The sequence below is a fragment of the Antechinus flavipes genome, chromosome 4 (assembly GCF_016432865.1).
Source record: "Antechinus flavipes isolate AdamAnt ecotype Samford, QLD, Australia chromosome 4, AdamAnt_v2, whole genome shotgun sequence".
NCBI lineage: Eukaryota > Metazoa > Chordata > Mammalia > Dasyuromorphia > Dasyuridae > Antechinus > Antechinus flavipes.
Genome location: NC_067401.1, coordinates 327,344,173 through 327,416,261, shown reverse-complemented (window position 1 = coordinate 327,416,261; position 72,089 = coordinate 327,344,173).

Here is a 72,089-nt window from a genome sequence, read left to right as displayed (position 1 = left end):
AAAACAATGGACTAGGCATTGATTGAGAGTATTATGCCAGTTTCTGAAGTGTAAATTCTCACAGTAGAAATTAAATAACCATCTCTTAGAAGCCAGTCTGAGCTGACTGCAGCACACCCTAAGATAACCCTATTTTTCTGCCCATGTCTGGAATATTTTATTCAGTCCTGAAAACTACTCTTTAGAAAAAATAAAAGAGAACAATAAATTGAGAACGTCTGGAGAAAATCTCTTAGGATAGAGTTCATGCAATATGAGGATCAGTTGAAGCTACTGACAAAAGCTTGGGAAAGAAAAAAAAAAAAAAAAAACAACGTGGGAAACAGAATGAGCCAAAAATATCCATAGTGGTAGTCAAGACTTCAAAGGGTTTTGGAGAAATAAGAGGGAGTAGGTTTACTCTATTTCACCCCAGAGGGAAGAACTAAGTACTTAGATGAAGATATAAAATAAAATCTGATTTATGAGTCAAGCAAAAAAAAGAAAGAAAAATTCTAATAAATGGATTTATTGAAAAGTATGATGAGCAGATATGGAAGATGTTAGGTTGTTCCCCATCCTCACTTCCAACTCAATCAAAGATCATTCCCTGAAAGTGACCAATATTGAGATATGTTGCAGAGATGCATGCATGTACAAGACTAGATATTCTCTGGAGTCTCTTCTACCTTGAAAAGTCTTAAATCTCTCACATTCTTACAAAACTAATAAATGCCTGAGTCAGAAGCAAAATTTAGATCTTTTGTGGAACAAGTGGGCACTATATATGCTATATGGCCTAGATATATTTTCTGTAAACAGGACACCATTTTCAAATTCAATTTCAGAAAACAAGAGGGTGGTAGGTAAATTTTAAGTGAGATGATTAGAAAAATGTTAAAAATCATTGTATAAAATGTAATAGGAAGATAAGGAGAGACAAATAGATTTCTAAATAGCATTAAGAACCTGATTTAGAAGAATATTTTATAATTTACATATCATCTTCTCTCACATAATATATAGAAGGAGAGAAGGCAACAATGCAAAATTATTTTCAGGGTTCAAATGAATTTGATGTTAATCACCTGGTCCTTATATCTTCCTAGTCTAAGGAATATATGATGAAGTAGTACAGTCAGAGGCCAATTTTGTGCCTTAAGGTCAGATGAATCAGTCTTATATTTTCATATTATGGTCTATTTTTGCACATAGCCATTAAAACCATCCATAAAGATGCTTGTTTGTATGAAGATTTTTCAGCAATTTCAAATTGAAGAACATAAAGCTAATTCTTTCCCTTCCTTTAAAATTTTTTTCCTTATTATATGTAAAACTTATTTTAAAAATAATTAACTTTAAGTTCTAAATTATTTCCCTCTTTCCACATTTTCCTCATTGAGAAGGCAAGAAAGTAGATATAGGCTATGAATATGTAATCAAGCAAAATATATTTCCATGTTTGTCATATTGTAAAAGAAAACAAAAACCAAAAATTAAAAAAAAATAAAACTATTAAATAAATAAAGATACTTATTTATATTCACTTAGCTCTTTCTCTGTGGATGAAACATTTTTCATTAAAAGTGTTTCAAAGTTGGCTTGATTATTGCATTGCTGAGAATAGATAAATCATTTGCAGTTGATTATGTTATGATATGGCTAATATAGTACATAATTATTCCTGGCTCTATTCATTTCACTTTGTATCAGTTTATACAAATCTTTCCTGGTTTTTCTTAGAGCAGGTAGCTCTTAATTTTTTTTTCATAAAAATAGTATTCCCTCACAATTATATACAACAATTTGTTCATTCACTCCCTAATTGAGGAGTATTCCCTCAATTTTCAATTTTTTTCCACCAGAAAAGAGCTGCTGTAAATTTTTTTTTTATTTTACATATAGGTCCCACATATACCTAATTCTAAAGACCATTATTATATCTTTTCACAGGTTCACATATTTATGGATTAAACATAATACTACTTGAAATAACAATATGATATAGAAAAATAGATTTAGAAACAATTCTAGATTTTTTAAAAGCTGCAAGGTTGCTATAGGTTTAATAATAAAAGAATGAGAAAATAAGTGCACTTCATTTTTGTTATGATACTTGTCTTGGCTCAGGTTATTTGTCAGTGAAGGACTGAAAGCTTATTTTTTAATGTTGTGTAAAATAAAAGATAATGACAATCTCATGGAAGCTCTTTACCCAGATAATGGTATCATTTTGGAATGAAATAGACAACCTTTTTTTCCTTCAAATTAGGTTATTAGGTAGGTGAAAAGGTAGAGTTAAAAATAGTTGCAAGACATCCATTACTTCTAACCTAGGAAATTTTAGATAAAGTACTATGCAAAAGATCCCTTTATGAACTGTTCTTTTTAGTTGTACTTACACATAGTGATGGAGATGGGAATAGGGATTGGGAGAGGGAGAGAATGGGACCTACAATTTCAATTATATAAGGAATTTCTGGAGTAGTAAAATCTCTGTAATTTATAGACAGTATCTCAGAGAAATGAGAGGTTAAATAACTTTTCCAGGGTTACATGCCAAGAAATGTCAGGAGCTGGAATATAGTTAATGATAATATTCATGCCATTATCTTTCAAAACAGATGAAAAAGTAACTCTTTTACTAAATATTTTAATACTACCATTTGAATTTATCAATCTAAATTTGTTACATAGTTTTCAAATTTCCAGGCAAATATAATTTCACTGGTGCTGCATTTCCTCCAGTACTATGCCCCGTCCAGTGCATTCTGCCAATTCATCCCATTTCACTTCTGCCTTAGTGCATGAGTTTCAAGAGTTATTGTGGAAGAAAAACAAAACTAAACAAAATGATATAACCACCTCATTGTTGTGATAAGCCTGACTAAATTAAACTAACATGATCTTTGTACTGAAGCCTCCCAGGGTATTTTGAAGTTTATATTCTAAGTATTTCTGGGGTAGAAAATATTATAGTTTGTTTTTTTGGCTACTGTAGCCTTTGAGAATCAAGTGTCATAGTCAAACTATGAGACGTCATTTGAAGTAATAGAGAAGTATGACAAATAAAACATCTATTAAAAACTATGGATATTTGAATGAGAGATTTAAAGTATTCATAGCATATTAATAATGAAATTAAAATCTCTTAAATGCAAAGTTAAGTATAATTTAAAGTACAGGAAATTTAAGTCCTTTACATGATTCAGCTTTTGCTTACTTTACTTGAAGCAATATTTGACATACTTGGCTTTCATACACTTCCCATGGCATTTCAACTTCCCAATAGCTTATCTGTGCTTCAAGGCACTTAATCTATTTTGGTCTCTGTTTGCTCATCTTTGCAGTGAAGTAGTTGGACTATTTGTTCTTGATGTTCTTATAAGTTTTAAACATTCAATGAATTCTCTTTTGTCATTTCATTGTTTAGGTAACACAAAATTCACTCACAGTTTACCAGAAAGCTTTAGTTTGGAAGACTGCAAACATGCAGAGCCCTTTTGAAATAAACTTGAAAATGTAGATGAAAATGGGTGTAACATTAAAGTATATCTACATGAAACAATTTGTTCCTTCTCAGATAATTTATTTATAATTCTTTAAAACCATTCAAAAAGTTTTCTCAGTATATTTTATTCTCGATCTTAATATAGTACATCACTGAAAACAGTGAAGAATCTTAAACTGAGGTCTTTATTTTTACTTTGTAAATCTTAAAATGCTGATTTAGAGTGACATATTATTATAATTTTAAATATAATAATAATATGCCTACATTGAAAATATATTAATGATGACCGTAATCAATTTTCGTATAAGCCAGAGTTGTGTGAAAGACATGACCTATTTTTGGACCAATGGGATATGTACAAAAATAGAATCTTACATTAAAATGATTGACTATAATACTCAACCAAAACCACTTCAGAGTTTAAATTATATAAATTATTCACAGTGGATTATTCTGTCTTCTAAAGCTTTAGTACAGCAGTAACCCTCATTGATACAGTAGATGGGACAAGCAGATGTAGGGGGAAGAAACAATAATTTAAAAAAAGAAAGTACAGATTTTAGAACAGTAAAAACCATTGCTATTAAAATTTTACAGAGTTGTAAAATTTTGTTATTGGACAAGATCAGTCCAGCTCAGTACATTGAAAGTTATGTTGAAATGCTAAAAGATTATATATATTTTTTGTCATTTCATTCTCAAATCTGATAAATTTGGTTTCTAACTCAGAGAACACTAAAGAAATTAATAATAGTTTTGGACACAGTGTTAAATGAAAATGTATGAGTGATTGAAATTCTCTGTAAAGGACAGATTCAAACTGAGTGGGAAAAATCAAATGTCTAAGTAAACATCAACCAAAATATACTTGGAAGAAATCAAAGTAAGGGACACAAAGGTGATGTCCCCCTTGTTTACTCTGCAATATGATGAACATCTGAGTATCTGTAGACCCATTCACAAGTAAATGGAAATTTTGCTAGAGAGAATATAAAATCACAATTTTAACAATTGATTTTTAAAGTAGTATCTAAAAGATTCACAAATGTATACACACAAAATGACATTAGGATTGTGGCCAAATAATGCACAATAAAACTTAGGTCTGCAGAAGTATTAATGAAATTTTACAGATATCTGAGTATTCCATTTAGCTGGACTCAAAACCCTTTCAGCACTAAAACATATATAGTTCAACCATTTTATAATTTTTAGCTCCTTTGAAAATACTTTCTATTTTCCCTTACTTATTAGACATATTCTTTTTGAATTGATTATCATCATAAATATCAATTATTATACACAGTGTGATATAATTTGTTGTATGGAGTGTTTATATACCATTTTGCATATATTGTCATATATAATTTTTACTGCTGAGTCTGTTTAACATATCTAATTTGATATCATTGTGGAAACAGGTGACAAAGTTAGTCAGGCATCCTTATTCAACAACATAAGTATGTTATAAATGATAACCTGAAATCATTTTCTATGAATACAATAAGATGATTTTAATATATGAATGTTGTGATGTATTTTGGCTTCCTTAATCCCTGGTTACTCAGGGTTTCCTTTTCAGGGACTTCCAGGTATGGGAGAATAAGTTGCTTTATTCCTCTTTCTTTCTGCAAATGTAGTTATTCTGCTAGGCATAATTATAAGGACTTAATTAAAATTATATAATTATAAGGACTTAATTTAAATTATATATATATGTATATTATATATATACATATATATAATATACATATATATATATATATATATATATATATATATATATATATATATATATATATATATATATATATATATTACCCATTTTTAGGCCTTATTTTCTCCTACCTAAATGAATTTTTAGAAATTAGTGGAGGCACCAGAATATTCTTCCAGCAAATCAGTGCCTTTTCTCTTCATAGCAACATCCCCACTCTGACTTTTCCTCTGTTAAAAAACAAAAAAAATACAAAAAAAAAAACCCCTGGAATTTAATTTCATCCTGGAAGAATTATTTATTTTGTATCGTGCTACTTTGCTAAAATTGTGGATTATTTCTAACAGTTTTTTTTTACTTGATTCTCTAGGGTTCTCCAAGTATACCATCATATCATCGTCAAAGAGTGATAATTTGCTTTCCTAATTACATATTCTAATTCATTTAATGTATTTTTCTTCTCTTATTGCCAAGGATAACATTTCTAATACAATATTGAATAGTAAACGTGATAGTGGGCAACCTTGGTTCACCACTGATCTTACTGGGAATGATTCCAGTTTATCGCCATTAAATGTGATGGTTTCAAATAGATGCTACTGACTATTTTAAGGAAAAGTCCATTTATTCCTGTAGTCTCTAGTATTTTTAATAGGATATTGGATTTTATCAATGCTTTTTCTGCATCAATTGAGATTTTTTTTGTTAGTTTGGTTATTGATATAGTCAATTATGCTGATAATTTTCCTAATATTGAAACAGTTTTATATTCCTGGTATAAATTCTACTTTGTCATGGTGTATTATCCTGGGGAGGACCTTCTGTAATCTCTTTGGCAATATTTTAATGAAGATTTTTGTATCAATATTTATTAGGAAAAGTGGTGTAATTTTTTTTTTCTCTGTTTTCATCCAAAGTGATTTAGGTATCAGTACAATGTCTGTATCATAAAAGGAATTTAGTAAAAGTCCTTCATTTCCTATTTTTTCTATTTTTTTTTGCTTTCAGTTTTAATAATCTTTCCTTTTATTTTTAGAATTTCAAGTTTGGTATTTGATTGGGGGGGTGGTTAATTTGTTCTTTTTCTAGCTTTTTAAATTGTGAGTCCAATTCATTGATCTTCTCTTTCTCTATTTTATGCAACTAACTATCTAGAGATATAAAATTTCCCCCAATTACCACTTTGCTACATCCCACAAATTTTGATATATTGTCCCTTTATTGTCATTCTCTTGGATGGAATTATTAATTGAGTCTATGTTTTGCTGTTTCACCCATTCATTCATTAGAATAAAAATATTTTGTTTCCAATGACTTTTTGGTCCATTTTCACCTGTCTTTTTATTGAATGTAATTTTTATTGCATTGTGATCTGAAAAAAAATGCATTTACTATTTCTGCCTTTCTGCATTTGATTTTAAGATATTTATCTACTAATATATGGTCAATTTTTGTATAGGTTCCATGAACTGCTGAGAAGAAAGTATACTCCTTTCTGTATCCATTCATTTTTTCCCAAAGATCCATCATATATAATTTTTCTAGTATTCTATTTATCTCCTTAAATTCTTATTTATTTATTTATTTATTTATTTATTTATTTATTTATTTTAAATAATAAATTTTATTTTATTTAATAATAACTTCGCATTGACAGAATCCATGCCAGGATAATTTCTACAGGACATTATCCCTTGCAATCACTTATGTTTCGTTTTTTCCCCTCCCTCCCTCCTCCCCCCCCCCCCCCAGGATGGCAAGCAGTCCTATATATGCTAAACATGTTGCAGTATATCCTAGATACAATACATATTTGCAGAACCAAACAGTTCTCTTGTTGCACAGGGAGAATTGGATTCAGAAGGTAAAAATAACTCGGGAAGAAAATCAAAAATGCAAATAGTTCACATTCATTTCCCAGTATTCCTTCTTTGGGTGTAGCTGTTTCTGTCCATCATTTCTCCAATGAAACTCAGTTAAGTCTCTTTGTCAGAGAAATCCACTTCCATCAGAATACATCCTCATACAATATCGTTGTCGAAGTGTATAATGATCTCCTGGTTCTGCTCATCTCACTTAGCATCAGTCCATGTAGGTCTCTCCAAGCCTCTCTGTATTCATCCTGCTGGTCATTCCTTACAGAGCAATAATATTCCATAACATTCATATACCACAATTTACCCAGCCATTCTCCAATTGATGGGCATCCATTCATTTTCCAGTTTCTAGCCACTACAAACAGGGCTGCTACAAACATTTTGGCACATACAGGTCCCCTTCCCTTTTTTAGTATCTCTTTGGGGTATAAGCCCAATAGAAACACTGCTGGATCAAAGGGTATGCACAGTTTGATAACTTTTTGGGCATAATTCCAGATCGCTCTCCAGAATGGCTGGATTCGTTCACAACTCCACCAACAATGCATCAATGTCCCCGTTTTCCCGCATCCCCTCCAACATTCATCATTGTTTTTTCCTGTCATCTTAGCCAATCTGACAGGAGTGTAGTGATATCTCAGAGTTGTCTTAATTTGCATTTCTCTGATCAATAGTGATTTGGAACACTCTTTCATGTGAGTGGTAATAGTTTCAATTTCTTCATCTGAAAATTGTCTGTTCATATCCTTTGACCATTTATCAATTGGAGAATGGCTTGATTTTTTATGAATTTGAGTCAGTTCTCTATATATTTTGGAAATGAGGCCTTTATCAGAACCTTTAATTGTAAAGATGTTTTCCCAGTTTGTTACTTCCCTACTAATCTTGTTTGCATTCGTTCTGTTTGTACAAAGGCTTTTTAATTTGATATAATCAAAATTTTCTATTTTGTGATTGGTAATGGTCTCTAGTTCATCTTTGGTCACAAATTTCTTTCTCCTCCACAAGTCTGAGAGATAAACTATCCTATGTTCCTCTAATTTATTTATAATCTCATTCTTTATGCCTAGGTCATGGACCCATTTTGATCTTATCTTGGTATGTGGTGTTAAGTGTGGGTCCTTGCCTAATTTCTGCCATACTAATTTCCAGTTATCCCAGCAGTTTTTATCAAATAATGAAATCTTATCCCAAAATTTAGAATCTTTGGGTTTGTCAAACACTAGATTGCTATAGTTGACTATTCTGTCTTGTGAACCTAACCTTTTCCACTGATCAACTAATCTATTTCTAAGCCAATACCAGATGGTTTTGGTGACTGCTACTTTATAATATAATTTTAGATCAGGTACAGCTAGACCACCTTCATTTGATTTTTTTTTCATTAATTCCCTTGAGATTCTCGACTTTTTATTGTTCCATATGAATTTTGTTGTTATTTTTTCTAAATCATTAAAATATTTTCTTGGAAGTCTGATTGGTATAGCACTAAATAAATAGATTAGTTTAGGGAGTATTGTCATCTTTATTATATTTGCTCGGCCTATCCAAGAGCACTTAATATTTTTCCAATTATTTAAGTCTGACTTTATTTGTGTGAAAACTTTTTTGTAATTTTGCTCATATAATTCCTGACTTTCCTTTGGTAGGTAGATTCCCAAATATTTTATGCTATCAACAGTTATTTTGAATGGAATTTCTCTTTGTATCTCTTGCTCTTGGATTTTGTTGGTGGTGTATAAGAATGCTGAGGATTTATGGGGATTTATTTTGTATCCTGCTACTTTGCTAAAATTATGAATTATTTCTAATAGCTTTTTAGTAGAATCTCTGGGGTTTTCTAGGTATACCATCATATCATCTGCAAAGAGTGATAGTTTGGTTTCCTCATTGCCTACTCTAATTCCTTTAATCTCTTTCTCGACTCTTATTGCAGAGGCCAGTGTTTCTAATACAATATTGAATAATAATGGTGATAGTGGGCAACCATGCTTCACTCCAGATCTTACCGGGAAAGGTTCCAGTTTTTCCCCATTGCATATGATGCTTACTGAAGGTTTTAAATATATGCTCCTAACTATTTTAAGGAAAAGTCCTTTTATTCCTATGCTCTCAAGTGTTTTTATTAGGAATGGCTGTTGGATTTTATCAAATGCTTTTTCTGCATCTATTGAAATGATCATATGGTTTTTGTTTGGTTGGTTGTTGATATAGTCAATTATGTTAATAGTTTTCCTAATATTGAACCAGCCCTGCATTCCTGGTATAAATCCTACTTGGTCATAGTGTATTATCCTGGGGATGATTTTCTGTAATCTTTTTGCTAATATTTTATTTAAGATTTTAGCATCAATATTCATTAGGGAGATTGGTCTATAATTTTCTTTCTCTGTTTTCAGCCTACCTGGTTTAGGTATCAGTACCATATCTGTGTCATAAAAGGAGTTTGGTAGGACTCCTTCAATCCCTAGTTCTTCAAATAGTTTATTTAGCATTGGAGTTAATTGATCTTTAAATGTTTGATAGAATTCAGATGTAAATCCATCTGGTCCTGGGGTTTTTTTCTTAGGGAGTTGATTGATAGTTTGTTCTATTTCTTTTTCTGAGATAGGAGTGTTTAGGATATTTACTTCTTCCTCTGTTAGTTTAGGTAAGCTATATTTTTGGAGGTATTCTTCTATTTCATTTAAGTTGTCGAATTTATTGGCGTAAAGTTGGGCAAAGTAACTCCTAATTATTGCTCTAATTTCCTCTTCGTTAGTGGTGAGTTCTCCCTTTTCATTTTTAAGACTAACAATTTGATTTTCCTCTTTCCTTTTTTTAATCAGATTTACTAAGGGTTTGTCTATTTTGTTGGTTTTTCATAGAACCAACTCTTAGTTTTATTAATCAATTCAATAGTTTTTTTACTTTCAATTTTATTGATCTCTCCTTTTATTTTTTGAATTTCAAGTTTAGTGTTTGATTGGGGGTTTTTAATTTGTTCCTTTTCTAGCATTTTTAGTTGCAAGCCCAATTCATTGACCTTCTCTTTCTCTATTTTATACAAATAGGCCTCTAGAGATATGAGATTTCCCCTTATTACCGCTTTGGCTGCATCCCATACATTTTGGTATGATGTCTCATTATTATCATTTTCTTGGATGAAGTTATTAATTATGTCTATAATTTGCTGTTTCACCCAATCATTCTTTAGTATGAGATTATTTAGTTTCCAATTATTTTTTGGTCTACTTTCCTGTGGCTTTTTATTGAATGTAATTTTCAATGCATCATGGTCTGAAAAGGATGCATTCACTATTTCTGCCTTACTGCATTTGAGTTTGAGGTTTTTATGTCCTAATATATGATCAATTTTTGTATAAGTTCCATGAACTGCTGAAAAGAAGGTGTACTCCTTTCTGTCCCCATTACATTTTCTCCAGAGATCTATCATATCTAATTTTTCTAGTATTCTATTTATCTCTTTGACTTCTTTCTTATTTATTTTGTGGTTTGATTTATCTAATTCTGAGAGTGCAAGGTTGAGATCTCCCACTATTATCGTTTTACTGTCTATTTCTTCTTGCAGCTCTCTTAATTTCTCTTTTAGGAATTTAGATGCTACACTACTTGGTGCATATATATTTAATATAGATACTTCTTCATTATTCATTCTACCCTTTAGCAAGATATAGTGCCCTTCCTTATCTCTTTTGATTAGATCAATTTTTGCTTTAGCTTGATCTGAGATCAGGATGGCTACCCCTGCTTTTTTGGCTTCACCTGAAGCATAGTAGATTTTGCTCCAACCTTTTACCTTTAACCTGCATGTATCACCCCGCTTCAGGTGTGTTTCCTGTATACAACATATTGTAGGATTCTGGCTTTTAATCCATTCTGCTAACCGCTTCCTCTTTATAGAGGAGTTTACCCCGTTCACATTTATGGTTAAAATGACCAATTCTGTATTACTTGCCATCTTGTTAACCCCGGTTTATGCTTTTCTCCCTTCTTACTCCCTTACCCCCTCCCTTACCCCCCTTCCCAGTATTAAGCTTGTGAGCTCCCCTTGCTTCTCACAGCCCTCCCTTTTTCAGTATCCCTCCTCCCCCTTAGAGTTCCCCCCCCCCAACTTGCCCCTTTCCCTCCCAGTTACCGTATTCCCTTCCACTTAGCTTATTCCTTCCTTTTTCACTTTTCCCTTCTCACTTTTCAATGAGGTGGGAGAAGTTTCACCATAGATTGAATATGTCTAAAATTCTTCTCTTAATGACAATTCTGAAAGCAGTAAAATACTCACTATTTTCATTCCTCTCCATTCTTTCTCTCAGATATACTAGGTTTTCTTTGCCTCTTCATGAAATGTAGTACCCCCACTTTCCCTTTTTTCTAGTACAATGTCCTTTCCACAACTAGTTTCTAGAACAAGGTATACATGTATTCTTTATACATCTTTATAGCCGAAATATAGTTCCCAAGATTAATCTTTACCTTTTTAGATTTCTCTTGAGTTCTGTGCTTGTAGATCAAATTTTTTGTTAAGTTCTGGCTTTTTCATCAGAAATAGATGAAATTCGCTTATTTCGTTGAATGTCCATCTTCTTCCCTGGAAAAAGATGCTCAATCTCGCTGGGTAAGTTATTTTTGGTTGCATACCAAGTTCCTTAGCCTTTCGGAATATCATATTCCAGGCCCTTCGATCCTTTAATGTGGATGCTGCCAGATCCTGGGTGATCCTTATTGTGGCTCCTTGATACTTGAATTGGGTTTTTCTAGCCGCTTGCAGTATTTTTTCCTTTGCCTGAGGGTTCTGGCATTTGGCCACTATATTCCTTGGTGTTTTGATTTTAGGATCCCTTTCAGTAGGGGATTGATGAATTCTTTCAATGTCTATTTTACCTTCTGTTTCTATGACTTCTGGGCAGTTCTCTTTGATAATTTCCTGGAAGATAGTGTCCAGGCTTTTTTTTTCATCATACTTTTCTGGAAGTCCGATGATTCTCAGGTTGTCTCTCCTGGATCTGTTTTCCAGGTCTGTTGTCTTCCCCAGAAGGTATTTCACATCCTTTTCCATTGTTTGATTTTTTTGGATTTGCTTGACTGATTCTTCTTGTCTCCTCGAGTCATTCAATTCCAATTGTTCGACCCTGATTTTCAGTGAGGTATTTTCTTCACTCACTTTTTTAAGATCTTTTTCTAATTGTCCAATTGAGTTCTTTTGTTCTGTGGAATTTTTTTCCATTTCGCCAATTTTGTTTTTTAGAGAGCTGTTTTCTGTTTCCAGTTCACTAATCCTATTTTTCAAGGATTTGGTTTCTTTATCCACTCTCTCTTTAACTGACTTCTCCAGGCTCTTTTGCCAAGCCTCCCTCTCCTTTTGCAGAGCCTCCCTCTCCTTTTCCCATTTTTCTTCTAGCTCCCTTGTGAGAGCCTTTTTAATTTCCTCCATGAGATTCATCTGTGCTGAGGGACATAAGGTCTCCTCCTTCGGGGATTCACCTGGGGACTGTTTGTTTTTAGTCTCCTCAGGGTTTGGAGTCTGCTCTTTATCTGTATAAAAGCTGTCCAGGGTTAAATTCTTTTTCAGTTTCTTGCTCATTCTGTCTATTTATCAAAGACAAACTATCAAAGAAACAGAAGGAAAAAAACCCCTTGAATGGAGGCTGCTTTCTTTGGGGGAGGGGCAGGGTATTCGTGAGGCACGGGTCCTACTGTGCTATGGCGCCTGCGCGCTGAGATCCGAGCGCTCTGAGATCCGAGCGGGCTAAGACACTGTGGGGGAGGGGTGGCCAGGTCCCGAGAGACTCCAGCTGTTTGGGATTGTATTCTTCACCCCCGGTGTTTTTAGCTTCTCTGCTGGGCTGCTGACTTGCTCCTATAGCAAAGCTCTCACCGCAGAGACGGCTGCGATCGCGTCCTACCCCCTCTCCGCTCTACCCGGTTCTGAGCTGCTATCTGTGCTCTGGTTGCAGCTGCTGCCCGCAGACTGCTTCCAAATACCGTCCCCGCCCTCGCGCAAAAACAGACCTTTCTTGACGAGTCTCAAGGATGGTTTCTCTTGGTAAGTAATTGTATGTTTTTTTTTCAGTCGAGCATTAATTCAGAGGCATGAAATGAAATGAATAGTGAGAGAAAAACACGGAGATTACACAGAAGTGTATTTCCTCTCCGCCATCTTGGCCGGAAGTCTCCAATTCTTATTTATTTTGTAGTTTGATTTATATAGTTCTGAGATAGCAAGGTTGAGATCCCCCACTATTATAGTTTTGCTATCTATTTCTTCTTGCAGCTTTCTTAACTTCTCATTTATGAATTTGGATGCTATATTACTTGGCTCACACATGTTTAGTATTGATATTACTTAATTATCTATGGTACCCTTTAGCAAGATATAGTTTCCTTCTCTCTCTTTTAATTGTGTTTCCTTATTTATTTTAATTAGATCAATATTTGCTTTGGCTTGATCTGAGATCATGATGGCTACCCCTGCTTTTTTTCCTCTTCATCTGAAGCATAATAGTTTCTGCTCCAACCTTTTACCATTGCTCTGTATGTGTCATTCTGCTTTAAATGCACTTCTTGTATGATTCTGGCTTTTAATCCAGTCTTCTATCTGCTTCCATTTTATGGGAGAGTTCATTCCATTCACATGTACAATTAAAACTAAAAATTCTGTATTTCTTGCCATTGCATTTATCCCAAATTATACTTGTCTCTTTCCTTTTCACCTTTTCCTCCTCCTCAGAATATTACTTATGAGCACTACTTGTCTCAAGTAACCCTCACCCTTTAGAGCCTCTCCCCTTTCTTATGCCTTTTGCCTACTATTTATGTGTTTTCCTTCTATTAGCCTACCCCTTCCTATTTCTCCTTTTCCCTCCCAATTTCCTATAAGGAAAGAGAAGTTTCTTGGTGAAACCAAATATATTTAATATTCTCTCTTTGAGCCAATTCTGAGGAGAGTATGATTCACACAATGTTCATCCCCCTCCCTTCTTTCTCTCAGTTATAATAGGTTTCCTTGACTCTTTATGAGATATAATCTCCCTCATTTTATCTCCACTTTTCCCTTTTTTCTTAGTAAAATTTCCTTTCTACCTCTATTTTTTAACATTGCTGTAAAATCACGTTGTACATGCAACCTCTATATATACTCATAATAGAGATACAGTTCTCAAGAGTTATTTTCTTTTTACCTTTTTATACTTCTTTTGAGTTAGTTATTTGGAGGTCAAGGTTTTTGTTCAGCTCTGGTCTTTTCATCAGAAATAAATGAAATTCACCTGTTTTGTTGAATGTCCATATTCTTCCCTGAAAGAAAATATTCAGTTTAGCAGGGTAGTTTATTCTTGGTTGCATTTCAAGTTGCTTTGCCTTTCATAATATCAGATTCCTTCTATCATTTAAGATAGAACCTGCTAGGTACTGGGGATCCTTAATGTGGCTCCTCAGTATTTTAATTGTTTCTTTCTGGCTGCTTGCGATATTTTTTCCTTGATATGATAGTTCTGAAATTTAGGTATGGTATTCCTTGAAGTTTTACTTTTGGCATCTCTTTCAGGAGGTGTTTGATGAATTCTTTCAATGGCTATTTTACTTTCTGTTTTTATGACATCTGGGCAGTTCTCTTTGATAATTTCCTGAAAAAACAGTGTCTAGGCTCTTTTATTTCCCATTATGTATTTCAAGGAGTCCAATAATCCTTAGATTGTGTCTCCTAGATCTATTTTCTAGATCTGTTTTTTTCCCAAATAGGTATTTTACATTTTATTCTGTTTTTTATTTTTTATTTTTTATTTTTTATTTCTTTGGTTTTACTTGACTGATTCTTGAGGTCTCATTGAGTCATTCATTTTTATTTGTTGAGTTCTCATTTTTAGTGAATTATTTTCTTCACTTATTTTTTGTTCTATTTGCTCAATTGAATTTTTAAATGCATTGTTTTTTTCTATGGAATTTTTTTTTCCATTTCACAAATTCTGTCTTTTAAGGAGTTATTTTTCCCCTTTTCACAAATTCTTTTTTTCAAGGAGTTTTTTCTTTTTCCATTTTGTCAAATCTCTTTTAAGGAGTTATATGCTTTTTCCATTTCACTAAGTCTATTTTGTAAGGAATTTTCTTCAGATAATTTCTGTGTTTTCTTTTCCAAATTTTCTTGCAAAGTTTTCTTCTTCTTTCTTCATTTTTCATCCAGCTCACTTTTCCCCCCGATATCTCCACATTAGTCCCAGACCTTTTTCTTTTTATTTTAAATAACTTTTTATTGACAGAACCCATTCCTGGGTAATTTCTTTTTTTACAACATTATCCCTTGCACTCACTTCTGTTGTGACTTTTCCCCTCCCTTCCTTCACCCCCTCCCCCAGATGGCAAGTAATCCTATACAAGTTAAATATGTCATGGTGTATCCTAGATACAATATATATGTGCAGAACCAAACAGTTCTCTTGTTGCACAGGAACAATTTGATTCAGAAGGTAAAAATAACCCAGGAAGAAAAACAAAAATGCAAGCAGTTTACATTATTCATTTCCCATTGTCCTTTCTTTGGGTGTAGCTGCTTCTGTCCATCTTTGATAAATTGCAAGTGAGTTAGATATTCTCTTTGTCGAAGAAATCCACTTCTATCAGAATACATCCTCATACAGTATCGTTGTTGAGGTATAAAATGATCTCCTGGTTCTGCTCATTTCACTTAGCATCAGTTCATGTAAGTCTCACCAATTGTCTCTGTATTCATCCTGCTGGTCATTTCTTATAGAACAATAATATTCCATAACATTCGTATACCACAATTTACTCAACCATTCTCCAATAGACGGGCATCCATTCATTTTCCAGTTTCTAGCCACTACAAACAGGGCTGCTACAAATATTTTGGCTCATACAGGTCCCTTTCCCTTCTTTAGTATCTCTTTGGGGTATAAGCCCAGTTTGATAACTTTTTGAGCATAGTTCCAAATTGCTCTCCAGAATGGCTGGAAGTGTTCACAATTCCACCAACAATGTATCAGTGTCCCTGTTTTCCCATATCCCCTCCAACATTCTGCATTATCTTTCCCTGTCACTCTAGCCAATCTGACAGGTGTGTAGTGGTATCTCAGAGTTGTCTTAATTTGCATTTCTCTGATTAATAATGACTTGGACTCCAATTGATAAATGGTCAAAGGATATGAACAGACAATTCTCAGATGAAGAAATTGAATCTATTTATAGATATATGAAAATATGCTCCAAATCATTATTAATCAGAGAAATGCAAATTAAGACAACTCTGAGATACCACTACACACCTGTCAGATTGGCTAGAGTGACAGGGAAAGATAATGTGGAATGTTGGAGGGGATGTGGGAAAACAGGGACACTGATACATTGTTGGTGGAATTGTGAACACATCCAGTCATTCTGGAGAGCAATTTGGAACTATGCTCAAAAAATTATCAAACTGTGCATATCCTTTGATCCAGCAGTGTTTCTACTGGGCTTATACCCCAAAGAGATACTAAAGAAGGGAAAGGGACCTGTATGTGCCAAAATGTTTGTGGCAGCCCTGTTTGTGGTGGCTAGAAGCTGGAAAATGAATGGATGCCCATCAATTGGAGATTGGTTGAGTAAATTGGGGTATACGAACGTTATGGACTATTATTGTTCTGTTAGGAATGACCATCAGGATGAATACAGAGAGGACTGGCGAGACTTACATGAACTGATGCTAAATGAAATGAGCAGAACCAGGAGATCATTATTTACCTCAACAATGATACTGTTTGAGGATGTATTCTGATGGAAGTGGATCTCTTCGATAAAGAGAGCTAATTCAGTTTCAATTGATCAAAGATGGGCAGAAGCAGCTACACCCAAAGAAAGCACACTGGGAGATGAATATAAACTGCTTGCATTTTTGTTTTTCTTCCCAGATTATTTATACCTTCTGAATGCAATTTTCCCTCTGCAACAAGAAAACTGTTCAGTTTTGCACATGTATATTGTATCCAGGATATACTGTAACCTATTCAACATGTAAAGGATTGCTTGCCATCTGGGGGAGGGGGTGGAGGGAGAGAGGGGGAAAATCGGAACAGAAGTGAATGCAAGGGATAATGTTGTAAAAAATTACCCTGGCATGAGTTCTATCAATAAAAAGTTATTTAAAAAATAATGACTTGGAGCATATTTTCATATTCCAGTTCACTTTTAAGATACTTTTTAATTTCTTCTAGGAGATCCTTGTGTAGGGGATCAATTTATATCCCCTTTGGAGGCTTCATCTGGAGACAATCTGCCGTTAGTTTCCTCAGGGTTCTTTTCTTTCACCATATAAACTACCTATTGTCAGAGTTCATTTTGCTTTTTTACTCTTTTTTTTTTTTATTATTGTTTCAAAATGTTAAGGTCCGCTTTTAGATCAGAGGAAGTTTTTCAAGCTTTCTCTACAAGAGAAAACTTCCTCTGTACTGGGTCAATGCTGATTTACTCCTGGTGCTTGGTGATGTGACCAGGTTCCCTCAGATTCTGGTGTTTGGGGGTTCACTATTTACCTTTTGTGTTTGTGTTGAATTTTATAACTTCTCTGCTGATTTACTGGTTTGTAACCAGGGCAGAGTGGCCAACGCTGTTGTAGATTCCTTCCTGTAGATTCATTTGTGTGTGGAGCCCACACTGCCTGGGATCGTGCAGTGCCTGCATTGGTGTCTATGTTCAGCCTGCTTGCTCTTGGTCTGCCTTGTTTCCATGCATGATTGAAACAGACCTTTTCTGAAGATCTTCAAACTTATCTGCTGGTAATTTGTTACACTCCCAATATTTGTGGATTCTGCTAGTCTTTGGACTAATTCAGAGGCTGGATTTGGTAGTTAGTCTGAGAATTGTGAAAGGAGGTCAGAAAGAAATGTGGGTCCTCCTCACCATCTTGGCTCCACTCCTGGCTGTTAATCTTCCCCCCAGCCTTTTATTTCCCTTTTAATCTTGTTTGTGTTAGTTTTGTTTGTGCAATGATGTTTAAATTTTATGTAGTCAAAGTTGTCCAATTTTATTTCATAATGTTCTTTACTTCTTCTTTGCTCATAAATTCCTCCCTTCTTCAAAGATCTGAGGTGTAAATTATTCCTTGCTCTTCTAATTTACATATGGGTATCACCCTTTATGCTCAAATTGTATACCCATTTTGACCTTATTTTGGTATAAGTTATGAGAAGTAGGTCTAGAATTGTTTCTGTTTTTGGTGGTGGTGATATTGATCTGTTTGCTTGTTGTTTTTCAAAGAAGATTTTGAAACCACTCCCAATTTTGTATTTTATGAGCTGTATAGTTTTGTTAACTCTTGGATACTCACAAGTGTTTTATTTTGTTCCAATGTCAAACAAAATGACCTGAGACAGGCCCATTCCAAACCACTTAGGTCTCATTCAGACTTGAATGTTTAGTCACATAATGTATTAACCGTTCTTTCCTGGTTACCATATGACCAAGATAACAGAGTTCTATATGGCTGGCTTAATGCCTCTGTTTAAAAATTAAATTAAGTTTTCTAACGCTTTTAATTTGATCAAAACTGGGATAAAGGAAGCGTGATTTCATTCCTTAGTCCTTAAATTGATATTTAAAAAATCAAAAAATAAAAAAAAATCAGAAAAAAAAATTTTTTTTCTGACCAGATAAGTGTCTGGAGATACTTCATTTCCATAGGTCAAGAAAAAATAGTTAATGATAGGAATTATATATACTATCTGTAAGAATCTTGGTTTCAAACTAGTTGGCATCTTAAAGGGGCCACTTAAAATGAAGCTGACTGAAAAAGGAAGATTTCCAAGTACCAATCCCTGTTTTTTTTTTCAGTTATTTAGATGGAAATAGTATTGATTAGTTACTTTTAAGTATCTTTTTTTTTTTTTTTCATTTCAAATCTTGAAAATATGTGTCATCTCAGTGAGTATAACACAGACTTTCAAAAGATTGTTCTTTGGAAAGTATGACAAAAGTCTTTCAGAAGTAAATTTCTTTTATTTAAAAAGTCAGCCAGTAGAAAATTGTTTTAAAATAAGTGTGGCTTAAAAAAATAAAAAGCTTTGACTTTCCAAAAACTGTTCTTTTAAAATCATGCTGAACTTTAGAATTATTTGTCCTTTAGGAAAGTGAGACAGTTTTTTAAAAAAGTGAACTAAATGTCTATTTTACAGTCTCAAAAGGAAAATAACCACCTAAAATAACCAAGGCCGTCACAGTTGCCCATTGAAAAGGGAAATGAGTTGTCTAGGTCTGACACATCTTCATTGCCAGCATTTCTATGACACATTCAACCTCCACAGTCCAAAGACAGAAGTGATGCATTTTGTCTTTTCATCTAACTAAAAATATGTCTTTCCCATAGATAATGTGTTACTGATTGCACACATTCTGTATTATGTAGGTTTAGGTTGAAATACTTAGTATTTTTAGGAAAGAACAAATTGTAAAACAGCAATGAGTTTTTAAAGTTTTCTTGATGTATTTAAATAGCTTTTTTAATGAACATTTTTGAAGGAATTTTGGTATGTAATAATACAGGATATTTATAGAACCATAATACTAGAGTTGGAAGGAACTATGAAGGTTATCTCATCTACCACATTCTTTTTTTTTTTTTAATGATGTAATTGAGAACCAGAGAAGTTAAGTAATTTGATCAAGATCACACAACTAATTTAACATTATATTAATTGGAAAGAACACAATTTTTCTAGATTTTGAACTAAAGTTCTCTAACTATTTATATGTTAGATGTCTTTACAAAAAAGAAATGGAATATTAGAAAAGATAAAAGCATCTTTGTCAAAAAGTGCTCTTAGAATTTTATCACTAATATGATTTTTCTCTAACTGCTTGTTGACCACTGCCCCCAACCCTTTTTAGGGACTGAGATTGTTAGTCTCTCTATATAAGTACATAGTAATTAAAGAAATTTCAGTCATATTTATGACCACACAGCTCTCATCTTGTGGCCTGTTACCCAGTTCTTATGCCATCTTGACATGTGGACACCACTATCTGAATTCTTATCATCACTACCTCTTATCTCTGGATCACACTCCAGCTTAGTATGTGCAGAAAGACACATGCATTTTTCTTTCTTACTTTTTCTTTTACTTTGAAAGACCATATATTATTCTTCAGGTTTTCTAAGGGTGTCACTGTAGGAATATATAGAGGAGTTTGTAATAACTAATACAGAAAATATTTAATCTGATAAAGATCTTATCAATTATTCTTAGCATAATGCAAATATGCAGGAATTGTCATTTCTTAATTTCTCCCCTCTCAGATTTAGCCTTTTTTCCTGGATATGATTTCTAAATGTTTTGTGTATCTGAGGGTTTATAGTCAGTTTCTTCTTTTGGGTTCTTCTTTTCAAAAAATCTTTTCATTGTTTTGCAAAAAACAACAATATTAAGAAACCTCTTTCCCATGTCTTTCTTGCACTACATCCATTTTAGTAGTATTCCTAAGTACACAGTAGAATACACATAAATATTTTATAATAGGTAAAAATTGAATTCATCTATGTACAGGTAGAATGTATTTTCATCTCAAAGTGACTTTTGTAGTTGAGATCCCCTGTTAAAACAAACAGCAACAACAAAAAACATGTCAAGTAAATGGGTTTACTTTTTCATACAATACTGTGTTTGAAATGAACCATTTTTAATTCAGTGAGTTATAAAATAAGTTGGAGCCTGGGAAAAATGAAGTACTTACTGGACTGCATAACTCATAATTATGTTATCATAATCATTGAAACAGGTAAGGGGTATTACTAGACTTGTTTATTTAAGAAAGATGAGTTACAAACTTCTGTCAGAATTATTAGCCTGGTTAAAAATATATTATGGGAATATCTGGATGTTAGCATAGAGAGATTGAGATCCATACAAGCTTCTGAGACTTGGAAAGTGAAAGGTCTTATTATCTGGATCTATTTTAAGTATTTCACTTATGTAGAAAATGGTCCCCATATTTTCATACGACAATATGTTTCTATGTTCTGGTTTTGTTATGAAGTACATCCATTCTTGGTACTTTTCCTGATAGAAGGAGGTCACTTTTTTCTTGTTCTGTGATATTCCAATTATTCACATATATTCTAGATTACATTTCTGAAACATTATTCTCAGTTTTTGTTCAATTACTGAGAGCATTTTTGAAAGCTTCAGATGTTGCAATTTAGTTTATTTTTAAAAGTGGTTGTGTGTGACATCTATAGAAAGAAAAAAGTCCAGATATTGAAATATTGGAATTGTGAATTGCCTTTGTAAAATACTTATCCTTTATATATGCTTCCATACTATTGTTTTTACATTTTGAAACTTAATATTTGATATTTTGATACTTGTGGGATGGTGTGCTCTAGATTTTTGGTAAGAATAATTTTAACTATTGTTCTTTTATAAAAGTTAGGTAAATAACATTTGCTAAGAATAGGGAAACAGCTTGCTATGATGATCTAGATGTTAGAAACAACTGGCATTGAATTCCATCTCAGATACTACTAACATTGAAAAAGTCATTTAACATTTCTAGTCCTTAATTTCCTAGCTATACAATGAAATTTCACTGGATGGTTTTTAGATTTCTTATAGTCCTAGTTATATGATCTTGATTATAGTGGCTAATTTTTAATGGAGACCACTCCAGTGAGAATTTAAGATTTACATCATTAGGTTTGTTCCTAGAATTGGAGATAACACACATACCCTAGGGGTGTTTTAAGGAAGGAAAATAAAGGAAGGGAAAGAACAAGAAAGAAAAGTAAAGAAGGAATGAGGAGGAGGAAAAAAGTCTAGATTTCTCTTATGAAGATAATTCCTCTCATGAGTATTCTGGAATTCCCCTTTCTTCCTATTCAAACAGTTAGCCAACTATGCAAACTCAGAAAAATTAGTAGTGATCCCTGCCGACCCAATTGACAAGGAAAATGGTAAAAGCAAATATTTTGGCAGTTAATCTGTGGTTTTAGATTTAAATTTAGGAATGCTTTGCTGAAAATGTCAAAAATTCAGACTATTTGGCAGACTATTTATTCTGAATTTCCCCACTTATAAAGTAAGATCAGTAGAGTAAGTGAGCCAACTTCCTACAGTCATTGTAAGAGAAAACACTTTGCCATGCCATCTCAATAAAATTTTTGTCTGGACAGATCATTAAGGGCGAATTTAGTAGATATTTTGGTAATTATGCATACTTGGTGGATGTCTAAGCAGACTATTTTTTCAAACCAGTGCTCTACTATAGCGCATAATTTTGTAATGACTTCACAATATATTTCAATAGAAAAGTAGCCTACAAAGTTTTTCTCAAAAGCATTTCACAAATATTTATCAGGATCTATAATATTAGATTAACATAATAAATACCTGGGATGTACCTAGCATTGTAATAGGTGCTGAAGTGGTAAAATAGTTAGGTTTGAAGTCAAGAATTCAATCTCAGGCATTTCCTCATCTGTAACATTAGGATCACAACAACTTACTTTTTAAGTTTGTTGTGAAGAATCAGTGACTTAAGTACTTAGCACAGAGCTTGGCAAATAAGGGGTGATAAATAAATTTCCTTCCTTCCTTTCTGAGGATAAGACAAAAACAAGGATCTCTCATTCTCATGGGTGAGACAACATATAAATGAATGTATTTATAGACAATGTATGAAAAAATAAACTTCATTTACTAATAACACAGGAAAAGACAGCTTACTAAACTTTGTAAAAGCCAAATAGGATCATAAAAACTAAAACTGATGACAATGGAATGTAGTTAACTAATTTTTAAACAGATAAAGATCTCATGTCTTAAATTATATGGCTTTCAAGACCCTGCTTAAACAGGCTATACTTTACCTATTCAGTATCCTGCTACTTTTCTCATTCTCCCTCTGTTCTAGTTGTATCAGTGTTTCATTATCACCTAAATATTCATTTGTTCCTTCCTCTGTAAGTTTATAATTTTATTATTTATTATATTATTTGAACTCAAATGTCCTCCAGCCTCAGGTTCCCTAGTAGCAGGAATTTAAGTTATGTATCACATATCCAACAATATAGAGACATCAAAGATCAGGTAATAAAAGGATTGACGTTAAATGAAGAATGAAGACAATATGGATATGATCAATGTAGAAATTTGTTTTGATTGGCTATTTTTATGATGAAGCTTGTTTTCTTCCTCCTTTATTTGGAAGTAGGAGTAGAAGTAGAGATAAAAAATTCTCGTAAATAAGTTTATTAAAAAAAATACCTTCCATAAAACTCTAAAATTTCAAGGCTTTTTACAAATAAAAGTTTCTGAAGGGTTGCTGATGGTGTATTTTGCTTTGCTTTGTTTCCCATTCTGGCAGGCTCAAGTCAGTTCTAAACTCATCTAGGCTGGATTTATCTGAATGTATTAGTTTGAATTGAGTCATCCAGTACAGATTTCTCTCTTATATAAGCCACTACAAAACATATTCATTCTCTACAACTTTAATATTTTGTACTGTTTGCTTCGTGTTCATGTCTAATTTCTCCAAGTAAACTATAATTTAGGGCAGGCAGCTTTCATGCTTTTTTATTCCCATGTTTTATGTAAACAAACTTAGGCACTTTACCTTAAACAATAACCAAACTTTGACAAACATACTTGCAATTTGTAGGCCTCTGGGAATAAGACATCATTGACAGTTTCAATTTAGTCAGTGGATCAGTATTCATGAGCTGCTGTGTAGCCCTTGCTCAGCAGGAGGAAGAGCTATCTAGTGTACAATAATTCCTTGGATAAAGAGTGTGGTTGATGTCACAGGCATGTTCTGTGAATATGTAGCCAAGGCCATATTCTTATGTAGATGTGGGCCTGCAAGTGTGTGGTGAACTTGAAATTAGTAAAATATGAGTAAAAATTAAGTTCCTTTTCAGAACTCCTAGCCTGAGCAATTTAATAGCTTAAAAAAATAAATCTTATTTCTTAGTAAGGAAAAAAAAAAGATAACCTCCTATACTCATGCACACATGGGATTTACTTCACAGAAAAACAACCAAAAAAAAAAAAAAAACCCTCTTCTGGACCAATTTAACAATATAATCTTAAAAAAAAAAAAAAAAAAAAACAGATGTACAATCAAACCAAATGTACATTAGAGGCATAACATCCAGTGTGCATTATTTTGTCATTTTGACTCCCATTTTTAATGACTTATTCACTTAGTCTTTGCTAAAGGAAGTTATTTCTCTTTTTAGAAATTTATAACAATAACTTTTACTTAGTATTATTATGTGTTGTGTTTTATAAATATTATGTTATTTGATCCTCACAACAATTCTGAAAAATGCTTGCTATTATTACCCTTATCTTATAGGTGAGGAAATTGAGGTTCAGAGAAGTTAAGTGGTTTCCTAGAAATTTATTTTTTATTTTATTTTTAAGCTTTTTAATTTTCTTTTTTTAATTTAATTTTTATTTAATAATTACTTTATATTGACACTCGTTTCTGTTCCGATTTTTTTTCCCTTCCTCCCTCCCTCCGCCCCCTCCCCTAGATGGCAAGCAGTCCTTTATATGTTGGATATGTTGCAGTATATCCTAGATACAATATATGTTTGCAGAACCGAACAGTTCTCTTGTTGCATAGGGAGAATTGGATTCAGAAGGTATAAATAACCCGGGAAGAAAAACAAAAATGCAGATAGTTCACATTCATTTCCCAGTGTTCTTTCTTTAGGTGTAGCTGCTTTTGTCCGTCATTTATCAATTGAAACTCAGGTCTCTTTGTCAAAGAAATCCACTTCCATCAAAATATGTCCTCATACAATATCGTTGTCAAAGTGTATAATGATCTCCTGGTTCTGCTCATTTCACTTAGCATCAGTTCATGTAAGTCTCACCAGTCCTCTCTGTATTCATCCTGCTGGTCATTTCTTACAGAACAATAATATTCCATAACATTCATATACCACAATTTACCCAGCCATTCTCCAATTGATGGGCATCCATTCATTTTCCAGTTTCTAGCCACTACAAAGAGGGCTGCTACAAACATTTTGGCACATACAGGTCCCTTTCCCTTCTTTAGTATTTCTTTGGGATATAAGCCCAATAGAAACACTGCTGGATCAAAGGGTATGCACAATTTGATAATTTTTTGGGCATAATTCCAGATTGCTCTCCAGAATGGTTGGATTCGTTCACAACTCCACCAACAATGCATCAGTGTCCCCGTTTTCCCGCATCCCCTCCAACATTCATCATTATTTTTTCCTGTCATCTTAGCCAATCTGACAGGTGTGTAGTGATATCTCAGAGTTGTCTTAATTTGCATTTCTCTGATCAATAGTGATTTGGAACACTCTTTCATGTGAGTGGTAATAGTTTCAATTTCTTCATCTGAAAATTGTCTGTTCATATCCTTTGACCATTTATCAATTGGAGAATGGCTTGATTTCTTATAAATTTGACTCAGTTCTCTATATATTTTGGAAATGAGGCCTTTATCAGAACCTTTAACTGTGAAAATGTTTTCCCAGTTTGTTGCTTCCCTTCTAATCTTGTTTGCATTAGTTTTATTTGTACAAAGGCTTTTTAATTTGATGTAATCAAAATTTTCTATTTTGTGATCAGTAATGGTCTCTAGTTCATCTTTGGTCACAAATTTCTTTCTCCTCCACAAGTCTGAGAGATAAACTATTCTATGTTCCTCTAATTTATTTATAATCTCGTTCTTTATGCCTAAGTCATAGACCCATTTTGATCTTATCTTGGTATATGGTGTTAAGTGTGGGTCCATGCCTAATTTCTGCCATACTAATTTCCAATTATCCCAGCAGTTTTTATCAAATAATGAATTCTTTTCCCAGAAGTTAGGGGCTTTGGGTTTGTCAAACACTAGATTGCTATAGTTGACTATTCTGTCTTGTGAACCTAGCCTTTTCCACTGATCCACTAATCTATTTCTTAGCCAATACCAAATGGTTTTAGTGACTGCTGCTTTATAATATAATTTTAGATCAGGTACAGCTAGGCCACCTTCATTTGATTTTTTTTTTCATTAATTCCCTTGAGATTCTCGACTTTTTATTGTTCCATATGAATTTTGTTGTTATTTTTTCTAGATCAATAAAATATTTTCTTGGAAGTCTGATTGGTATAGCACTAAATAAATAGATTAGTTTAGGGAGTATTGTCATCTTTATTATGTTCGCTCGGCCGATCCAAGAGCACTTAATATTTTTCCAATTATTTAAGTCTGACTTTATTTGTGTGGAGACTTTTTTATAATTTTGCTCATATAATTCCTGACTTTCCTTTGGTAGATAGATTCCCAAATATTTTATGGTATCAACAGTTATTCTGAATGGAATTTCTCTTTGTATCTCTTGCTGTTGGGTTTTGTTGGTGATGTATAAAAATGCTGAGGATTTATGGGGATTTATTTTGTAGCCAGCTACTTTGCTAAAATTATGAATTATTTCCAATAGCTTTTTAGTAGAATCTCTGGGGTTCTCTAGGTATACCATCATATCATCTGCAAAGAGTGATAGTTTGGTTTCCTCATTGCCTACTCTAATTCCTTTAATATCTTTCTCGACTCTTATTGCCGAGGCTAGTGTTTCTAATACGATATTAAATAATAATGGTGATAGTGGGCAACCTTGCTTCACTCCAGATCTTACTGGGAAAGGTTCCAGTTTTTCCCCATTGCATATGATGCTTACTGATGGTTTTAAATATATGCTCCTGACTATTTTAAGGAAAAGTCCATTTATTCCTATGCTCTCAAGTGTTTTTATTAGGAATGGATGTTGGATTTTATCAAATGCTTTTTCTGCATCTATTGAGATGATCATATGGTTTTTGTTTGTTTGGTTATTGATATAGTCAATTATGCTAATAGTTTTCCTAATATTGAACCAGCCCTGCATTCCTGGTATAAATCCTACTTGGTCATAGTGTATTATCCTGGTGATGATTTTCTGTAATCTTTTTGCTAATATTTTATTTAAGATTTTAGCATCAATATTCATTAGGGAGATTGGTCTATAATTTTCTTTCTCTGTTTTCAGCCTACCTGGTTTAGGTATCAATACCATGTCTGTGTCATAAAAGGAGTTTGGTAGGACTCCTTCAATCCCTATTTTTTCAAATAGTTTATATAACATTGGAATTAATTGTTCTTTAAATGTTTGGTAGAATTCACATGTAAATCCATCTGGTCCTGGGGAATTTTTCTTAGGGAGTTGATTGATAGTTTGTTCTATTTCTTTTTCTGAGATGGGACTGTTTAGGATATTTACTTCTTCCTCTGTTAGTTTGGGCAAGCTATATTTTTGGAGGTATTTTTCTATTTCATTTAAGTTGTCGAATTTATTGGCATAAAGTTGGGCAACGTAACTCCTAATTATTGCTCTAATTTCCTCTTTGTTAGTGGTGAGTTCTCCCTTTTCATTTTTAAGACTAACAATTTGATTTTCCTCTCTCCTTTTTTTAATCAGATTTACTAAGGGTTTGTCTATTTTGTTGGTTGTTTCATAGAACCAACTCTTAGTTTTATTAATCAATTCAATAGTTTTTTTACTTTCAATTTTATTGATCTCACCTTTTATTTTTAGAATTTCAAGTTTAGTGTTTGACTGGGGGTTTTTAATTTGTTCCTTTTCTAGCATTTTTAGTTGCAAACCCAATTCATTGACCTTCTCTTTCTCTATTTTATACAAATAGGCCTCTAGAGATATGAAATTTCCCCTTATTACCGCTTTGGCTGCATCCCATACATTTTGGTATGATGTCTCATTATTATCGTTTTCTTGGGTGAAGTTATTAATTATGTCTATGATTTGCTGTTTTACCCAATCATTCTTTAGCATGAGATTATTTAGTTTCCAATTATTTTTTGGTCTATTTCCCCTGGTTTTTTGTCGAATGTAATTTTCATTGCATCGTGGTCTGAAAAGGATGCATTTACTATTTCTGCCTTACTGCATTTGAGTTTGAGGTTTTTATGTCCTAATATATGGTCAATTTTTGTATAGGTTCCATGAACTGCAGAAAAGAAAGTGTATTCCTTTCTGTCTCCATTACATTTTCTCCAGAGATCTATCATATCTAACTTTTCTAGTATTCTATTTACCTCTTTGACTTCTTTCTTATTTATTTTGTGGTTTGATTTATCTAATTCTGAGAGTGCAAGGTTAAGATCTCCCACTATTATAGTTTTACTGTCTATTTCTTCTTGCAGCTCTCTTAGTTTCTCTTTTAAGAATTTAGATGCTACCCACTTGGTGCATATATGTTTAATATAGATAGTGCTTCATTATCCATGCTGCCCTTTAGCAAGATATAGTGCCCTTCCTTATCTCTTTTAATTAGATCAATTTTTGCTTTAGCTTGATCTGAGATCAGGATGGCTACCCCTGCTTTTTTGACTTCACCTGAAGCATAGTAGATTTTGCTCCAACCTTTTACCTTTAACCTGCATGTATCTCCCTGCTTCAGGTGTGTTTCCTGTAAACAACATATTGTAGGATTCTGGCTTTTAATCCATTCTGCTAACCGCTTCCTCTTTATGGGGGAGTTTACCCCGTTCACGTTCATGGTTAGAATGACCAATTCTGTATTACTTGCCATCTTGTTAACCCCGGTTTATGCTTTCCTCCCTTCTTTCCCCTCCCCCCCCTTCCCAGTATTACGCTTGTGAGCACCACTTGCTTCTCACAGCCTTCCCTTTTTAGTATCCCTCCCCGCGCCTTAGAGTTCCTCCCCCTATCTTACCCCTTTCCCTCCCAGTTCCCGTATTCCCTTCCGCTTAGCTTATTCCTTCCCTTTTCACTTTTCCCTTCTCACTTTTCAATGAGGTGGGAGAAGTTTCACCAGAGATTGAATATGTCTTAAGATTTTTCACTTAAAGCCAATTCTGAAGGCAGTAAGATACCCACTATATTCATCCCCCTCCCTTCTTTCTCTCAGATATAATGGGTTTCCTATGCCTCTTCATGAGATGTACTATCCCCACTTTACCCTTTTTCTGGTACAATGTCCTTTCCACATCAATTTCTAGAACAAGGTATACATGTATTCTTTATACATCTATATAGTCAAAATATAGTTCCCAAGATTAATCTTTACCTTTTTAGATTTCTCTTGAGTTCTATATTTGTAGATCAAACTTTTTATTAAGTTCTGGCTTTTTCATCAGAAATAGATGAAATTCGCTTACTTCGTTGAATGTCCATCTTCTTCCCTGGAAAAAGATGCTCATTCTTGCTGGGTAAGTTATTTTTGGTTGCATACCAAGTTCCTTAGCCTTTTGGAATATCATATTCCAGGCCCTTCGATCTTTAATGTGGATGCTGCCAGATCCTGGGTGATCCTTGTTGTGGCTCCTTGATACTTGAATTGGGTTTTTCTAGCCACTTGCAATATTTTTTCCTTCATCTGAGGATTCTGGCATTTGGCCACTATATTCCTTGGTGTTTTGATTTTAGGATCCCTTTCAGTGGGTGATCGATGAATCCTTTCAATGTTTATTTTTTCCTCTGTTTTATGACTTCTGGGCAGTTCTCTTTGATAATTTCCTGGAAAATAGTGTCCAGGCTCTTTTTTTCATCATGTTTTTCTGGAAGTCCAATGATTCTCAGATTGTCTCTCCTGGGTCTGTTTTCCAGGTCTGTTGTCTTCCCCAAAAGGTATTTCACATTCTTTTCCATTGTTTGATTTTTTTGGATTTGCTTGACTGATTCTTCTTGTCTCCTCGAGTCATTCAATTCCACTTGTTCAATTCTGATTTTCAGTGAAGTGTTTTCTTCACTCACTTTTTTAAGATCTTTTTCTAATTGTCCAATTGAATTCTTTTGTTCTGTGGAATTTTTTTCCATTTCGCCAATTTTGTTTTTTAGAGAGCTATTTTCTGTTTCCAGTTCACCAATCCTATTTTTCAAGGATTTTACTTCTTTATCCACTCTCTCTTTAACTGACTTCTCCAGTCTCTTTTGCCAAGCCTCCCTCTCCTTTTCCCATTTTTCTTCTAGCTCCCTGGTGAGAGTCTTTTTAATAACTTCTATGAGGTTCATCTGTGCTGTGGAACAGATGATCTCCTCCTTTGGGGATTCACCTGGGGACTGCCTGTTTTTAGTCTCCTCAGGATTTAGAGTCTGCTCTCTATCTGTATAGAAGCTGTCAAGGTTTAAAGTCCTCTTCAGCTTCTTGCTCATTCTGTCTAATAATCAAAGACAAAATAGCAAAGAAAAACAGAAAAAACTGGAGTCTTTCTTTGGGGGAGGGGCTGGGTATGTTACCGAGCTTCCTCTCCAGACTGCAGGGGGCAGCAGTGAGGCACTAGCAGGACTGTGTTGCGCGTGCGCTCTGAGATCCCAGAGAGTGCTGAGTCACTGTGGGGGAGGAAGGAGGGGGCGGCCAGGTCCCGGGAGACTCCAGCTGTTTGGGGTTGTATTCTTCAGCCCCTGTGTTTTTAGCTTCTCTGCTGGGCTGCTGACTTGCTGCCGGAGCAAAGTATCCAAACCTGTAGCGATGCTCTCCCTGCAGAGATGGCTGCAATCACTCCCCACCCCCTCTCTAGTCTGCTCCCGTGCTCTTACTGCCACTGCCCGCCGCCTGCGCCCGATCTAAAACCGTCCCAGCCCTCCACTAAAGACAGACCTTTCTTGGCGAATCTCAAGGATGGCTTCTCTTGGTAACTATATGTGGGTTCTTTTCAGTCAAGCATTGATTCAGAGGCTTGTAATGAAGTGGATAGTGAAAGAAAGCGCGGAGCTTATGCAACTGTGAGCCTCCTCTCCACCATCTTAACCGGAAGTAAGCTTTTTAATTTTCAAAACATATGCATACTAGTTCAACATTTATCCTTGCAAAACCTTGTGTTCCAATTTTTTTCTCCCTTCCTCCCTCTTACCCAGTCCCTTACACAGCAAGTAATTCAATATATGTTAAATATATGCAATTCTTCTATAGACATTTCCACAATTATCTTGGTGCAAAAGAAAAATCAGATTAAAAAGAGAAACAACTGAGAAAGAAAACAAAATAAAAATCAATAATAGTAAAAAGAAAAAAAGTGAAAATACTGTGTTGTGATACACACTCAGTCCCTCTTTCTGGGAACTGACGACTCTCTTCATCACAAGACCAACAAAACCAGTCTGAATAACCTTTGTTGAAAATAGTCATGTCTGGGCTAAAATGGTGGAGAGGACAACATATATCAGCTTAATCTCTATTTTTGCTCTCAGAATTTATTTCATGACAAGCCTTGGAATTAGTGTTTGACTAAAAAAAAAAAAAAAAAAAAAACCCTACAAATAATTACCAACAGAAGACATCCTTGAAATTGGAAAAATATTGAGTACTCTTGGATAGGCTGAGCAAATATAATAAAGATGACAATACTCCCTAAACTAATCTATTTAGTGCTATAGCAGTCAGACTCCCAAGAAAATATTTTAAATATAAAAAATAACAGCAAATCCATATGAAAGAACAAAAAGTCAAAAATTTCAAAGGAATTAATGAAAAAAAATCAAATGAAGGTGGCTTGCTGTACATGATCTAAAACTATATGATAATGTAGCAGTCACCAAAGCCACTTGGTATTGGCTAAGAAATAATTAGTTGATCAGTGGAATAGGCTAGATTCACAAGACAAAATAGTCAACAACTATAGCAATCTAGTGTTTCACAAAACCAAAGATCGTAACTTTTGGAATAAGAATTTATTATTTGACAAAAACTGCTGGGAAAACTGGAAATTAGTATGACATAAATTAGGCATGGACCCACATTTAACATCATATACCAAGATAAGATTAAAATATGTCCATGATTTAGGCATAAAGAACGAGATCATAAATAAATTAGAGGAACATAGGATACTTTACCTCTCAGACTTGTGGAAGAGGAATGAATTTATGACCAAAGAAGAACTAGAGATCATTGTTGATCACAAAATAGACAAATTTGATTATATCAAATTGAAAAGTTTTTGTAGAAACAAAACTAATGGAGACAAGATTAGAAGGGAAGCAACAAACTGGGAAAATATTTTTACAATCAAAGGTTCTGATAAAAGCCTCATTTCCAAAATATATAGTGAATTGACTCTAATTTATAAGAAATCAAGCCATTCTCCAACTGATAAACAGTCAAAGGATATGAACAGACAATTTTCAGAAGATGAAATTGAAACTATTTCCACTCATACAAAAGAGTGTTCCAAATCATTATTGATCAGAGAAATGCAAATTAAGACAACTCTGAGTTACCATTACTACACATCTGTCAGATTGGCTAAGATGACAGGAAAAAAATAATGATGAATGTTGGACGGGATGCGGGAAAACAGGGACACCGATGCATTGTTGGTGGAATTTTGAACGAATCCAACCATTCTGGAGAGCAATCTGGAATTATGCCCAAAAAGTTATCAAACTGTGCATACCCTTTGATCCAGCAGTGCTATTTCTGGGCTTATATCCCAAAGAGATACTAAAGAAGGGAAAGGGGTCTGTATGTGCCAAAATGTTTGTGGCATCCCTGTTTGTAGTGGCTAGAAACTGGAAAATGAATGGATGCCCATCAATTGGAGAATGGTTGGGTAAATTGTGGTATATGAATGTTATGGGATATTATTGTTCTGTAAAAAATGACCAGCAGGATGAATACAGAGAGGTTTGGAGAGACTTACATGAACTGATGCTAAGTGAAGTGAGCAGAACCAGGAGATCTTTATACACTTCAACAACAATACTGTATGAGGATGTATTCTGATGGAAGTGGATATCTTAGATAAAGAGAAGATCGAATTAAGTTCCAAATGATCAGTGATGGACAGAAGCAGCTACCTCCAGAGAAGGAACACTGGGAAATGAGTGTAAACTCTTCGCATTTTTTGTTTTTCTTGCCAAGTTATTTTTACTTTCTGAATCCAATTCTTCATGTGCAACAAGAGACTGTTCAGTTCAGCACACATATATTGTATCTAGGATATACTATAACATATTTGACATGTATAAGAGTGCTTACCATCTAGGTGAGGGGGTGGAGGGAGGGAAGGGAAAAATCGGAACAGAAGTGAGTGCAAGGAATGATGTTGTGAAAAATTACCCATGCATATGTACCGTCAATAAAAAGTTATAATTATTTTTAAAAAAAGAATTGGAACACCAGAAAGAAAGCTGAATTTGGAGGTGGAGAGTTTAAATTCTGATTCTTCATTATAAACTATAAAATAAAATGTAAGTCATAAAAAAAAAAAGAAAATAGTCATATGTGCCAGAATTGATCATCATATAATTTTGCTGTTGCTGTGTACAATATTTTCTAGATTCCACTCACTTCACTTAGAAGCAGGTCATGTAGATCTCTTCTTTGCTCTGTATGTATCCTTCTGCTTTAAATGTTTTTCTTGTAAACAACATATTGTATGATTCTGATTTTTAATCCAGTCTGCTATCTGTTTCCATTTTATGGGACAGTTTACCCCATTAACATTCACATTTAAAATGACTAATTCTGTATTTTCTGCCATTTTATTTACCCCAAGTTTTGCTTTTCTCTTTCCTTTCCTCCTTCTCTCCTCCCCAGTATTTTGCTTCTGATCAAACACCTCTCTCAAACAGCCCTCCTTCTTTAGAAGCCCTCCCCCTTTCTTGTATCTTTCCCCTACTACTTCTGTTTTTCCTTCTATTAGCCTTCCCCTTTCTGTTTCCCTCTTCCCTCTCACCTTCCTATAAGATGAGACAAGTTTCTCTGTGAAACCAAATATGTCTGATATTCTCTTTGAAACAAATCTGATAAGATTAAGATTCACACAATGTTCATCCCCCTCACTTCTTTTCCTCAATTATAATAGGTCTCCTTTGCCTCTTCCTGAGATGTAATTTTACATCTTTCTCCCTCTTTGTCCAGGTCAATCCCCTTTCCACCTCTAGTTTCTTGTTCATATTGTCATAATAAAATCAAGTTATGCCCTCACTCTCTAAGTATATCAATAACAGACATATAATTCTCAAGAGTTCTTTCCATTTTACCTTTTTACACTTCTGTTGAGTTCTGTGTTTGGCTCTGATCTTTTAATCAGAAATAAATGAAATTTTCCTATATTATTGGAAGTCCATCTTCTTCCCTGAAAGCAAATGCTCATTTTAGCTGGACAGCTTATTCTTGGCTGTAATCCACATTCCTTTGCCTTTTGGAATATCAGATTCCAGGCCCTTTGATTTTTTAAGGTGGATTTTTTAAGCAATACCTGGGTAATCTTGATTGTGGCTCCTCAGTATTTAAATTGTTTCTTTCTGTCTACTTGCAGTACTTTTTCCTTGGTCCAATAGTTCTGAAATTTTGCCATGGAGGTTCCTTTTTCTTTCTTTTTTTTTCAGGACATAATTGGTGAATTCTTTCAATGGCTATTTAACTTTTTGATTCTAGGACAACAGGACAATTTTCTTTGATGATTTTCTTTCAGATGCTGTCTAGGTTTTATTATTATTATTATTTGTTTGTTTGTTTTGCTTTGTTTTGTTTTTCGTCATGGTTTTCATGAAGTCCAATGATCCTACAATTGTCTCTCCTAGATCTGTTTTCCAAGTCTTTTCATAGGAGGTATTTTCTTATATTATTTTAATTTTTAAAATTTCTTTAACTGATTCTTGAAATCTTATTGAATTATTCACTTCCATTTGTTGAATTCTAATTTTTAATATATTATTTTCTTTAGTTATTTTTAGCTCCTTTTTTAATTTGGCCAATTGAATTGTTTTATCAATTGCATTTTTTTTCCATTTCACAAATTCTGTTTTTAAATGAGTTACTGTCTTTTTCATATCTAGTTTCTAAAGAGTTATATGCTTTTTCCATTTCATCAAATTTATTTTGTAGGTTGTACAATTTTTCCATTTCATCAAATTTATTTTTAATAAGTTTTCTTCATATAATTTCTGTTTTTCCTTTTCCATACTCTCTTGCAATGATCTCACTCCCTTTTCTATTTTTTTCTTCTGTTTTTTAAGATGCTTTTTGAAATCTTCAAAGAAAACTTTGGGAAATGGGGACCAGCTCATATATCCTTTTAGAATGTCATCTGGAGTTGATTGGCCTTTAAAAACTTTAGGCTTTGATGTCTGTTCTCTGTCTCCCTAAAAACTGTCTATGATCAAGTTTCTTTTTGCTTTTTTGCTCATTTTTAAAGGCTTGGGATCTGCTCTTAAGGCAAAGGAGTGACAACTGTTTTAGTTTGCCCTGTGGTCAGTGTGGCCAGGTGCCGAGTTTTTCCAGGATTCGGCAGCTTACAAATTTGTTTTTTTGTATTGACTTTTGGGAGTTTTATAGCAAATCTGCTAACAACTTGCTTTCAAGGAAGACAGAGTAGCCTAAGAGCCTCACAGAGGATTCCTTGCTTCATGGAAGCTGCAATGATCTGACTCCCCACCCTAGCTCCTTGCCCCAGGCTCCCTGTGCTGTAGTCTGGGCTCATTAGACTGTCCCCCTGTCTGTGTGAAGTAGACCTGTTCTGAAGTCTTTCCAAGGTATTCTTCTGGGAATGTATTGTATTCCATATATTTGTGGGTTCTGTCACTCTAAACCCAGTTAAGAGGATTAATTTATTGTTGGTTTCAGAAAAGGTAAGAGGAGGTCACAGAAAGTCATGTCTGCTCTCTACCATCTTGGCTCTGACCCCCTAATTTCCTATTTTCCCAGAAGTTTTTGTCAAATAATGTTAATTTTTAATTATGGAAAGAGCTTTATAACTGATGAACAGAATCAAGTAAGCAGAGCCAAGAAAACATCATATAAAATGATTACAATATAAATAAAAGAAAAAAAAATCTCATACAAGTATATAATTATAATTACTAAAATTCCTCAAGAAGCCAATGAGAAACTGAATCCCTTCACATTTTTTCCTATATTAAAGTTTGTTTTTTTTTTTTAATTTTTGAAAACATATGTGTGGACAGTTCTTCAACATTAGGCCTTGCAAAATCTTGTGTTCCAATTTTACCATCTCTGCTTGGTAGAGCATGTTAAGTAGATGGCCAGTAGTCCAATATTTGTTAAACATGGTAGAAATATGTTATATCAAATATATGCATACATATTTATAAAATTATTGTGCCATACAAGAAAATCAAATCAAACCAGTAGAGAGAGAGAGAGAAAGAGAGAGAGAAAGAAGCAAAATAAAATGCAAGCTATGGTGTGAACCACACTGAGTTCCCATAGTCCTCATTCTGGGTGTAACTCCAAAAAATTAGAACAGATTTGAATCATGTCATTGTTTAAGAGAGTCTTGTGCATCAGAACTGATCATCATATAGCCTTGTTGTTACTGTGTAAAATGATCTCTTGGTTCTGCTCATTTCACTAAGCATCAGTTCATGTATGTCTCTCCAGGCCTCTCTGAAATCATCCTGTTGGTTGTTTCTTACAGAATAATAGTATTCCTAAGCCTTCATATACCATAATTTATCCAGCCATTCTGCATTGATTGTCATCCATTCAGTTTCCAGTTTCTTGGCAATCCAAAAAGGGCTGCCACAAACAATTTTACACATGTGGGACCCTTTCCTTCCTTGAAGATTTCTTTGGTATAAAAGCCCAATAGAAATACTGCTGGATCAAAGGCTATGCACAGTTTGATAAATTTTTGAGCATAGTTCCAAATTACTCTCCAAATTAAAAACCACAATATTCTTTGGAGTTTTCATTTTGAGACCTTTTTTCAGGAGGTAATCAGTGAATTATTTCAATGATTATTTTTCTTTCTGCTTCTAGAACATCAAGGAGTTTTTCCTTGATGATTTCCTAAAAGGTGATGTCAAGGCTCTTTTTTTCTATATGGTTTTCAAGAAATCCAACAATCCTTAGATCGTCTCTCCTAAATCTATTTTCCAGGTCAGTTGTTTTCCCAAGTAGGTATTTAACATTTTCTCTGGTTTTTTTTTTTCCTTTTTTTAAAATTTTTGTTTGATTGATTCTTTTTTTTTTTTTTTTTTTTTCATAGCTTTTTATTTTCAAGTTATATGCATGGGTAATTTGACAGCATTGACAATTGTCAAACCTTTTGTTCCAATTTTCCCCCTCCTTCCTCTCCCCTGGATGGAAGGTTGACCAATACATGTTAAATATGTTAAAGTATAAATTAAAAACAACATATGTGTACATGTTTATACAGTTATTTTGCTGGACATAAAGAATCAGACTTGAAATAGTGTACTATTAGCCTGTGAAGGAAATAAAAAATGCAGGTGGACAAAAATGGTGAGATTGGTATTTCTATGTAGTAGTTCATAGTCATCTCCAAGACATCTTCCTCTGGGTGTAGCTGGTTCATTACTTTCCTATTGGAAGTGATTTGGCTCATCTCATTGCTGGAGATGGGCACACATTTATTGATCATTATATAGTATTGTTGTTGAAGTATATAATGATCTCCTGGTCTTGCTCATTTCACTTAGCATCAGTTCATGTAAGTCTCTCCAGGCTTTTCTGAAATCATCCTATTGGTCATTTCTGACCGAACAATAATATTCCATAATATTCATATACCACAATTTATTCAGCCATTCTCCAATTGATTGGCATGCACTCAGTTTCCAGTTTCTGGCCACTACAAAGAGGACTTCCACAAACATTCTTTTACATACAGGACCCCTTCCCTTCTTTAAAATCCCTTTGGGATACAAAACCAGTAGAAACACTGATGGGTCAAAGGGCATGCACAGTTTGATAGCTTTTTGAGCATAGTTCCATTTTGCTCTCCAGAATGGCTGTATGTATTCACAGTTTCACCAACAATGTGGAAACATTGGGAAAGCGTGTCTCAGTTTTCCCACATCCCCTCCAGCATTCCTCATTATTTTTCCCTATAATTCTAGCCATTCTGACAGGTGTATAGTGGTATCTCAGAGTTGTTTTAATTTGCATTTCTCTGATTAATAATGATTTGGAGCATCTTTTCATATGGCTAGAAAAACTTTCAATTTCTTCATCTGAGAATTGTCTGTTCATATACTTTCACCATTATGTTTGATTAAGTTTTTTTTTTTAATTTTAATAGTTTTTTTTTTTTATTTACAAGTTATATGCATGGGTAATTTTAAAGCATTGACAATTGCCAAACCTTTTGTTCATTTTTTCCCCTCTTTCCCTCCACCCTCTCCCCTACATGGCAGGATGACCAATACATGTTAAATATATTAGAATATACATTAAGTACAAAAGAGGTATACATGTCCAAAACATTATTTTGCTGTACATAATGAATCAGACTCCAAAATATTGTACAGTTAGCCTGTGAAAGAAATAAAAAATGCAGGCAGGCAAAAATATAAGGATGGGAATTTGATGTAATGGTTCTTAGTCTTCTCCCAGAGTTCTTTCACTGGGTGTAGCTGATTCATTTCATTACTGCTCCATTAGAACTGATTTGGTTCATCGTATTGCTGAAGATGGCCACATCCATCAGAATTAATCATCATATATTTGTGCTGTTGAAGTATATAATGATCTCCTGGTCCTGCTCATTTCACTCAGCATCAGTTCATGTAAGTCTCTCCAGGCCTTTCTGAAATCATCTTGTTGGTCATTTCTTACCAAACAATAATATTCCATATTATTCATACACTATAATTTATTCAGCCATTCTCCAATTGATGGGCATCTACTCAGTTTCCAGTCTCTGGCCACTAAAAAGGGGGCTGCCCTAAAAATTCTTGCACAGACAGGTCCTATTCCCTTCTTTAAGATCTCTTTGGTATATAAACCAAATAGTAACATTGCGGGGTCAAAGGGTATGCACAGTTTGATAACTTTTTGAGCATAGTTCCAAATTGCTCTTCGGAATGGCTGGATGTACGCAAAATTCCACCAACATGTGTCCCTGTTTTCCCACATCCCCTCCAACATTCTGCATTATCTTTCCCTGTCATTCTAGCCAATTTGACAGGTGTGTAGTGGTATCTCAGAGTTGTCTTAATTTGCATTTCTCTGATTAATAATGACTTGGAGCATGTAGTGGCTAGATTTGGCTAGATATAGTTTCAATGTCTTTGTCTGAGAATTGTCTTTTCATATCCTTTGACTATTTATCAATTGGAGAATGGCTTGATTTTTTATAAATTAGAGGCAATTCTATATATATTTTGGAAATGAGGCCTTTATCAGAACCTTTGACTGCAAAAATCTTTTCCAGTTTATTGCTTCCCTTCTAATCTTGTTTGCATTAGTTTTGTTTGTGCAAAAATTTTTCAATTTGATATAATCAAAATTTTCTATTTTGTGATCAGAAATGATCTCTAGTTCTTCTTTTGTCATAAATCCCTTCCTCTTCCACAGGTCTGAGAGGTAAACTATCCTCTGTTCCTCTAATTTATTTGTAATCTCATTCTTGACGCCTAGGTCATGAACCCATTTTTACCTTATCTTGGTGTATGGAGTTAAGTGTGGGTCGATGCCTAGTTTCTGCCAAACTAGTTTCCAATTTTCTCAGCTATTTTTCTCAAACAGTGAGTTCTTATCTCAAAAGCTGGGGTTTTGGGGTTTGTCAAACACTAGCATATTAAGGTTATTGACTGTTTTGTCCATTGAATCTAACCTATTCCACTGGTCAACTAATGTATTTCTTAGCCAATACCAAATGGTTTTGGTAACTGCTGCTTTATAATATAATTTTAGATCTCATACAGCTAGGCCATCTTTATTTCATTTTTTTTCATTAATTCCCTTGAAATTCTTGACCTTTGTTCTTCCATATGAACTTTGTTGTTGCTTTTTCTAGGTCATTAAAATAGGTTTTTGGGAGTCTGATTGGCATAGCACTAAAGAAATAGATTAGTTCAGGTAGTATTGTTATCTTTATTATATTTGCTTGCCCTATCCAAAAGCATTTAATATTTTTCCAATTGGTTAGATCAAACTTTATTTGTGTGGAAAGTGTTTTGTAATTTTGCTCATAAAGTTTCTGATTTTCTCTTGGCAGATAGATTCCTAAATATTTTATTCTATCAGTAGTTACTTTAAATGAAAGTTCACTTTGTCACTCTGACTGTTGGATTTTGTTAGTGATGTATAAGAATGCTGATGACTTATGTGGATTTATTTTGTGTCCTGCAACTTTGATAAAGGTGTGGGTTATTTCTAATAACTTTTTAGTAGATTCTCTGGGGTTCTCTAAGTATACCATAATATCATCAGCAAAGAGAGATAATTTGGTTTCCTTATTGCCTACTCTAATTCCTTTCATCTCTTTTTCAATTCTTATTGCTAAAGCTAGCATTTCTAATATAATATTGAATAGTAATGGTGATTGTGGGCAACCTTGTTTCACTCCTGATCTTATTGGGAATGGTTGCAGTTTGTCCCCATTATATATGATGCTTACTGCTGGTTTTAAATAGATGGTACTGATTATTTTAAGGAAAAGTCCATTTATTCCTATACTCTCAAGAGTTTTTAATAGGAATGGATGTTGTATTTTATCAAATGTTTTTTCTGTATCTGTTGAGACGATCATATGGCTTTGATTAATTTGGTTATTAATATGGCCAATTATATTATAGTTTTCCTTATATTGAGCCAGCCCTGCCTTCCTGGTATAAATCCTACTTAATCATAAGGTATTATCCTGGGGATAATTTTCTGTAGTCTTTTTGCTAATATCTTATTTAAGATTTTAGCATCAATATTCATTAGGGAGATTGGTCTATAATTTTCTTTCTCTGTTTTCCACCTACCTGATTTAGGTATCAGTATCTATCAGTATCTATCATAGGGTATCAGTATCTATCATACCTAATTTTCCTAAGATTCTATTTATATCTTTTATTTCTTTCTTATTTGTTTTGTGGTTTGATTTGTCTAATTTTGCTAGTGCAAGGTTGAGATCTCCCACTATTACAATTTTACTGTCTATTTCTTCTTGTAACTCTCTTAACTTCTCTTTTAGGAAGTTAGATGCTATACTACTTGGTGCATATATGTTTAGTATTGATATTGTTTCATTGTCTATGCTCCCCTTTAGCAAGATATAGTTTCCTTCCTTATCTCTTTTAATTCAATTTAAAATGACTGCAGACAAAATAAAATACATAGAGGTCTACCAGCCAAGACAAACACAAGAACTATATGAACACAATTATAAAACACTTTTGTCACAACTAAAATCAAATCTAAACAATTGAAAAAAATATTAAATTGTCATGTCTGTCGAGCTAATGTAATAAAAATGACAATTATGCCTAAATTGATTTACTTGTTCAGTGCCATAACAATCAAACTGTTAACATATTATTTTATAGAACTAGAAAAAGTAAATACAGAATTCATCTGGAAGAAAAAAGGGTCAAGAATATTAAGGGAATTAATGAACAAAATAAAAGAATGCTCAATTGGCAGTACCAGATCTAAAATAATATTATTATAAAGCATCAGTCATTAAAACCCTTTAGTACTGGCTAAGAAATAGTGTGGTGGATCAGTGGAATAGATTAGATTCTAATGGCACAATAACCTAAGTCTATAGCAATCAAGTATTTGATAAATCACCAAATACCAGCTTCTTAAATAAGAACTCAGTATTTGACAAAAATTACTAAGGAAACTGGAACATAATATATCAGAAACTTGGCATATACTTATAATTCACACCCTATACCAAAATAGGGTCAAAATGAGCACATGATTTGGGCATAGTGATACCATAAACAAATTAGGAAATCCAGTGATAATTTATAACCTATCAGATCTGATGACCAAAGAACTAGAGAATTTAATAAAAAGAAAAATAAATGATATTGATTACATTAAATTAGAAAGGTTTTGCCTAAACAAAAGCAATAGAAACAAGATTAAAAGGAAAGTATAAAGTTGGGGAAAATTTTTATATCTGGATTTTCTTATAAAAATCTCATTTCTAAAATATATGAAGGACTGTGTCAAATATATAAGAATACAAGCCATTATCCAATTGATAAATGGTCAAAGGATGTTTTTTTAATTTGTCAAAGGACAATTTTCAGATGACCAAATTAACACCATCTTATATTCATGTGAAAAATTCTCTAAATCACTATTGATTAGAGAAATACACATCAAATTAATTTGAGGCACCATCTCACACTTATCAGATTGACTAAGATAACAGGAAAAGATAATGATAATTGTTGGGAATGATATAGGTAAGCTAGGACACAAAACTGTTGTTGGAATTTTGAAATGATCCATCCATTCTGGAGAGAAATCTGGAACTATGCCCAAAGGTCTAGAAAACTGTACATATCCTTTGATCCAGTAATGCCATTACTGGGTTTGTTTACTAAGGAAACATAATCAAAAATATTTTTAGCAGCCTTTTTTGTGTTAGCAAAACATTAGAAAATAAGTAGATGCCCATCAATAGGGGAATGGCTGAATAAGTTGTGGTATATAAGAGAAATGGAATATTATTGTTCAATCAAAAAACGATGAACAAGCTCATTTCAGAAAGGCCTGGAAAGATTTATATGAACTGATACTGAGAAACAAACATAACCAGGAATACATTGTACACAGTAACTACAAGATTGTGTGATGATTTAACATGAAATCTTTATTCTTCTCAGTGGTTCAGGTGATTACTAATAAACTTTTCATAGAAAACAGCATCTGCATCTAGAAAAAGAACTGTGGAATTTGCAAATCAACACATGCTATGTACATTTTTTTTCTGCTTATTTTTCTGTCTTATGGTGTTTCCCTTTTGTTCTAAATTTTCTCTATTTACATGATTCATTAAAAAATGTTAATTAAAAAAGTTATTGTACATGTATAACCAGGGGGGAAAAGAATTAGCCAAAGCTTTGAATGTTAGGCTTAGCTAAATTAAACCATCCATGTTCTTTAGCTGCTATGTTCTTGTAGTGACAATGAGGCTATTTCAGGAGATGTCTCCTACTTCATTTTTAAAAATATTGAAACTTCTGATGAGATTAGCTTACAAGAAAAGAGAGATCCTTAAAATTTGAGTTCTATCTTTTTAAGGTTCTCTGAGAGGCTCCTACTTTCTAGCTCAGTGAAGAATCCTACTTTTTATCAAACTTTTCTCCCCTCTCACTCACTCCAAGATGTCATGATACAAAAGGGACAACAAAGTTTTTTATAAATACTGAGTGATAAGCACTTCATTGCTGAAGCACATCCTTACTTTAAAAGGACAGATAAGTGGTTTCATTTCATGAAGTATGCTCTATACTATACGATACTAATAAAAATATCCAAATAGACTAGAATGTAGAGTGGGAAGCTGCCATTTATCCTCATTATATGAATAGATAGTTGGTTGGTCATTCAATTCTCAAATTCTCATTCTTGTTGAATGTTTAACTGAGACAGATTTGAATACATAATCTAAATTGCATACTATGTAAAATATGAACACTTATCAACAAGGTACTTGGTAATCTAATTCATATATCCATGTGACTGATTTATTTATTTTATACAGAAAATATTCTTTTAAAAATTATATATGAAATACATAATTTTATGTATGTAGACATAATTTGAAATATTTTTTGTTTCCGTTCATATATTTATACATATCCCTACACATTTATCTACCTATGCTAGTGTTGATACAAGAAGTATTATGTTAGATTCTACTATATATTATTGAACAGACAATATGCTATAGTGGACAACATACTATCTTTGGAGTCTATTTAGCTTGGATTTGTACCTTGGTTCTAATATGTACTTACCTGTTTTACCAAAGGCAAATAACTTTAACAGCTCATAACAAGCCTATGCAACTTTCCTAAGTGTTAATATATAGAGAGACCTGTTGATCTATATTGGTGAAATAAGTTTTCATACCACAAGTACAAAATCACTGAAATGTATTCATTAATTGGAGAACTTGACCTAGAAAACATGACCAGTCATATATGAAATAGATTAACCCTTGATTTGTCTCACAAAATGTCTTATAATGTTTCATATTAATATGTAAAATGCCAATATTACTTCCAATAACCTAAGTACCTAAATGTGTCCTAATTTAAAAAAAATAAAGAATTAGGATTCTAGAATTAATCTTGTTTGATTTTTTCCTTTGTAAATTCAAACAGTTTTTTTTTAATAAATTTTTATTGACAGAACCCATGCCAGGGTAATTTTTTACAATATTATCCCTTGCACTCTCTTCTGTTCCTATTTTTCCTTCCCTCCCTCCAGATTGCAAACAGTCCTATACATGTTAAATAGGTTACAGTATATCATAGATACAATATATGTGTGTAGAACCGAACAGTTCTCTTGTTGCACAGGGAGAATTGGATTCAGAAGGTATAAATAACCAAAGAAGAAAAACAAAAATGCAAACAGTTTATATTCATTTCCCAGTGTCCTTTCTTTGGGTGTAGCTGCTTCTGTCCATCTTTAATCAATTGAAACTGAGTTAGATCTATTTGTCAAAGAAATCCACTTCCATCAGAATACATCCTCATACAGTACCATTGTTGAGGTATATAATGATCTCTTGGTTCTGCTCATTTCACTTAGCATCAGTTCATGTAAGTCTCGCCAGTCCTCTCTGTATTCATCCTTTTCTTACAGAACAATAATATTCCATAACATTCATATACCACAATTTACTCAACCATTCTCCAATTGATGGGTATCCATTCGTTTTCCAGTTTCTAGCCACCACAAACAGGGCTGCCACAAACATTTTGGCACATACAGGTCCCTTTCCCTTCTTTAGTATCTCTTTGGGGTATAAGCACAGTAGAAACACTGCTGGATCAAAGGGTATACACAGTTTGATAACTTTTTGAGTATAGTTCCAAATTGCTCTCCAGAATGGTTGGATGTGTTCACAATTCCATCAACAATGTATCAGTGTCCCTGTTTTCCCATATCCCCTCCAACATTCCGCATTATCTTTCCCTGTCATTCTAGCCAATCTGACAGGTGTGTAGTGGTATCTCAGAGTTGTCTTAATTTGCATTTCTCTGATTAATAATGATTTGGAGCATATTTTCATATGGCTATAAATAGTTTTAATTTCTTCATCTGAGAATTGTCTGTTCATATCCTTTGACCATTTATCAATTGGAGAATGACTTGATTTCTTATAAATTAGTCAATTCTCTATATATTTTGGAAATGAGGCCTTTATCAGAACCTTAGACTTTAAAAATGTTCTTCCAGTTTATTGTTTCCCTTCTAATCTTGTCTGCATTAGTTTTGTTTGTACAAAAACTTTTCAATTTGATATAATCAAAATTTTCTATTTTGTGGTCAATAGTGATCTCTAGTTCTTCTTTGGTCATAAATTCTTTCCTCTTCCACAGGTCTGAGAGGCAAACTATCCTATGTTCCTCTAATTTATTTATAATCTCATTCTTTATGCCTAGGTCATGAACCCATTTTAACCTTATCTTGGTGTATGGTGTTAAGTGTGGGTCAATGCTTAGTTTCTGCCATACTAATTTCCAATTTTTCCAGCAATTTTTTGTCAAATAATGCATTCTTATCCCCAAAACTGGGGTCTTTGGGTTTGTCAAACACTATATTATTACTTATTGGCTGTTTTGTCCTTTGAACCTAACCTATTCCATTGATCAACTGGTCTATTTCTGAGCCAGTACCAGATGGTTTTAGTAACCACTGCTTTATAATATAATTTTACATCTGGTACAGCTAGGCCACCTGCATTTGATTTTTTTTTCATTAATTCCCTTTAAATTCTTGACCTTTTATTTTTCCATATGAACTTTGTTGTTATTTTTTCTAGGTCATCAAAATAGTTTTTTGAGAGTCTGATTAGTATAGCGCTAAATAAATACATTAGTTTAGGGAGTATTGCCATTTGTATTATATTTGCTCACCCTATCCAAGAGCATTTATATTTTTCCAGTTGGTTAGATCAGACTTAATTTGTGTGGAAAGTGTTTTGTAGTTTTGCTATAAAGTTTCTGATTTTCCCTTGGAGATAGATTCCTAAATATTTTATACAATCAGTAGTTACTTTAAATGGAATTTCTCTTTGTAACTCTAACTGTTGGGTTTTGTTAGTGATATATAAAAATGCTGATGACTTATGTGGGTCAAATATTCTTTCATAAAGAAGTATTCTTAAAGAACATTTACAGGTAAAAATTACTAACAAAATGTTACTTCCATTTTCTCTGATTATCATGGGATAATGTCTAGTTCCAGTTTAAAATGAAATTTCCAAATTTAATAAATAATTGAAAGAGCTTTTTCTTTTTTTTCTTTTTTTTCTTTTTTTTTTTTAATAATTTTTTATTGATAGAACACATGCCAGGGTAATTTTTTTACAGCATTATCCCTTGCATTCATTTCTGTTCTGATTTTTCCCCTCCTTCCCTCCACCCCTTCCTCCAGATGGCAAGAGTCCTTTACATGTTGAATGGGTTGCAGTATATCCTAGATACAATATATGTGTGCAGAACCAAACAGTTTTCTTGTTGCACAGGGAGAATTGAATTCAGAAGGTATAAATAACCCGAGAGGAAAAACATAATTGCAAGCAGTTTATATTCATTTCCAGTGTTCTTTCTCTGGGTGTAGCTGCTTCTGTCCATCTTTGATCAATTAAGGCTCTCTTTATTGAAGAGGTCCACTTCCATCAGAATACATCCTCAAACAGTATCATTGTTGAGGTATCTAATGATCTCCTGGTTCTGCTCATTTCACTCAGCATCAGTTCATGCAAGTCTCGCCAGTCCTTTCTGTATTCATCCTGCTGGTCGTTCCTTACAGAACAATAATATTCCATAACGTTCATATACCACAATTTACTCAACCATTCTCCGATTGATGGACATCCTTTCATTTTCCAGCTTCTAGCTACTACAAACAGGGCTGCCACAAACATTTTGGCACATACAGGTCCCTTTCCTTTCTTTAGTATCTCTTTGGGGTATAAGCCCAGTAGAAACACTGCTGGATCAAAGGGTATGCACAGCTTGATAACTTTTTGAGCATAGTTCCAAATTGCTCTCCAGAATGGCTGAATGTGTTCACAATTCCACCAACAATGTATAAGTGTCCCTGTTTTCCACATCCCCTCCAACATTCCACATTATCTTTCCCTGTCACTCTAGCCAATCTGACAGGTGTGTACTGGTATCTCAGAGTTGCCTTAATTTGCATTTCTGTGATTAATAATGATTTGGAGCATATTTTCATATGTCTATAAATAGTTTCAATTTATTCATCTGAGAATTGTCTGTTCATATCCTTTGACCATTTATCAATTGGAGAATGGTTTGATTTCTTATAGATTAGGGTCAGTTCTCTATATATTTTAGAAATGAGGCCTTTATCAGAACCTTTGATTGTAAAAATGTTTTCCCAGTTTATTGTTTCCCTTCTAATCTTGTTTGCATTTGTTTTGTTTGTACAAAAACTTTTCAATTTGATATAATCAAAATTTTCTATGTTATGGTCAATAGTGATCTCTAGTTCTTCATTGGTCATAAATTCCTCCCTCTTCCACAGGTCTGAGAGGTAAACTAGCCTATGCTCTTCCAATTTATTTATCATCTCATTCTTTATGCCTAGGTCATTCACCCATTTTGACCTTATCTTGGTGTACGGTGTTAAGTGTGGGTCAATGCCTAGTTTCTGCCATACTGATTTCCAATTTTCCCAGCAATTTTTGTCAAATAATGCATTCTTATCCCAGAAACTGGGGTCTTTGGGTTTGTCAAACACTATATTATTAAAGTTATTGGCTGTTTTGTCCTTTGAACCTAACCTATTCCATTGATCAACTAGTCTATTTCTTAGCCAATACCAGATGGTTTTAGTAACTGCTGCTTTATAATATAATTTTAGATCTGGTACAGCTAGGCCACCTTCATTTGATTTTTTTTTTTCATTAATTCCCTTGAAATTTTTGACCTTTTATTTTTCCATATGAACTTTGTTGTTATTTTTTCTAGTTCATCAAAGTAGTTTTTGGGAAGTCTGATTGGTATAGCACTAAATAAATAGATTAATTTAGGAAGTATTGTCATCTTTATTATATTTGCTCGCCCAATCCAAGAGCATTTAATATTTTTCCAGTTGGTTAGATCAGACTTAATTTGTGTGGAAAGTGTTTTGTAGTTTTGCTCATAAAGTTTCTGACTTTCCCTTGGCAGATAGATTCCTAAATATTTTATAAAATCAGTAGTTACTTTAAATGGAATTTCTTTTTTGTATCTCTAACTGTTGGGTTTTCTTAGTGATACATAAGAATTCTGATGACTTATGTGGGTTTATTTTATATCCTGCAACTTTGCTGAAGGTATAGATTGTTTCTAATAACTTTTTGGTAGAATCTCTGGGGTTTTCTAAGTATACCATCATATTATCAGCAAAGAGTGATAATTTGGTTTCCTCATTGCCTATTCTTATTCCTTTAATCTCTTTCTCAATTCTTATTGCCAAAGCTAGCATTTCTAATACAATATTAAATAGTAATGGTGATAGTGGGCAACCTTGTTTTACTCCTGATCTTATTGGGAATGGTTGCAGTTTGTCCCTGTTACATATCATGCTTACTGCTGGTTTTAAACAGATGCTACTGATTATTTTAAGGAAAAGTCCATTTATTCCTATACTCTCAAGAGTTTTTAATAGGAATGGATGTTGGATTTTATCAAATGCTTTTTCTGCATCTATTGAGATGATCATATGGTTTTTGTTAATTTGATTATTAATATGGCCAATTATATTGATAGTTTTCCTAATATTGAACCAGCCCTGCATTCCTGGTATAAATCCTACTTGATCATGATGTATTATCCTGGGGATGATTTTCTGTAATCTTTTTGCTAATTATCTTATTTAAGATTTTAGCATCAATATTCATTAGGGAGATTGGTCTATAATTTTCTTTCTCTGTTTTCAACCTACCTGGTTTAGGTATTAGTACCATGTCTGTGTCATAAAAGGAGTTTGGTAGGACTCCTTCATTCCCTATTTTTTCAAATAGTTTATAAAGCATTGGGGCTAATTGTTCTTTGAATGTTTGGGAGAATTCACATGTAAATCCATCTGGTCCCGGGGATTTTTTTTTTAGGGAGTTGATTAATAGCTTGTTCTATTTCTTTTTCTGAGATGGGACTATTTAAGCAATTTACTTCCTCCTCTGATAATCTGGGAAGCCTATATTTTTGGAAGTAGTCATCCATTTCACTTAGGTTATCAAATTTATTGGTATAAAGTTGGGTAAAGTAACCCCTTATTATTTCTTTAATTTCCTCTTCATCAGTAGTAAGTTCTCCTTTTTCATTTTTAAGACTGCCAATTTGATTTCCCTCTCTCCTTTTTCTAATCAGATTTACCAAAGGTTTATCAATTTTATTGGTTTTTTCATGAAACCAACTCTTAGTTTTATTTATTAGTTCAATAGTTTTTTTACTTTCTATATTATTAATTTCTCCTTTTAATTTTAGAATTTCAAGTTTAGTAATTGATTGGGGGTTTTTAATTTGGTCTTTTTCTAACTTTTTAAGTTGCAGGCCCAATTCATTGATCTTCTCTTTTTCTATTTTATTCAAGTAAGCCTCTAAGGATATAAAATTTCCCCTTATTACTACTTTGGCTGCATCCCATAAATTTTGATATGATGTCTCATTGTTGTCATTATCTTGAGTGAAATTATTAATTGTGTCTATAATTTGCTGTTTCACCCAATCATTCTTTAAGATGAGATTATTTAGTTTCCAATTACTTTTTGGTCTATTTACACCTAACTTTTTGTTAAATGTAGTTTTTATTGCGTTGTGATCTGAAAAAAAAAAAAAAAACACTTACTATTTCTGCCTTCCTGCATTTAATTTTGAGGTCTTTATGTCCTAATATATGGTCGATTTTTGTGTAGGTTCCATGAACTGCTGAGAAGAAAGTATACTCCTTTCTGTCACCATTCAGTTTTCTCCAGAGATCTATCATACCTAATTTTTCTAATATTCTATTTACCTCTTTAATTTCTTTCTTATTTGTTTTGTGATTTGATTTATCTAAATCTGAGAGTGCAATATTGAGATCTCCCACTATTTTAGTTTTGCTGTCTATTTCTTCTCGCAACTCTCTTAGCTTCTCTTTAAGGAAGTTAGATGCAATACTACTTGGTGCATATATGTTTAATACTGATATTGCTTCATTCTCTATAGTACCCTTAAGCAAGATATAGTTTCCTTCCTTATCTCTTTTAATTAGATCAATCTTTTCTTTTGCTTGATCTGAGATAAGGATGGCTACCCCTGCTTTTTTGTCTTCACCTGAAGCATAATAGATTCTGCTCCAGCCTTTTACCTTTAGTCTATATGTATCTACCTGTTTTAAATGTGTTTCCTGTAACAACAGATTGTAGGGTTCTGACTTTTGATCCAGTCTGCTATCTGCCTCCTCTTTATGGGAGAATTCATCCCATTCACATTTGCGGTTAAAATAACCAATTCTGCATTTCCTGCCATCCTAATATCCCCAGATTATACTTTTCTTTTTCTTGCCCTCCTTGCCTTCTTCCCTATTGATCCCACTAAAGTCGCACAGCTCTCCCTCTTTAGTATCCCTCCCGCCTCCCTTGGAATCCCTTCCCCTTTCTTGTACCCTTCCTTTATTACTCTTTTTCCTTCTCCCTTTTCCTCTCCCACTTTTTAATGAAGTGGGAGAAGAATCTGTGTAAAACAAATATGTCAATTGTTTCCTCTTTGAGCCAACTCTGATGAGAGTAGGATTCACACAATGTTCCTCCCCCTCTCTAAGTTCCCTCATATATGATAGGTTTCCTCTGCCTCATTGTCGCATGTAGTTTCCCTCTTTTTATCTCCCTTCTTCCCTTTTTCTGGCACTATCCCTTTCCATTTCTACTTTTCTTTTTTATGTTATATCGGTAAAATCAAATTATACATATGATTTTTATGTATATTCACAACATAAATACAGTTCTCAAGAGTTCCTTTTACCTTTTTCTACTTCTCTTGATTCCTGTTGTTGAAGATCAAATTTTTTGTTTAAGTCTGGTTTTTTCCTTAGAAACAGATGGAATTCCTCTATTTCATTAAATATCCATCTTCTTCCGTGGAAAAAAATACTCAGCTTAGCTGGATAGTTTATTCTTGGCTGCATTCCAAGTTCTTTTGCCTTTCGTAATATCTGATTCCAGGCCCTTCGATCCTTTAATGTTGAGGCAGCCAGATCTTGCATGACCCTTATTGTGGCATCTCGGTATTTGAACTGTTTTTTCCTGGCTGTTTGTAAAATTTTTTCTTTAGTCTGGAAATTCTGAAGTTTGGCCACAATATTCCTTGGAGTCTTTATTTTAGGGTCTTTTTCAGAAGGTATTTGATGAATTCTTTCAACGCCTATTTTCCCTTCTGGTTCTATTACTTCTGGGAAGTTCTCTTTGATGATTTCCTGTAAAATAGTATCTAGGCTCTTTTTTTCATCATAATTTTTGGGTAGTCTGATGATCCTCAGGTTATCTCTCCTAGATCTATTTTTCAGATCTGTTGTTTTTCCCAGTAAATATTTGACATTTTTTTCCAATCTTTCATTTTTTTGCTTTTGCTTGACTGATTCTTGATGTCTCAATGAATCAGTCATTTCTATTTGTTCAGTTCTAATTTTTAGTGTATTATTTTCTTCATTAGCTTTTTTTTTTTTACTTCTTTTTGTATATGTCCAATTGAGTTGTTTTGCTCTATGGAATTTTTTTCCATTTCACTAAATTTTTTTTTTTTTTTTTTAGTGAGTCATTTTCTTTTTCCAATTCGCAAACTCTGTTTTTTACCTTTTCCAATTCACATTTCAGGAAGTTGTTTTCTTTTTCCACTTTATCAAATTTTTCTTTTAATGAGTTATGTGCCTTTTCTGTACTCTTTTGCATAGCTTCTCTTTCCTTTCCCCATTTTTCTTCTAGCTCTCTTTTAAGGTTTTGAATAGTCTCTTCTAATGACCAGCAGGATGAATACAGAGAGGCTTGGAGAGACCTACATGGACTGATGCTAAGTGAGATGAGCAGAAACAGGAGATCATTATACACTTCGACAACGATATTGTATGAGGATGTATTCTGATGGAAGTGGATTTCTCTGACAAAGAGACTTAACTGAATTTCATTGGAGAAATGATGGACAGAAACAGCTACACCCAAAGAAGGGATACTGGGAAATGAATGTGAACTATTTGCATTTTTGATTTTCTTCCCGAGTTATTTTTACCTTCTGAATCCAATTCTCCCTGTCCAACAAGAGAACTGTTCGGTTCTGCAAATATGTATTGTATCTAGGATATACTGCAACATATTTAACATATATAGGACTGCTTGCCATCCGGGGGGGGGGGGAGGAGGAAGGGAGGGGAAAAAATGAAACATAAGTGATTGCAAGGGATAATGTCGTGTAAAAATTATCCTGGCATGGATTCTGTCAATACAAAGTTATTATTAAATAAAATAAAATTAAAAAAAAAAAAAAAAAAAAGAATAGTCTCTTCTAGGAGAGCCTTTTGTATTGGAGACCAACAATCGTCTGGAGACTGTCTGCTATTAGTCTCTTCAGGGTTGAAAAGCTGTTCTCTTTCTGGGTAGAAACTATCAATCGTTCTTTTGATATTTTTACTCATTTTGTCAAAGCCTGTAAGGTCTGCCTTCAGAGCCAGGAGGTTACTACCTTCCTCTGCAGAGCAGTGAAAGGTATATGGATGCGTAGCTGTCCTGCCAACCCGCTACAAAAAGCAACGAGGTACTGGAGTGCTCTGAGAAAGAGTTCCCCACCCAAAAGTAACTCAGGCCTGCAGGGCTTTTCAAAGAACCTCAGCTGTGTGAGATAATGACTGCCCTGGGGTTAGACACTTAGCAGTGAGAGTTTCACTGCCCCAAGCCAAACCCTGCCCTGGGGCTATGGGTATTAGCAGCTGAGCAGTGAATGGATTTGCAGGGACTGGAAGTGTCTGCCCGGGAAGTGCAGTCAGCTGGGGGGGTTCTATTGTCCCAGGCTGAGCCCCTACTCTGCCGATTAGAGGCTGGCCAGGCTGTGCCCCCTTGCCTTGCAGATTAGTCACTGCCCCCGCAAAAGCCCCGAACTGCCGAATGTGGCCACAGGGCTGCGGTAAAGTCTGCCTGAGTCACTTCCGGATTTGAGGGGTTACAGCCAGATCTCGTTATGTTCTGGCATTTTTTAGAGGACCCTCTGTTTTAGGCTTTAACGTCTCTGCCAGTTTACTGCTTTGTAATCAAGGCAGAGCAGTTAGCCTATAGCAGAGTGGTCCCTATAACTTCTCTAGCCACAGAGATCACCCCCGCCTCTGGTCTGCTCAGGATGCTAGCCTCTCACTGCCTGTGCTAGTCTGTTCCTGGCCCCTCAGGACAAACCTTTCCTGGTGAGCTTCCTGATCGGCTGGTAAGTTGTAGTACTTCTTATCTTCATGAATTTAAGCAGTGAAGAGTTATTTTTGAGGCTGGATTAAATAGTTGGTTATGAGGGTAATGAGAGGAGTTTAGAGAGTTGTGTGTGCCTGCTCCGCCATCTTGGCTCCGCCCCGGAAGTCCGAGGTTTTTCTTAATATAAATACAATATATGCAAATCAGATTTAATTTACTCTGTTTTGCTTCTCCTATTTCATGATAGCTCTAAGTTTAACCATGAATTTCAATATCTGAGCTTGGATTTTGTGCATGCATTTAAAATTCTAAGACATGGTGTTGTCAAGGAAATAACCTAGATTCCCTATTTGCTCTGTCTTGTAGAGTGATAGGTAGGTGTGAACTTCTTATTTGGGGATGGGGTGGAGAGGAAGGATAAATGTACTGCAATGATCCCCAAATGTGAGAAATATAAAAGATATTTTTTTTCTTTTATTTGATGAATCAATGATCTCATTTCATAATAAAATTACAATTTGATGTAGATGCTCCAGGTGTATTTCTTTTGATTTCTTTTTCTGAACTTCACTGAACATTACTGGAGTTATATTTCTATGAAAAGCTGAAAAAAAAATTATCCTCAGCATGCATCTTCAGTGTCATGCAGTGACTCTGATTAAGCCATTGCCAGAAATATCATGTTGATTTTTTAAAATTCTTTAAATCAGATTTTGTAAGTGTGTGTGTGTGTGTGCATGCGCACGCGCATGCGTGTGTATTAGCTAAACTTGATAAAAGTCAAGACAGAGAAGTTGAACACTTTCTTGAGAACTGGTTTTCATGAGCTTTTAAACAAATATAAATGTATTGAAGGTGCCCTTCTTTTTTTTTTTTTTATTTCATAGCTTTTTATTTACAAGTTATATGTATGGGTAATTTTACAACATTGACAACTGCCAAACTTTTTGTTCCAATTTTTCCCCTCCTTCTCCCCACCCCCTCCCCTAGATGTCAGGATGACCAATAGATGTTAAATATATTAATGTATAAATTAGATACACAATAAGTATACATCACCAAACCATTATTTTGCTGTACAAAAAGCATTGGACTTTGAAATAGTGTACAATTAGCCTGTGAAGGAAATCCAAAATGCAGGCAGGCAAAAATATAGGGATTGGGAATTCAATGTAATGGTTCTTAGTCATCTCCCAGAGTTCTTTCTTTGGGTGTAGCTTGTTCAGTTCATTACTGCTCCATTGGAATTGATTTGTTTCATCTTATTGCTGAGGATGGCCAGATCCATCAGAGAAGATGCCCTTCTTAACACTTATCAAAACATATGCTACTTCATTTTGTTTAAATAAATAAAAAATTGACAATAGGCTAGAGGGGGAAAAAAGTGAAACTATAGATTGCGTGTCCATCCTGAATATCTACTTTAGAAGTTCTGCCTTTTCCAACCCCAATACTATTAAGGTTTGATATTTTTAAAAAATTTTTGCATTGAATCATCTGTTAAATCAAGTTATTTTAACTTGTCCACTATTGTTGTTAATATTTTTGTGTTACTATTATCTGAGAACTATTGATTTTGCTTCAATAAGGATATTAAAAAAAAAAAAAAAACTACACAGATTTTATCTAAGGACATTTTCCTAAGGGCAAGATTTTCTAACTTAAAACAGGTTTATAGAGGTTAATGATAATTTTCCAGAAATCATACAGATCATGTGTTTTAAAGATGAGTTTAAGTGATGTTTTTTCAATGCACAAAAATACGTTTTCTTTTCTTTCTCTCTTTTTTGATGGGAAGTGAGGGAGAGGGAAAACATAATTGTAACAAATTACATAGTTAATCCAAATCAAATTCCCACATTAGTCATGTCAAAAAAAGTTTGTGTCATTCTGCACTCTGAATCGCTCATCTCATAGTTTTAAATTGCCTGTTTCTGGCTTAAAATTCAGCGATCTACTCATTCTTTCAGTGCAATGAGGATACTAAAACACTGAATTTAGGTCATCAGATAATTTTATGATAGTCATATAGATATAGAAAGTTTTGTCTTCTAGCTATTAGTCAGTTGTCAATACTGTTTTCTGGAAGCAGAGGAAAAGGTTTGCCATGAAACAAAAGGAAGAAAAAACATGAATAAAACAACAACAACCACATTCAATAAAATTTACTGTTAATCAAAATATTTAAAGGAAATGATAAGAGAAAACCAATCAGGAAGAGATTTTATTTATTTATTTATCTGCTTGCTCATTTATTTATTTATCATTATTTGTAAAGGGAGAGCCAGAAATTAACATATAAGTGGGAAAATGACATTTTTAATTTCTGAAAATTTAATTAAATTTAAATTTAATTAATTAAAAATGATGTGTGGCTCTCAATACCTCTTCTTTTGTGGGGCAAGAAGGAGCAAAGGCTATTGCTGCTTTTGTACATTGGTCTTAATTGCATAAATTCTAAAATGATTCAGCTCACATTATTTATACTCTCTTTCCAGCTGAATTTATTTATATGTCATCATTGGAACTCCTTCAGTTACACAATGAAAAATAATCTATTTCCTTTTAAAGATTTTGTAATGAACTTTCTAAAAATAAGAGTGCATACATTTTTTGAAGAGTGGGAAATTTGCATTAGATCTATAATTTGAAATAGATTTTCCCCCTCCACAGTTTTTCAAGTTTTGTTACTTTTGAACTGATTTGCATGAAGCATGAAAGTTACCCAGCTGTTCGAATGAATACATTATTTTGTGCTTTCAACGAAAGTGGAAGTGGTATTTTCTTCCTTTATATAGTTCCACTATTTTATTTGAATTTCATGTGACCAAATCTAAGTCAATGTTAAGTGAGCTTAGAAAAAAAGACTGCAGAAAAGTCCAACACAATTATAGAAAACATAATAATACTGATTGTTTGATACAAATAAGGCAATGTTATTTATTGGAATAAGTTGTAGATCTAGAGCCAGATGAAATGGTTTCAAAGATTTGATTCCAATACTTACAATCTGAACAAAAACAAAAGCAAGGCACTGAACATCTCTGATTCTCAGTTTTCTCATCTGTGTTTTGGAAAGGATAATACACTCTCTATTTTGTAATTTTTTGAGAAGAAAATAATTTTTTAGCTTTAAAATGCTTTATAAATTCAAAATTATGATAAAAAACTCCATTGGAAATAGAGGCCAAAGGAAAAGGATAATGGAAGAACATATATATATATATATATATACAATACCCTCTTTATACTCTCTATTTTAGCAAGGTTTCAAAATTGAATATTGACTCCAGTGATGTGCATTTTATCCTTGACTTTTTACTTCCGTAAACCTGGATGGTATCTTCGCATAAACTCACTACATCATATTCATCCAACATTATAGTGCACTTCCTTCTGATATAATGAGAACACTTATGCTTTAGCTATATGAGACTATCTTTTGTGATGATGTATTGCTTTGATGATATCATGCTCAAAAATCCTTTGATTATAATGACTTGCATCATATACTCATATGTGTTTATAAAGCTTATAAACTGTTGGTCCTCATTTAAGCCTTTCTTTATTAAGTAGATATTGCACAGTAGTAATTATGATAGATCAATGCAAAATGAATGAGTTAGACTTTTTCTTTATTAAATATTGGTATATTTGCATTTATGCTATTTATATTATTTCTATGTATTATGTAGAGTATTCTCCTTGCTTATCTCAGGGAGTGATTTATCTTTTAACATAAATAATAAAAATGAGGAGGAAAAAATTCAACAATACCAAAGAACACATACTGCAAATATAAATCTGCTTGTGATATTACATGTTTATGGAGTGCTACTTCTGCAGAGAAGTAGGACAATGCATCTTCTCATACCTATCCCTTCTTTGGGGCAAAGCTTGGCATGTATAATTTTGAAATACTCAGTTTCAGCTGTTTTATACTAGTTTTTGCATCTGTAGCATTGGAGTTATTTTGATTTTATGGCTCTTATTACATCACTTGAAATAAGAACATACAAATAATTCCATGTTTTTCTGTATATATATCATGATTTCTCCCCCTCCTACCCCATTTCTTACAGGGCAGTGAGGCTCTATTAAATTCATATAGCACAATATTGTAAGCAACTCTTCAACCAAAAAGATGTTTAAAAAATCCTTTTTTTGCAATTCTTTGTGCTTTTTTACAAATATTTTGATATTATTAAATTGTGATTATGTGTCGTAATATTTGTGCAAGTCTAAAATGTTTTCCAAAATGATTGTTTCAATACCACCTATGCATTAGTGTATCTGCCTTTGTACAACTCTCTCAGTATTTATTATTTAAGCCTTTTGTCACCATTGCCAATCTGTCTGATATTAAGTCATTAGTATTGAAAGGTTTGGGATAGGTGGGGTTATAATTTTAGGATATCTTTTTTCCCTCATTGTAATATAATGATCTTTATCATCTCTTCTAAGGTCTGTTTCTCAGTCTTGAGTTCCAGTAACCCAAAGTTATTAAGTTGATTATGATGATATTCTAACAAACATATTTACCTAAGCCAGATTCATATGAAACTAATTTTCAAAATAAACATCTACTATTTTTTTTCTAAAATATCCATCCTTTCACTGACTATTAACATAGTCAGTGTTAATAAATCAATGTTTTGTTTATTGGGGTGGAAGCAAAACTAATATCAATGAAAGAGAATCAATCACAAGGAAGCATCTTTCAACTTGATTAAAGAAAACTTTCCTAATGAATTCTATAAACGTGTAAAAGACTACTTTTGCAAGGTAGCAATTATACTAATATTGGATGTTTTCTAGGGAAGGCTGAAAGATTTATTGTCAAATGTATTTTAAAGGGAATTACCTTTCTAGCTTTGATTAGACAAGATGAACATTGAGGTAACTTCCAAGTCTGATTTTATTATTCTAAAAGCCAGATGAATATTAAACTCCAGATGTAGGAGTGAGGGTACCCATGCCAGCCACACTCTGCCAGACAGACATTAGTAGTATTTGTCTCTTATGAGAGCTACAAAAGGCCAGTATCCATAGTCCCAGCATATTGATTTGCAAATAGCCTAAATTCCTTACCCTTGGCAGCCTCAGGCATTAGTTTATTACTTTTAAATCATTATTTAAATGTAATTTTTAAGTATCCTTTGAAATTATAATTAACCGTAAGGCCAGGATTTTTAACCATGCAACCTGCCAAAGGGAATTATGTCTTAATCCATATGGTTTCTGCCAGAGTTCATGATACAAAGGAAAATTAATTCTACTACTATTTTAGAAGCAAAATATCTGTTGGAGGCAAGACAAATTAAGAGATTATAAAAGCTGCTATGGATTCACTTAGAGTGAGATCTTCCCAGTTGGGAGGATCAACAAGGGAAGCTAAACAAATCACAAAGCAGAAGTTTAGTAGTTTAAGAGATCTCTCTCTTTCTCTTTCTCTTTTTTTTACTGTTTTTCCCTTCTCTCCTTCTTTCTCTCTTCCCCTTTCTTTAAATATGACACACATACATATATATGCATATATATTTATGACTTTATTGATATAGTTAAGATTGTATTTTATATTATATGTGTTAGATACATGTGGATATAGATGATATAGATATAGTTGTAAATATTTTACAGCTTAGGGTATACTATATTATAGTCAGAATGTTTACATTTTCTTCAAGAGAAAGAAACAGAAAAATTAAGGAGATCAATAGTTTCTGGTTGTCCGAAACTCTGGAAACAATGGCCACAAATCAAAGAATAGTTGTTTTTCTTACAGTTGTTTTATATTAGCAAAGTATGAAAGATCATGTTAATTTTTTCCCAATCCAACCAAAAACAAGGCATAGCATATTGTAATGAATATATGGAGCTTAAAACCTTTGAATTGAATTCTCACTCCAAAATGTCAACTCACATTGATAAAAGGGAGCCTATGGGTCATTTAACCATATACTTTAGAACTGATTTAAAAATATCCATGCTTATTTAATCCATCCCACTCATTTCCCACATGTGTAACCTGGAATTCAGAAAGGATAAATGCTTTATCCAAGGTCTCCTGAAATAGTGAAGGCAAGAGCCAAGATTTGAATGGAAGTTTTTTGATTCAAGGTCTAGCATACCCCTCACCCCCAAAATATCAAATTATCCTCATATTTTCTGCACAAGCAAGCAGGCACACATGTGACCTTTTTGAATCTCAGTTTAGTCAGAGAAATCATACTCTTTATATTAACTACATTACCCAGGTGTTACAAGGAATGAAAAATGTAAAGCATTGCCATAAAATCAAGTCATTATTATTATTATGAATAACATCATAAACACTTCAATAAATATTTGCTAAGGGCCCATTAAATTTTAGGTGACTGGAACATAAAGAGAAAATTACACACAATCACAGAATTATAGATCAGCTCTAGAGGGAATCTGAGATAATTTTTTAAAAAGGGAATTGAAGTTGGATTCAGAAAAACAGAGATCAGATCCTGGATCTGGTCTTCAATATCCATGTCACTTAACCTTTCTAGGACTCCTTTCTACATATGTAAAGTGAGATGATCAGAATAGATAGAATAAAAGGTCCCTTTCTCATGTTAAGTTATGATCCCCCTCATTTTACAAATAAACATAGTGAAGACTATTGTGTTTTGCCCTTTTGTACTCAAAAAGGATCAACAATATCATGATGTTGGGATCAAGGTACAGCGTGTTTAACTTGTTAATCAATCCAATGCAAGTTTGGAAGTTCCTAACACAATTAGGGCACAAATAAGCTATTTGTACATTTGGGGCACAGCCATCTCCAGATATATTTTTATCACATCTCATTTGTGGTAATGCAGTTCTGCTTTGCTGATAGAATACAGTACCTTCCCTGATACAGGCATGCCATGCTAGCTAGTCCTACACTAGTTTCTCTCATGTCTCATAATTGACACTGTAGTTTTTAAAATAAAATTTGATAATGTTTTGTACCTCTTCTGATCTCCAAGTGAGCACTTTACTTTCACTATTTAATATTTGTAAAATAGTATTTCAGGTAAATGTACATTTGGCATTAGGTCAACATAATCAGCCCATTAGAGTTGCATTTTATGCAGTTTGGCAGTTTGGTATGATTTAACGTTTGGCTGTTCAGCTTGAGATATGAGCTAAAAAAAGTAAAGAAAAGTGATCACAAATCACTAATATATATAATTTGAGGAGGGTAACATTGATTTAACCTGAAAATCAGAAGCAGTTTCCGAGAGGGAGTATGATTTGAATTATGTCTTGAAGAACTGACTGATATGAGACAGTTATGGAACAGGGCATAGACAAAAATGCAGTGACAGACAAATCAGTAAAGGAATGAGACAATGCAATTTAACTGGAATATAAAACATGTAAAATAAAGTGGTATAAATAAGGCTAGAGATGTAAGTGATAGGATTTGAATGACAGAAAAGGAAGTTAAACTTTATGTAGTATGAAAACAAAGTCATGGTATGTTTTTTTTTTTAATTAAAGCTTTTAATTTTCAAAACACATGCACAATTTTCAACCCTCACCCTTGCAAAATCTTGTGCTACAAATGTTTTTCTCCCTCTTTTCCCCTTACCCCTTCTTCTAACTAGCAAGTGTTAAACGTGTAATTATTCTATATAAATTACGAAAATTATCATGCTATACAAGAAAAATCAGATCAAAAATGAAAAACAAAATGACAAAGAATACAAAATGTAAGCAAACTACAATTTAAAAAAATACTATGCTGGATCAACACTCAGTCCCTAACCTTCCTCTCTCTGGGTAAAGATGGCTTTCTTCATCACAAGACCATTGGAACTGGCCTGAACCATGTCAGGCAGAATTGATCATCATATAATCTTGCTGTTGCTGTGTAAAATATTTTCCTAGTTCTATTTACTTACACAGCATCAGTTCTGTAACTTTCTCCAGGCCTTTCTGTAATCATTCTGCTTATCATTTCTTATACAACAATAATATTCCATAACATTAATATAGCATAATTTATTGAGCCATTCTCCAACTGGAAGTCATCCACTCAGTTTCCAGTTCCTCATCACTAAAAGGGGATACTACAAAGATTTTTGCACATGTGAGTCTTTTTTCCCTCTCAGTAGAGACACTTTTTCCCAGCTCAGTAGAGACACTGCTGGAAAAAAGAACATGTACAATTCTATAGACATTTGGGCATTGCTGTCCAGAATGGTTGGATCAGTTCACTACTCCACCAACAATGTATTGCTGCCTCAGTTTTCCCATATCCCCTCCAATATTTGTTATTATCTTTTCCTGTCATCTTAACCAATCTAAAGGTGTGTACTGGTACATCAGAGTTGTCTTAATTTACACATCTTTGATGAATAAGGATTTAGAGCACCTTTCCATATAATTAGAAATGGTTTTAATTTCTAAAGCAGAAAATTGTCAGTTTGTCTCCTTTGCTATTTGTTAATATTTTATTTAAGGTTTTTGCATCAATATTCATTAGTGAAATTGTTCTATATTTTTTTCCTCTGTTCTGACCCTAACTGTTTTGGTATCAGCACCATATCTCTGTCATAAAAGAAATTTACTAAGACTCATTCTTTTTCTTCTTCTTTTTCAAAGAATTTACATAGTATTGGCATTAATGGTTCTTTAAATGTTTGATAAAATTTACATGTAAAGTCATCTGGCTTTGGAGATTTTTTTTTTAGGGCATTGATCAAAAGCTTTTTCAATTTATTTTTTTCTAAAATTGGACTATTTAAATAATTTTTTCCTCCTCTGTTAACCTGGACAATCTATATTTTTGTAAGTATTCATCAATTTCACTTAGATTAGCAGATTTCTTCATATACTATTTGACAAAATAGTCCCTAATCATTGCTCTAATTTCCTCTTTGTTGGTGGAAAGTTCTTCCTAGTCATTGTTGATACTAACAATTACATTTTCTTCTTTCCTTTTTCTAATCAAATTAACTAAAAGTCTATCTATTTTATTATTTTTTCATAAAACCAGTTCTTAGTTTTCATTATTAGTTCAATAGTTTTCTTATTTTCTATTTCATTAATGTCCCTTATTATTTTCAGAATTTCAAATTTGGTATTTAACTGGGGGGAGGAGTTGTGATTTGTTCTTTTTACAGCTTTTTTGTTTGCATGCCTAGTTCATTAATCTTTTTTCCTTTTATTTTATGCAAGTAATTATCTAAAGATATAAAACTTCCTCTAAGCACATTTTTGGCTGCATCCCATAAATTTTGGTATGCTGTCTCATTGCTGTTTTACTGTTAAATGAAATTGTAAATTATATCTATGATTTGTTGCTTTACCCACTCATTCTTAAAGAGTAGATTATTCAGTTTGCAATTAATATTTGGTCTAATTTTCCTGGCCCTGTATCACAGGTAATTTTTATTATGTCATGATTTGAAAAAGATGCATTTACAATTTCTGACTTTCTGCATTTGATTTTGAGGTTTTTATGCCTGAATACATGATCAATTTTTGTGTCAGTTCCAAATACCACCCAAGAAAATGTTTATTCCTTTACGTCTCCATTGAATTTGCTCCAAAGGTCTTTCATACCTAACTTTTAAAAATTCATATTTACCTCCTTAACTTATTTCTTATATATTTTGTGGTTTGTTTTATCTACTTCTGAAAGAGCAATGTTGAGATTCTCCCACTAGTATAGTTTTGCTGGTCTATTTCTTCTTGCAGCTCTCTTAACTTCTCTAGGAACTTGAATGCTGTAGCACTAGGTGCATATATATTTAGTATTGATAGTACTTCATTACCTGTGGTGACTTTTAGCGAGGTGTAGTTTCTTTCCTTATCATTTTAGTTAGACTTAATTTTGCTTTTGCTTAATCTGAGATCAGAATGGCTACTCCTGCTTTTTTCACTTAATCTGAAGCATAATAAATTCTGCTCCAGTCTTTTACATTTACTCTGTATGTATCTCTTTGCTTTAAAAATCTTTTTATTTTGTAAACACCATATTTCAGGATCCTGAATTTTACACTTCTATCTTAGTGGAGAGTTTGTCCCATTCACATCCACACATAAAATTACTAACTATATTTCCCACCATCTTATTTTCTCCAAATTATATTTTCCTCTCTCCCCCTTTTCTTCCTTACCAATGTTTTGCTTCTGACAATCACCTCCCTCAATCTGCCTCTCCTCTTACAATTCCTCCCCATTTCTTATTCCTTTCCCTTCTGTTCTCCCTTCTACTGCCTTCCTCTTTTCTTTATACATTATCCTCCTTCTTCCCTAAGGATAAAACAATTTTATATATTGAACTAAATATAGCTGATATTAGCTCCCTGAGCCAGACTATGAGATTAATGCTCACAAAATGCCTGTCCCTTTTCCTTTTTTTCCTCAAGTGTAATAGATCTTTTTTTTGTCTTTTTATATGGCATAATTTAATCCATTTTGACCTCCCCTTTCTCCTTCTTCCAATACTCTCCCTTTTCTACACTTAACTTCTTTTTTATATCATCACAGTGAAATCATACTATACCTTTAAAAAATCTACAATTTTCAAGGGTTAAACTTGGCATCTTCCCATATAGGTATGTATACATTTTAACCTTTAAAAACAGTTTTTTTTAATCCCTTTTTGCTTCTCTATGAGTACTGCATTTGGAGATCAAATTTTCTATTCAGCTCTGTGTTTTTTCATTAAAAAAAAATGAAAATTCCCTATTTCATTGATTTGCCATTCTCCCCTCCCCCCCAAAAAAAAAAAAAAAAAAAGAAAAAAGAAAAAAGAAAGAAAGATGATGCTTAATTTGGCTGGAGAATTGATTCTTGGATGCAGTCCAAATTTCTTTGCCTTCAGGAATATCATATCTCAGGCCCTTTGAGTCTTTAAAGTGGAAGTGCTAGGTCCTGGGTCATCCTGATTGTGGCTCCTTGTTATTTGAATTATTTCTTTCTGACTGCTCGCAATATTTTTTTCCTTGATCTGATAATTCTGGAACATAACTACACTATTCCTTGGAGTTTTTATTGTTGTGTCTCTTTCAAGAGATGATGGGTGGATTCTTTCAATGGCTATTTTGCCTTCTGGTTCTAGGACATCAGAACATTTTTTTTTTCTTTGATCGTTTATTGAAATATATTATGTAGGCTCTTTTTTTCATTGTGTTTTTCAGGGAATCCAATAATTCTTAGATTTTCTATCCTGTATCTGTTTTCCAAGTAAGTTGTTTCTGCAATGGGGTATTTTACATTTTCTTCTTTTTTTTTCATTTTTATTGGTTTTCTTTGACTGATTCTTGATGTCTCATTGAGTCATTTGCTTCCATTTGTTCAGTTCCAATTGTAGTGAAATATTATCTTTGGTTAACTTTTTTATCTCCTTTTATCCCTATTGCTCTGACACCCCCCCATTAAGATTCATAAAGCAATGTATATCAAAAATAAATAAATTTATTAGAGAAAAACTCTCTATAGTCTGAGCACTTTTTGCTTTTTTGCTTATTTTTAAAAGCTTTAAAAGTTTAAAAATCTGCTCTTAGGTCAAAGGTGATTACCCCAAGCTTCCTCTACATGCAACAGAAGCTTCAAGCTGCTCTGGAAGTGATCCTGTTAGTTTCCTTCTCATACTGGGAGGGTGTAGTCAATCATGAGTTATGCTGGGCTTCCAGGGTTCATATTTGCCTATGTCATTGTTATTGATGTCTCACAGCTAGTCTGTTGATCTGCTGACTTCTGAATCAGGACAAAGTAGTTAATGCTGCTTCATTTTTACTAAGAGCTTCCTGCTAAATTTCCCTGCTGCATGAATATCACTCTGTCCTTGGTCTATTTACTGTACCTGTGCTGGGCTGTCTGCCCCCTTCCCCATCCTTCCCCTGTTTTCCCCCTCTTTCCCTTACCCCGCCTGATTGAAACAGACTTTTCCTGAATATCTTCTGCTGGAAAATTGTGACAATCCAAATATTTGTGAGTTTTGTCACTCCAAAACCCTTTCAGAAGCTTGATCTGTTGTTGATTTCATCTAAGGAAGAGCTCAGAGAAAGACCTGGCTACTCTCTGCCATCTTGGCTTCACCCCAATATTATGTTTTTGGGAAGTAGAAGTAATTAGATCTGTGATCAGATAAGACAAAATTTCAATCCTTTTGAAAATTAAGAGTTGTGGAGTAAAAACAAAAGAAAATTAATAGTTTCCTGATCCTGGACAAGCCACTTGATTTATACAAATCTATGAGCTTATATGCAAACTGAAAAGGACAATATATAATTCAGCTATTCTTATTATTCAAATCCTCTTATAACTTGTGTTTGAAGCAAAAAGCTCTTGTTTTCTATTCAACTATTTCTTTGACAAAGTAGAAAAAAAGTAGCGATGCAAGAGTGATTCATTATGATCTTCTACCACAAGTGGAGTTGAATTAGGTCATCAGTGTTGGTCTGAGACTTTTTAGAGATAATCATGTATTTTACAACAGTTTTGTCAAAGTTGAGCAGGCCCCTGGGGGGGGGGGGAAATTTTTCATGTAATTGGGAAATGTTTGGTAAACTAAAGATGTAATATAATGGAGATAATATTAATCTGTGATTTTCTAAGTGAATATAGAGTAGTAAGTATATGAAAAAATATGCTCCAGATGCAACATGGAAAATGGACTTTTAGTCTTTTATGTTGGATTGAATCACTGGGGTAACACATGACATATTAAGTAACATGTATGACAACTGAGATTAATTAACATTTTAAGTGAATATAAAGTAGCAGGAATCTGGATATATTTCAGTTTGACACCATTGTTTATAGAAACCCCTCCAGAAGTGTTGCAGAAGATAAAGAACATGCCCTAGATGCAACATAGAAAGTGGGCTTTTAGTGTTTTATGTTACATTGAGTTATTGGAATAACATATAACATACTAGATAACATATCATATGACAACTGAAATTAATTTTTCAACTTCTAATTGGTCAATAAGTATCTAATATTTCTATAGGAGTAAGAGATTGTATTCCGCCATCTTATTTGCCTTTCCACTTCTATTTTCTTATATTTCTTTGGAATACTTAGAACAATTATACAAATTAGCCCAAGCCTACTTTGAGAAAAGCATAGCAAACAACAAACAACATGCCCATTTATTAAGATATGGATTTATGATAATAATTCAGGATTTCTATTGCCTGCATCAGACCTGCTAATCATATGACAAATTTATTTTCTCACATGATCCTCATTTGATCTATCAACTCTTTGAGGATGCTATTATTATCCCTATTTTATGAGGAAAATGAGGTAAACAACATTTATGTAATTCACATTCACATAATAAGTGAGTGTCTAAGGCCATATTTGAATTCAGATCTTCTTAATTTGAAGCCTGTCTCTCTATTGTGCCACTTCAGTGCCATTTATTTATCTCACTTTCTTAATTATTATTATTTGGAATAATTTTTGTGGCAAAGAGTCACTCTGAGGTCTATGGGCCATCTTGTACTCTTTTTAGTAAGTAGAAATCAAATTTCCCATTGAACTTGGGAGCATTCATCAAATAGCACTAAAGCAAACATTGAAAAAGGCAGAAAGATACGAAACTGACTCTTGCATGCCAAGATTAAAATTTGACTGAAATTTTTAGAGAAAAAAAAAAAGAAAAGCACAGCGAGAAGGAATTGAAATAATAAAGTTGTACAGTACTAGCTCAATGACATAGTCTACATATCAATAATCAAGTTAACCTTTTAACTCTTAATTTTAATTTTAATTAGCAAAAAAATTCTGTTGCAATTATCCTTTGCCTTTTTATCAGAGGGGCCAGTAATCGTCTCTTCTATTTTGCTTGTGAAAGTGAGGAAATTTATCTCCAATATAGACATCCTTAACTTTTTTGTCTTTTGGAATCCTTTGATCTTCTACTGAAGCCTATTAATCCTTTCTCATAAAGATATTTTTGACAACATAAAATCCAGAGTGTAAAAGAAGATCAATTATTTTGAAATATTTATGTATTATCATCATTATTATTAAATTTTATTATTCGTAACTAATTTATACATAGCTGTTTGCAAGTTGTCTCCCCATTACAGTTTGAATTTCTTGAGGGAAATGGTTATTAGTCTTTTCTTATAACCATAGCATAGTGCCCTTCCCATATTTGGTGTTTTATAAATATTTATTGCCAGATGAACTGCAGGCTAAGGGCCTCTGTTCTAATAATTTAAAATCTTTCTTTCCTCATTTCAGCTTTTCCTCTCTGTTAGAGGAAAGTACTTGTAGATGACCTGGGTAGCCTATTTGGATCCTTATATGTGTTTGTAGTAGGAAAAAGTGTATATGAAGGTAGGGAGAAGAAAACTTGGTTTCTTACCTTTCTGAAATTATGTGGACTGCCAATGACTAGAATTTTTCCTTGATATTTTTTCTCTTATCTATCAGAGCAAAGAATGGGGAGTTAGGAGGTTCAGTTGTTGGAGTCAAAAAGATTTGAGTTCAAACATTTTCTCAGGTATTTATGGCTGTGTTGACCTAGAATATGTTACTGAACTTTTCTCTGCCTCAGTTTCTTTAATTATAATTCAGGTAGTAATACTAACCAGGGTTAGTATGAATAGCAAGTGAAATCATATTTGTAGAGCTCTTAATACAGTGCCTGTCAAACAATATAAATGTTAACTATTATTACTTATAGTCCTTGAAATGCTTTTATTTGCTGAAAAAGGGGTTTTATTATTTTTTCCACAAATATGTAACTATTAGGTTATTTGCTCTTTCTTTTATACTCTAACTTAAAAAATTAATTCTCCATTCTTCTTTAATTTATTTTTTGCATCTAGTGGTGGTGAAATCTAAAAACTTGTATTTTGTTCTATTACTGGGTATCTGTTATATTATTAAAGATCTTAAATCAAAAGGTGAGAGTGGAATTCCCTCTCTTTTCATAATCATCTTTTAAAAGTTTTATGAGGGATATATACATTTAATTTATAGAATGTATTTATATTTGCTCATTTATTAATGTATATATCAATTTGTGATCTATTGTCACAATATGGTAGATTAACAAGGGTCTATGGTTGAAGGTTGGGAACCTCTGAAACATAAAGTAACATATAATAGCATTTAATTTGTGATAGTCTATCATGCTGAAAAATTTCATTTTGTTGTGAAGATAAAATTAAATAATGATTATAAAGTATTTAGAAGAATGCTTGGTACATAATAAGTGTTATATAAATAGTATACATTACAATTGCTATTATCATTTATTATTATGCTGCTGGGCAATCATTGTCTACTACTATAGTCATAGCCTTCTAGATAAGATTTTAAGTTATGATTTGGAGAAATGGGGAAGACATTTCAGGACTAAGTTCCTGAGTGAAAAAAAAAGGCTTGTGTATGTGTGTGCATATAGATATAAATGTATTTATGCACATTTACATCAAACAAATAATTAGACATATAATAATGTTTCATGTATATATATATTATATTATATATACCATATATATGTGTGTGTATAGACACACACACACACACACACACACACACACACACGTTATTTCAAGAGAGTCAGAATTTTAGCCCACCTGGAGAAAAGAGTGAATGTTGGAAAATAAAGATGCCTGATGAGTACATTTCATACCAATTTCAAAATCTTGAGTTTGATTTCTTTTGTTTTTGTCCAGTGTAAGCAGAATATTGAAATAGGATATCCTTAAAAAGTATCCAGCTGTCAATGGCCATAGATGACAAAGTCAGAACAAATGTTATGAATTATAATTTTAAAAAGAAAAGCAAAAAGTAAATGATTATTGTATAGGAGTCCCCCAAATTCCTTACATTCCAAAGGGGACATCCTAATAAAGATAAGTTAGAAAATACATAGTAATATACTATTCTCTAATTGTCTAATTTAAAAATATCAAGGTTTGCTTAATGAGCTTGTAACCTCATTGAGGGCAGGAATTGTATACATTTCTTGTACATTCCAAGAGACATTTAGTATAATATTGGATACATAGCACTTGCCTTCTCAATCAAGAGATACACATAGCATAACAATTACCATGTCTGGGAACTAGCAATGTTTGGGTATTTTTTTTTTAAAAAGGTACATCCTATTTTTAAAAGTTAGAAAACACTTGTCATTTATACTGTTTTCCAGTTTACTTAGGTTTATAACAGGGTAGGACACATAGTTCGTATTTACCAAATGCTTATTTATTAACTGATTTATAATGATAATGTTAATTATTGCTTTATCATTAATTAATTAATTCAGTCAGAGAAATCCAGGTTGTTAAAAGTCAGATTAAAATAAATGTACTTAGTTTAAGAAGGCCATTAGTGTAATTATAGATGATTACTTAAGAAGTCTAGAAGCAAAAGAAGCCAGGTTTCCAAGGAAATGAGAAATGGTTAAAATGGGCAATGAATATTCTATAATTTGTAAAAGTTGAGCCACAGAAGAGAGGGAAGAGAAAGGATCATAGTCTTCTGGGGTTTTGGATTTGAGGGAAAACTCAGCATATAACTATCTTTGCAAGAATAGTATGTGGGGGTGCTCATATGCGTCTTTATTGAAAACATTTGTTAAAATGAAGATAAACTATTTTCATTATACTGCCCTCTTGAATTACTATCTTCTTTCTAAGATTATTTTTCATTTGTCATAATTTTGAGGGTACCACAGTCATCCCAAGCATTAAGGTTCTCAAATTAGATACTATGTATGAATCTTCCCTTTTTCTCACCACCCCCACTTCTATATCACAATTCTATCAATTATCTTCAAAATTTATCTCATATTCACCTTTGTTTCCTTGGACATAAGCATCACTGCTGCAGGGCCTTATTACCTCATACTTAATGACTATGATAACAGCCTTTTACTTAATCTTCCTAGCTTAAGTCTCTTCCCATTGCAGTCAATCTTTCACTTACCTGTCAAATTAATGTTCTTAATGAGCACATCAGATCATGTCACATCCCATTAAATAAATTCCAGTTTATTTTTAAAATCTTGTCTGAGTTTTAAAACCTTATTGACCTGACCCCTTCTTGTATTATGTAATAAAATGACATTTGCCTCACTAATCTTCTGTCTATTCGTTAAACAAGATATGACTGTCCAAAATTGGAGCATCTTCTTTCTTTTTTCTGGTAATTTGATAATTTAATTAATAATGGCATAATTTTTTTTAAAAAAGAGGGTTTTGTGATCATCTCTCTCTTCATCCAAAGACAATCATGGTAATGAAACTCATTACTAAGAGGGATGTTCTTGAGGGTGACAAGCAACTCTGATTGGTCAACAGTCAATGAGAGAATGAATATTACATGAGGGCTGAATCTGAAATTTGATTATGTCATTTACTTTTACATTAGCCCTTTGGACAATTCTTTTTTTTTTTCTTTGGATTTTCAATTAATAATCTTTGGGGTTATATATATATAAGTTCATTTTTTAAACATTTCCTTATGAATGATGTTGAGAGAGAAAAATAAAAACAAAGGGGAAAAGCCATGAGAGAATAAAAATAGAAAAAAAATTAGAAAAAAAGTAAACATGGCATGTTTTGATTTACACAGTTTTCTCTCAGGATATAGATGGTATTTTCCACCCAGAGAGTATTTATATTGCCTTGGACCTCTGAACCAATGAGAAGAATCAAATCTATCTTAATTGATCATGGCCTTTCTAAAACTAGCTTATCCTTTTTTAATGGAACAATAATATTCCATTACCTTCAAACACCACAGCTTATTCAGTCATTCTCCAATTGATGGACATCTACTCATTTTCCACTTTTTTTCTAGCACAAAAAGAGCTCCTACAAATATTTTTGCACATGTGGATCCTTTTCCCTACTCTTTAATTTCTTTGCAATATAGACTCAGTAGTGGTTCTGCTGGTTTAAAGGCTGTACAGTTTTAAAGTCCTTTGGGCATGTTTTCAAATTGCTCTCCAGAATGAATGGATCATTTCACAACTCCACCAATAATGCATTAGTGTCCTAGTTCTGCAACATTTATCAATAACTTTTCCTGTCATCTTAGCCAATCTTAAAGATGTGAGGTAATACCTCAGAGATATTTTCATTTGCATTTTTCTAATCAATAATGATTTAAAGTATTTTTTCATATTAATGAAGATAACTTAATTTTTTTCATTGGAAAATTGTCTGCTCAGATGCTTTAAACATTTATCAATTATGGAATGGCCTATATTCTTATAAATTTGGTAGAGTTATTTATATATTTTGTATAATATAATTACATATTTATCAGTATGTTATATTATATCTCATTTTATATTATATTTATTACATATTACATATAATAGAATTTTCTACTTCCTTTTAATGTTGACTATATTGGGTTGGTTTGTGCAAAACCTTTTTTTAATTTAATGTAATCAAAGCTGTCCATTTTGCACTGCATAATGTTCTCCAGTTCTTCATTGGCCATAAATTCCTCCCTGATCTGATAATTAAACTATCCCTTGCTCTTCAAATTTGCTTATACTATTAATATTTACACCTAAATCATTTACTCATTTTGATCTATTTTGGTATGAGGTATGAGATGTAGGTCTATACTGAGTTTCTGACATTATTTTTCTGTTTTCTTAACA